This window comes from Capra hircus, chromosome 18 (assembly GCF_001704415.2).
Source record: "Capra hircus breed San Clemente chromosome 18, ASM170441v1, whole genome shotgun sequence".
Lineage (NCBI taxonomy): Eukaryota > Metazoa > Chordata > Mammalia > Artiodactyla > Bovidae > Capra > Capra hircus.
In genome coordinates, this window is record NC_030825.1 from 53075874 (window position 1) to 53147962 (window position 72089).

The window sequence follows — 72089 nt, forward strand, 5'->3', positions numbered from 1 at the left end:
TTTTCCATCTCCAGAGCTTGAAATAAAGATGAATTTTAAGAATCTTTGAGATGAAATAAACTCACCTGAATCTGATAATTTATTCCTCAATGGGAAGGATTTGGTGAAACAACATTTCTGTCTTTTGGAAGTTAAACGTCCTTATCTTAATTAATTAATGACATTATTTTAATTAATTAATCTAGCTGTGTTGGGTCTTAGCTGCAGCATGCAGGACCATTGCTGTATCATTCAGGATCTTTCCTTACAGCACACAGGCTCTCTAGCTGTGGCTTGAGGGCTCAGTAGTTGCTGCAAGCGGGCTTAGTTGCTCTGAGGCACGTAGGATCTTAGTTCCCTGGCTAGGGATCGAACCGTCATCTCCAGCATTGCAAGGTGAATTTACCAGGGAGGTCCCAACGTTCTTACTTAAAGCGAATAATTTTTAAGAATTTAAATTTGCATTTAATATCCAAACATTCAAATTTCTAGAGTTTAGATTTGAGTCTAATATTCAAATTACATGGCTAGGTACTTGGGTTGAATTAAGTATGCAAAAAAAGTTAGATTAAAGGATTCTTCGTTTTCCTCCTCTTCTAGTTATTTCTTGAAATTTTTCCTTCATAGTTTAAATGGAGGTAGAAGATAAATTCAGATAAATTAATGGATCTGGATTCATCTACGTTCACCTGAAATAACACCTGGGACAGTCCCTCCAACCCACCACCTTATTTTTCACAAAAATGTATTCAGTGATCCAATTAGTTTTGTAATAGCTTTCTATGTTCTGGCCCTGATTATTTTTCTTTTTTTGACTTTTCAGGATTTTAGTTCCCTGACTAGTTTGACCTGGGGCTACAGCAGTGAAAGCACTGAGTCCTAACCACTGGACTGCCAAGGAATTCCCTGTTTTTCCTTCTTGATAGATGTCATTTTTGACATTGACATTGAAGTTGCTCAGTCGTGTCTGACTCTTTGCGACCCTATGGACTGTAGCTTACCAGGCTCCTCTGTCCATGGAATTTTCCAGGCAAGAGTACTGGAGTGGGTTGCCATTTCCTTCTCCAGGTGATAGATGTCAGATAGGACTAATTTTTAAAAAATTTTAATGCCTTAAAACAACATGTAAAATACAAGTAATTAATTTTTAGAATAGTTTTTATGCTGATGAAATTTCTAAAGCAATAATTAGCAACTACTGTAATAATATAGTTAAGAGACTACTGTGTAATACTCTTTTATTTCCACCCACCTACATTCTTTGTGGATTACTAACACCCTAATCAAATGTTAGTTATTATATAGCGATTTAGGCCAAGTGAAAGCATATATGGGTTTAAATTTGGAATTCAGTATTTCTAGTCTTGTATAGTAAATAATTAGCAGAAACTATGAATTGCAATATGAAACACGGAACGTGGCCAAAGCACAGATACCAATAGGGATTTTTTTAAAAGATCCTTTGTGTGTGTGTGTGTGTGTGTGTGTGTGTGTGCTGTGCTCAGTCATGTCTGACTCCTTACAGCCCCATGGACTGTAGCCCACCAGGCTTGTTTGTCCATGGGATTTCCTAGGCAAGAATACTGGAGTGGGTTGCCATTTCCTACTCCAGTGGATCTTTCTGACCTAAGGATTAAACCTGTGTCTCCTGCATTGCAGGTGGATTCTTTACCCCTGAGCCACTGGGGAAGACCAATTCATGGTTCAGTTCAGTTCAGGTCAGTCGCTCAGTCATGTCCGACTCTCTGCAACCCCATAAACTGCAGCACACCAGGCCTCCCTGTCCATCACCATCTCCCGGAGTTCACTCAGACTCACATCCATCGAGTCAGTGATGCCATCCAGCCATCTCATCCTCTGTTGTCCCTTTCTCCTCCTGCCCCCAATCCCTCCCAGCATCAGAGTTGTTTCCAATGAGTGAGCTCTTCGCATGAGGTGGCCAAAGTACTGGAGTTTCAGCTTTAGCATCATTCCTTCCAAAGAAATCCCAGGGCTGATCTCCTTCAGAATGGACTGGTTGGATCGCCTTGCAGTCCAAGCGACTCTCAAGAGTCTTCTCCAACACCACAGTTCAAAACCATCAATTCTTCGGCACTCAGCTTTCTTCACAGTCCATCTCTCACATCCATACATGACCACTGGAAAAACCATAGCCTTGACTAGACGGACCTTTGTTGGCAAAGTAATGTCTCTGCTTTTCAATATGCTATCTAGGTTGGTCATAACTTTCCTTCCAAGGAGTAAGCGTTTTTTAATTTCATGGCTGCAATCACCATCTGCAGTGATTTTGGAGCCCGCCCCCCCCCCCCAAATAAAGTCTGACACTGTTTCCACTGTTTCCCCATCTATTTCCCATGAAGTGATGGGACCAGATGCCATGATCTTAGTTCTGAATGTGGAGCTTTAAGCCAAACTTTTCACTCTCCTCTTTCACTTTCATCAAGAGGCTTTTTAGTTCCTCTTCACTTTCTGCCATGAGGGTGGTATCATCTGCATATCTGAGGTTATTGATATTTCTCCCGGCAATCTTGATTCCAGCTTGTGCTTCTTCCAGCCCAGCATTTCCATGATGTACTCTGCTTAGAAGTTAAATAAGCAGGGTGACAATATACAGCCTTGATGTACTCCTTTTCCTATTTGGAACCAGTCTGTTGTTCCATGTCCAGTTCTAACTGTTGCTTCCTGACCTGCATATAGGTTTCTCAAGAGGCAGGTCAGGTGCTCTGGTATTCCCATCTCTTTCAGAATTTTTCACAATTTATTGTGATCCACACAGTCAAAGGCTTTGGCATAGTCGAGAAAGCAGAAATAGATGTTTTTCTGGAACTCTCTTGCTTTTTCCATGATCCAGTGGATGTTGGCAATTTGATCTCTGGTTCCTCTGCCTTTTCTAAAACCAGATTGAACACTTGGAAGCTCATGGCTCACGTATCACTGAAGCCTGGCTTGGAGAATTTTGAGCATTATTTTACTAGCGTGTGAGATGAGTGCAATTGTGTAGTAGTTTGAGCATTCTTTGGCATTGCCTTTCTTTGGGATTGGAATGAAAACTGACTTTTCCAGTCCTGTGGCCACTGCTGAGTTTTCCAAATTTGCTGGCACTTTTGCTCTATTTACCTACTACTGTTGAACCCGTAAAAGCAAGTGGCAGATATCATTTTGCTTAACTTCTAAATATAAACCCTGGAGTAGGCAATGAATCTTTTCCCGAGTATGACTCTCCCTCTCCCTCTCTGAAGGCTATCTTTTTAAATTGAAGTATCATTGATTCACAATGTTTTGTTAGTTTCAGTTTTTCAGCAAAGTGATTCTGTTATACAAACACATACATATTCTGAGTTGGATTCTTTTCCACTCTAGGTTATTACAAGATATTGAATATAGTTCCCTGTGCTAGACGGTAGGTCCTTGTTGTGTATCTATTTTATGCGTATTAGTGCGTATCTTTTAATCCCAAACCCCTGCTTTCTTCTCTTCTCCCTTTGGGAACCATAAGTTTGTTTCTATGTTTGTGAGTCCATTTCTGTTTTGTAAATAAGTTCGTTTGTATCTTTTTTTTAGATTCTACATATGTGATATCATAAGATACCTGTCTTTCTCTGTCTGACTTACTGCTCTTAGTATGATCGTCTCTAGGTCCATCTGTCTTGTTGCAAGCGGCATCATTTCATTCTTTCTTATGTTTAAGATTACATTGTGTGTGTGTGTGTGTATATATATATATATATACTGGAGAAGGAAATGGCAACCCACTCCAGTACTCTTGCCTGGAAAATTCCACAGACAGAAGAGGCTGGTAGGCCACAGTCCATGGGGTCACAAAGAGCTGGACACGACTGAGCGACTTCACTTTCATTTTCATATATATATATACACATACACATATGTGTGCGTGTATATATATATACACACACCCCACATCTTCCTTTTAAAAACATTTTTAAAAAGCTTTTTATTTTATATTGGAGTTTATTCAGTTAACAATGTTGTGATACTTTCAAGTGTGCAGCAAAGCACCTCAGCCATACATATACATGCGTCCATTCTCCCCAAACTCCCCTCCTATGCAGGCTGCCACATAATATTGAGCAAAGTTCCCTGTGCTATGCAGTCAGTCCTGTCAGTTATCCATTTTATTATTTTTAAATGTTTATTTATTTATTATTTATTTGGCTGCACCAGATGTTAGTTACAGCATGTGGGATTTTTAGTTGTGGCACGTGGGATCTAGTTCCCTGACCAGGGATCGAATCTGGGCCCCCTGAATGGGCAGTGCAGAGTCTTAGCCACTGGACCATCAAGAAAGTCCCTTGGTTATCCATTTTAAATATAGCAGTGTGTACATGTCAATCCTAAATTCCCTAACTATCCCTTTCTCTTACCCTTCCCCCTGGTAACCATAAGTTTGTTCTCTAAGTATGTGACCCCATTTCTGTTTTGTAAATAAGTTCGTTTTATACTGCATCTTCTTTGTTTATTCATCTGTTGGACACTTAGGTTCTGCAGGCTATTTTTAAAGAGCTAAATGATTTGAAACTCAGTCATTTATCTCCCATTCACACAATAACTGCAACAATAATGAAGGGCCAACAAAGAGAAATATTCACAAACATGAACTTTTGCCCACAAAGAAGTTATAGGTTTGAGGCACAGTACCCATTAAAATCTTTTGGAGAATCTATTTTATTTGTGTGATCAAGATAAAAGTGCAACCAGACAGGCCCAGATGCCTTGAGGCAAGAGGTGCCCAGTGCAGGCATGAGGTCAGGCACGAGGTTGGGCACTACCCTGGGTTGTACCCATGTAGAATTGACCAGAATTCATGCAGGGACGGTTGCCACAGCAGGGAATCAAGATAAACAAGTTTCCAAAGGCCCCAGGCGCAGGTGAGGCTGAGAGGCTATGAATGAAGTAGCGCCTAAGACCTGTCTGAATGCTCCCCTAATTAAACTCTTCTACACAATTATCTGAGCCTGGTGATGATTAGAGTTTAGATCCTAAACTACTGACACTATTATCATTAGTGATTAACTACCTATTACAGGTTTCTATTTGTTCTTGTCAATTCTTTAAGTTGTATCTTTCTAGGAATTTGTTATGTCATCTGTTACCTTTCTCCCCCGCTCCTTAAAAAAATTATTTATTTGGCTGCAACAGGTCTTAGTTGCCACCTGTGGGATCTTGTTCCCTGATCAGTGATCAAACCCAAACCCGCCCCCCCGGCATTGGGAGAGTGGAATCTTAGCCACTAAAACACCAGGGAAGTCCCTTCCTTCCTTCCTTTCAGTGTTTTCTCCTTAATTAGCTCATGCTTCATTAATTCACTTGCTTGGCTCCAATTTCTGTTACTCATTCTGGTATTTTAAGTTTAATACCTAATTTTCTTGGTGTTCTACTTATATTGTTTGTTGTTTTTGCTACTGTAATGCATAGTGGCTTGTTTCCTTACATTACATTTGAGGTTGTCTGTAAAAGCTCTTCAATATATGAATGGAAGTTACAATCCTCCAGAGAATTTCCTTGATGATTTTTCCAAACACCCTGGCACTCCAAACCCGGGATCAATTTTATACTAATTTCTCAGCCTGAATTTCCCAGAACATGCTAGCAATATAAATCAAGGTACTAACAAAATATTAAGAGAGGTACACAGTAATTTGGGGTTCCCTGATGGCCCAGACAGTAAAGAATCTGCTGCCTGCAAAGCAGGAGACACAGATTTGATCCCTGGGTTGGGAAGATCCCCTGGAGAAGGGAATGGCAGCCCATTCCAGTATTCTTACCTGGGGAATTCCATGGACAGAGGAACCTGGTTGGCTACAGTCCATGGGGTTGCAAAGAGTCAAATACAGCTGATCAACTAACACTTTCACTTACACAGCAATTTACAAAAAGGATCTTATATCACGCCCTCCCTTGGCTTATTCCAAAAAAGGAAGGTTGGTTTAACATTTAAAAAAATCAGTGTATGCTACCATGTTATCAAAATAAAGAAGAAAAATTTTATGGTCGTATTAGTAGACACAGAAAAGACATCTGATTTAAAAAATCAACAGAAAATTATAATAATAATAATTATGAAGATTTTTTAGCAAACTAATAATTGAAATGAACTTATTTCTTTGGATTAACAGTGTGTGTTTTTTAAAAAGAAAGTTAGAGCAAACATCATACTAAATAACCCACCCAACAAACAACCCACTCAGCAAACATACACAATGCCCATCACACATAGTCAGAGATATACACTGACATGTCACATGCATAGATGGGCATACATACACATGTAACACAGAATCACAGAGATATGCCACAGGCCACACAGCAGTCACACTCTAGCCCTGTCATGCTACACACAAACACACACACACACTTTCACCACAGTCACAGATTCATCCCAATCCTGTCATCCTGTCTCTTCTCTCTGGTGCACACATATGGCCTTGTCACATGGTCATAGAAAAACACTCCCACTCCATCATAAGCAACAGATAAGCTCATACAAAGCTTATGAATGTTGGCTTAAAACTCAACATTCAAAAAACTAAGATTATGGCATCCAGGCCCATCACTTCATGGCAAATAGATGCGATAACAATGGAAACAGTGAGAGACTTTATTTTCTTGGGCTCCAAAATCACTGCAGATGGTGATTGCAGCCATGAAATTAAAAGACGCTTCCTCCATGAAGAAAAGCTATGACCAACCTAGACGGCATATTAAAAGGCAGAGACATTGCTGACAAAGGTCCGTCTTGTCAAAGCTATGGTTTTTCCAGTAGTCATGTATGGATGTGAAAGTTGGATCATAAAGAAAGCTGAGTGCCAAAGAATTGACATTTTTGAACTGTGGTGTTGGAGAAGACTCTTGAGAGCCCTTTGGACTGCAAAGAGATCCAACCAGTCCATCCTAAAGGAAATCAGTCTTGAATATTCATTGGAAGGACTGATGCTGAAGCTGAAGATCCAATACTTTGGCCACCTGATGTGAATAACTGACTCATTAGAAAAGACCCAGATGCTGGGAAAGATTGAAGGCAGGAGGAGAAGTGGATGACAGGGGATGAGATGGTTGGATGGCATCACCAACTTGACAGACCTAAGTTTGAGCAGACTCCGGGGGTTGGTGAAGGACAGGGAAGCCTGGCGTGTCACAGTCCATGGGATCGAAAAGAGCCGGACACGACTGAGGGACTGAACTTAATTGAAGCTCATACAGTGTATTTTACATGCAGCTGCAAAAACAAACTGGCCACTTCGTAGGCACAGATGCCTGCTTACACACACCCACACACCCAATTCCATGTCACAGGACATCTCAGCCCTGTCGTGGGCACAGTCATGCAAATACAATATCACCTTTCATACAGTGTGACCCACTTTTGGCCCTACCACGCGCACAGTGTTCACACACAGCTCTTACACCACACCTGTCCCTCACTATCACGAAGCACACTCGGACCTTGTCCCATACCTGACTCTGCATCACACGCAACCAGGAAACACCCTCATCTGTTTTGACCACCCCTCCCTTCTTGTCTGTCGCACCATCACCTCCCTCGCAGCTCGCGTTCACCTGGACAGCTACCCTCCTCTCACGTCCACCGCCAGCTGGGGTCGGAGTTAGCAATTCCTCCCTTTCACGCCCTACATCTATTTCTGTTTCCACTGGACCGGCTCACAACCGGAGCCCAAGAACCACAAGACCGCTCTAAGGGGACTTTCGAGACCGCCTGTCATTCGCGCCTTGTGACCTGTGGGAAATGTAGTCCAGAGCCGGGAAAGCAGAAGACACCGGAAGCCTAAGGGCCCTGGGGCATCCTCGCCGCGGAGTTTTCTGGGAGTTGTAGTCGGGGCTCATAGTGCGCAGGCGCCGGATCTGGCCATCCTTGGTCTTGGGTGCCAAGGGTGAGTGTTCCGAAGCCAGCAGGTGCTGGACGATATGAGTATCTGTGCACCTTTGCGCTCCGGAAGGCCCAGTGTAGGCTGAAGGTCCCTTCAGGGGCGCAAGCACCTGGAGTCCCAACAGGAGTGTGTGTGTTTGACTCTGGGTTACTGTGACAGGCGAGGGACAGATTGAATGGCTTTGGATGGGTATGGCGGTGTTCTGGAGCTGGTTCCTACAGTCAGATGCTCAGAAAAATTGAAACGTGTTAACACAACCGTTAATCTGGAGTGCCTCGTCCTGCACTGGCTTGAAGCAAGGCTTCGGTTCCTGGCCAGAGAGCAAGGTCCAGTCCAGGAGGTGAGAGCACTGAATCCCAGCCACTAGACTAATGGTCAGTGACAAGGTCCTGGCCCTTGAGCTTTGCAGAAAAAGAATTCTCACAATGATGGAAAGTAGTGCAACAAAGTATTTATTAGGAGGAAAAAATGAGTGCAATATACATGGATAGACAGGTGGGCAGACTCAGTTGCTGAGTCTCACCTTCATGGAAGTTTGAATTACTTATATGGAGCATTTCTTCTGGTTTTCCTTGGCTAACCATGTTGATTTGTCTGGTTCAGAGTCCATATTTGGTATATCTCAGGATCCTCCCCTCTATGCATCTCTTAGCCAAGATGGATTCCAGTGAAGAGGCCTATGGGTAGTTAACGTCACTTAGCATCATTCCCCTTTTGACCGCCAAGGAGCCTCTCTGTGCATGTGTAGCTGGGGCGGTCTCCTGCCTTGGAAAATGAGAAATATGTGGTCTCTTATCTTCTATCTGGGCAGGGCCCAGCCTCCTCTCTCTATCCTGCCATTCTTGTTTTCAAGTATCTACCCTACGGAGGCCCATCTATCTCCTGCCTCACCATTACAGTAGACCCTCAGTATCTGCTGGAGACCCGCTGTGGATAGTGCTGAGGATGCTGAAGTCCCTTTAATAAAATGGCATAGTATTTGCATGTGGCCTGTGCATATCCTTCCCTACACATTGTCATCTGTGGATTACTTGTATTAGATATTATTTACCTAATAACTAATGACACAGTTTTGATCCCTGGGTCGGGGCGATCCTCTGGAGAAGGAAATGGCAGCCCACTTTGGTATTCTTGCCTGGAAAAACCTGTGGATAGAGGAGCCTGGCTGGCTACAATCCATGGGGTTGAAAAAGTCTGACATGACATAGTGACCACATAACAACACAAAGCAAATCCAAGTTTTGCTTTTTGGAACTTTTTGGAATTAAAAAAAAATTTTTTTAAATTAATGCTTAGTTAAATTCATGAATGCTAAACCTATGATATGGAGGGCTGATTATATTTAAAAGTTACATAGACTTAAAAGAAATATGTTTAGAAAACTAAGGTAGTAAATACTCAACACATCACTTCCTAACTATTATCTATGCTCCTGAGATTATGTCTGTTGTGTCTGTAGGGTGGAGATAACTGTATCATGGTGTTCACTGGACATCTCTTTCCAACTCCACCTTCAGTGATACCACATTGGTAGCTAGAAATTGGCCATCACAGGACACTTAACACCATGGGTATTGGTAATTACTGCAAATAAAAACTTGATGTTTTGTTTTGTTGGTCTGGGGATGAGGGAGCTTCCCAGAGTCCTACCCCCTCCACCTGCAATGTCCTTCTAGTGCCCTCTTTTGGTTAAGCTTACCATTGCGAGCTGAGGCAATTGTTTAATAATGGAAACAAATGACTTACCATGTCTTCACTTGTTGGTGTTTACCTGCTGAGTCATGTCTGACTTTCTGCAGCTCTATGGACTGCAGCATGCCAGGCTCCTCTGTCCTCTGCTATTTCTCAGAATTTGCTCAAATTCATGTCCATTGAGTCAGTGATGCTGTCTAACCATCTCATCCTCTGCCGCCCTCTTCTCCTTTTGCCTTCAATCTTTCCCAGCAACAAGGTCTTTTCCAATGAGTCGGCTCTTCGCATAAGGTGGCCAAAGTACTGGAGCCTCAGCATCAGTCCTTCCAATGACTATTCAGTGTTGATTTCCTTTAGGATTGACTGGTTTGATTTCCTTGCAGTAAAATGAACTCTCAAGAGTCTTCTGCAGGACCACAATTCAAAAACATCAATTCTTTGGCACTCAGCCTTCTTTATTGCCCAGCTCTCACATCCATACATGACCACTGGAAAAACCATAGCTTTGACTGTACAGACCTTTGTTGGCAAAATGATGTCTCTTAACAAATTTCAAAAACAAATGTAGTATATAGTATTGTTGAGAATGTGGGGGAATGAGAACTCTCATAGGGAACGACTACAGTCTTTTTGCAATTCATCTGGATATAATTATTACAATGCCTGAAAGCAAACCCCTAATAAACCAGCATTTTTACATATAAGACGGAGAAGGCAATGGCACCCCACTAGCCTGGTAGGCTGCAGTCCATGGGGTCGCCAAGAGTCGGACACGACTGAGCGACTTCACTTTCACCTTTCACTTTCATGCACTGGAGAAGGAAATGGCAACCCACTCCAGTGTTCTTGCCTGGAGAATCCCAGGGACGGGGGAGCCTGGCGGGCTGCCATTTCTGGGGTCGCACAGAGTCGGACATGACTGAAGTGACTTAGCAGTTACATATAAGAGTCTAGTTTACAAAAATTCTGACTTGAAAGAAGATGTGAATACAGTAAAGCTTAATGGAGCCATGCCTGTAATGCCAGATTAACCTCTGGTTAATCCTTTGAGGACATGTTAGTCTCTGCTGAACAACATGATAACTATTTGTGGCTGTTAAAGTCATTAAAATTAAATAAGATTTAATATTCAGTTCCTTAGTCAAACCAGTCACGTTTCAAATGCTTGTTAGTCAGTGTGACTACCAGTTGCTGTATTGGAAATGTTCAAAGCATTAGTTGCTCAGTCATGTTCGACTCTTTGTGACACCATGGACTCTGTTGTTTGAATATTTAAAAACTAAAATCAACTCAATATTACTAAGTCCAAATGCATAATTTTACTTGTTTTGAGAGATTTTATGCTGCTTTCTACCCTCTCAGATGCTTACTCTTTCTTGATATATTCTTGATATACTTTCTTGATATACTGAAAGACCTCACTCCTTACTGTTTTATCTCCTCCTGAAAAGCATTAGCAAAAGGAATTGACGAAAAAAGTCAAACAGTGAAGAATTGTGGCATCAGAAAATGTGAAATCTGTGAGATCAATTTAAAATCCCAATGGACTTCCCTGGTGGTCCAGTGGTAAAGAATCCATCTGCCAGTGCTGGGGGCATGGGTTCAATCCCTACTCTGGGAAGATTCCTCATGCTGCAGGGCAACTAAACCCAGGCACCACAACTACTGAGCCTGTGCTCCACAACAAGAGAAGCCACTGCAATGAGAAGCCTGCACGCCGCAACCAGAGAAAGCCTGCATGTAGCAACGAAGCCCCAGCATGGCCAAAAATAAATAAAACCACAGCAATAAATGTTTTTGTAAAATGTATTTCTTTTTATTTTGTAATGACAAAAGCAATGTCTGCTCATTAAAATGAGAAGACAATACAAATAAAAGAACAGGAAAAATACCCTTTGTTCCACTAAGCCAAGCACCAACACTGTCATCACTCTGCAGTAGAGAGTCCCAGGTCATGTTTGATGCACCTAATATGCATCAAATTCACAGGCTTTCCCCCATCATTCAAACATTTCGTACTTCAGTACTTTATTAAACAATGTGTCATTGTTTGGATGTTAAAACTGCACCAACAAATTCCTTAATGTTGGATGTTCGAATTGTTCCTGTTTCCCAATAACCAATCCCAGATTACGGGACAAGGAAGGCTATATCAAAATAAAGAAATAAAAGACCTGAAAAATGGGTGCTCTGAATTATCATTTCTTAACAACGTGGACCAAATCCTTGATTTTGGCAAGACCATGTCATGGGATCATTTCCCCAGAGATAGCTACAGGATTCACCCAGGGGTGCTCAGATTTAGAAGCAGGTGCAAATCTTCGGTCCCAGAGGAATCTGTGCCTAAGGAGTGATGAGTGTGGATAGTAGCTCTAGGGAGCATTAATCCACCCCGTCCTCCTGCAACACAAGGTTCCCAAACTTCTATCCAATATGGCAGCTTCCTCAGTCTTTTTTTCTAGGTACAGAGTGCTAGGATATAGAGGGGATGTAAGGACCGAGGGGCCTGGTGGGCTGCAGTCCATAGGGTTGCAAAGAGTTGGACATGACTGAGCAATTGAGCACCTAGGCATAATTATACATCTGAGAGAAAGTTTCAATTGTTCTTGATACATAGGAAATCTATATAAAAAAAGAAAAAGCTTTTAAGCCAGCGAAAGAGCTGGCTTAAAACTCAACATTCAAAAACCTAAGATCATGGCATCTGGTCCTATCACTTCATGGGAAATAGAAGGGATAACAGTGGAAACAGTGAGAGACTTTATTTTCTTGGGCTCCAAAATCATTGCAGACAGTGACTGAAGCCTTGAAATTAAAAGATGCCTCCTCCTTGGAAGAAAAGCTATGACAAATCTAGACAACATATTAAAAAGCAGAGACATTACTTTGCCAACCAAGGTGTGTATAGTAAAAGTTAATGGCTTTTCCAGTAGTCATGTATGGATGTGAGAGTTGGACCATAAAGAAGACTGAGCATCTAAAAAATTGATGCCTTTTAACTATGATGTTGGAGAAGACTCTTGAGAGTCCCTTGGACTGCAAGGAGGTCAAACCAGTCAATCCTAGAGGAAATCAGTCCTGAATATTCATTGGAAGGACTGATGCTGAAGAAGCTGAGGCTCCAATACTTTGGCCATCTGATTCGAAGAACTGACTCATTGGAAAAGATCCTGATGCTGGCAAAGGTTGAAGGCAGGAGGAGAAGGGGATGACAGAGGATGAGATGGTTGGATGGCATCACCGACTCAATGGACATGAGTTCGTGCAAGCTCAGGGAGATGATGAAGGACAGGGAAGCCTGGCGTGCTGCAATCCACGGGGTCACAAAGAGTCAGACACAACTGTGGGACTGAATAACAACAATAGGAAACCACCCCAAAACTTAATGACTCAAAACAAGTCTTGGGAATTCCCTGGAAGCCCACTGGTTTTAGGACTCCACACTTCCACTGCAGGAGGCACGGGTTCCTGGTTGGGAAACTAATATTCTGCATGCTGCTTGGCATGGCCAAAACAAAAACAGAACCAGAAGTAATAACAACAACCGAACCAAACCAAACAAAACTGCAATTCTGTCATCAAAAAAGGAAATTGCTACTGGATAGCACGTCACCGTTGACGGCCACACTGGGCAAAATATCCTTCACAATGAAGGTAAAAGAAAGATAACTTTAGTCGTGGAGGAGCTCAGCCATGATGTCAGCCAGCTAAACTGTTGGTGGGAACCCTTCAGGGAGATACTTACATGCATGATCAGTTGTGTCTGACTCTTTGTGACTCCATGGACTGTAGCCCACCAGGCTCCTCTGTCCATGGGATTCTCCAGACGAGAATTTTGGTTGCCATTCTCTTCTCCAGGGGATCCTCCTGACCTAGGAATTGAACCTGTGTCTCCTATCTCTTCTGTTTAGCAGGCAGATTCATTACCACTGAGCCACCTGGGAAGCCTGTTCAGGGAGGATATCCAGCCAAACGACACTTACATTAGAAGTCAATTTTCATGGATGGATAGATGAGGGGCACGCCCCGAAGTGGTGCCCCCACACACCTCTGACCTTTCAGTTCCTCTCAAAATCTCAAAGCACTTTACCCTCACAAAGTCTTTGCAATGCCAGAAATTCTCTCCTCCATATCTTCACCTAAAATACTCTTTCTCATCTTTGGAACAGCAGCTTAATCACTAATTTCTCTTTCAAGCCTTCCCTACATTCACATATCATGATTACCCATCACAAGTTCTCCAAAAATCCTTTTCTTTTTGTTCTTACAACTCATCACAATGTGTGATTTTATGTTTCTTTATATTTGGATTATTCTGTGGCTGTGTTCTTTGTCAAATAAAGTGTCCATTAGGTCAGACATTGTGACTCTTTGATTATTCATTGATGTATGTTAGTTGCTCAGTCGTGTCTGACTCTTTGCAACCCTATGGACTGTAGCCCGCCAGGCTCCTCTGTCCATGGGATTCTCCAGGCAAGAATACTGGGGTGGCTTGCCATTTCCTCCTCCATATTCATTGATAGCAAGGGTCAGAAAACTATGGTCCCAGGACTTCCTTGGCGGTCCAGTGGTTAAGATTCCATGCTTCCAATGCAAGGGTGTGTGTTCAGTCCCTGATTGGAGAGCTAATATCCCACAAACCAGGTGGGACAGCAAAAAAAAAACTTAAAAAAACAAAAACAAAAAAACCCTGGGTCAAGTCTGACCCACCACCTGTTTTGTACAGCTAATGAGCTAAGGAAAAAAAAAAGTGGTTGTCACTTTTTTTAAAAAGAGAGATAAACAGATTTGTGACGAGTTGAAAATTATTATGATTTGAACTTCACTGTCTTTAAGTCAAGTGTGAGGGGAACACAGCTCTGCTGTTTGTTTAGACCTCGCCAATGGCGGCGGTCCCACTGCAGTGGCCACGTCAAGTAGTTGCAACAGACACCCTGTCTTGAACACTTACCGTCTGGTCCTTTATGGGATAAATGTGCCAATTCCTGCTCTATAGTCAACAGAGACAAATATCTGACAGATAGTGGGATTTATTTGTCCACATTCAGTGTATCAGTTAGACATCAGGCATTTACCTCAAGAGCTAGAATTTTATTTCTTTTTTAAAAATTTTTATAATTTTATTTGTTTATTTTTGGCTGCTGTGGGTTTTTGTTGCTTTGCACGGGCTTTCTCTAGCTGTGGCAGCCAGGGGCTATTCTCTAATTGCCACGCGCGGGCTTCTCCTTGCAGCAGCTTCTCTTATTGCGGAGCCCTGGGTTCGAGGCATGAGGCCCACAGTAGTTGCAGCATGCAGGCTCTGTAGTTGGGGCTCTTGGGCTTAGTTGCTCCAAGGCATGTGGAATCTTCCTGGGCCAGGGATTAAACCTGTGTCCCCTTGCATTGGCAGGTGGATTCTTTACCACTGAGCCACCAGGGAAGCCCTTTGTTTATCTGTTTTTTAAAATTTTATTAGAGTATCGGTGACTTAAAATTGGAATTTGAAAAGCAATCAGTTTCTTCCAACAGTGGGAAAACAAGAGGCTTCAATTAGGCAAAGGGGATTCCTGGGTGCTGAAAAGTCATGTTCGCCTCACCGGCTGGTAGGCAGTGGACCCAGAGCGGCTCAGTTGGAGGGTTGAAGGGAGAAGACTGTGGAGCTGGATGTGGAGACGATCAACACAGGAGAAAGTGTGAGCATGGGGACACGGGAGTTTGTCATTGATTCTGTTGTTGCACAGTCTGTGTGCAAGGCACGCACGTCCCCTCTGCTCCACCCTAGGGACACGTCTGTCTCCTTGCATCACACGAAAGTTTCCTGCATGGTGCATCGGTCTTCTTGGATTTTTCTCATCAAGCGTTAGTAATTGATCATGTCGTTTGTTGTTTTTTTTTTTAACCAAAGTCAGCCATTTCTCAGAGGTATTATCAATTCTCCTGGCAGACAATGTCACCGCTACCAGTGACATTATAATGAGTGTCCTAGTGGGAAATGAGGTCATGGTGTCTCTAACCTATAACTGGGGTGCTTTCTCATACCCTGAGACATGAACCCTGGCAGAGACAGGCTCACCAGGCACATATCAGAGGGCTGCTTGGTGAGTATGTTTTTCTTTTCTCTCCTTTTAGAAGAAGTCCCCCAAAGTGACTTTTGGTGTTGGAACTTTATCTTGGAGTCCTACTATGCTTTCTTAGTTGGGAAGAAGCGGTGTGTCACCTTAAATCTGAAGATTACAGTGAAATCTATGACCTTCGTGAGGACTCTACTAGCGCTTGCAGTTTTTTTAGATTTTTTTTTAATGTGGACCATTTAAAAAGTGTTTATTGAATTTGTTATGATATTCTTTCTGTTTTATGTTTCAGTTTTATGGCCCCAAGTTATGTGGGATCTTAGCTCCCCAACCAGGAATTAAACCTGAGACTTCCGGCATTGGGAGGTGACGTCTTAGCCACTGGATGGTCAAGGAAGTCCCAGTTCTTGCCTTTTTACGGCATTTATTGTGTTACTCTTCTCTTCTTTATTTTTTTTAAGCAAGAGAATAGAATTTATTAGAGAGGAGGAAAGTACAAAGCCCTCAGCATAGACACTGAGAGGGGGTAAAGAGTTCCCATCTTCTTTTTCGTTCTTGGCTTCCTGAGACCTCTTTTGTCCATGCTTTCTCAAGATTAGACTTGCTAGAATTCTCCTTTCCTTCCAACCTTTAAAAACTTTTCTTTAAAACTGGGGACCACAGGACCTCCATTGTAGGAATATTGTGAAGAATAAATATATAAATGTCTGGCTTTGACACAGAAAATGTGGGTTCTTTTTTTTTTTTTCTCTCTTGTTTTCTCTGGGATCAAGATCAGCTTTAGAAAAACAACCATTAAAAAAAAAAAAAAGAAAGAAAAACAACCATAAAGAACTATCCCCTTGGGTGGTGTGAGGAAAAGGCATAAAGCCTATTCTTTTCAAGTTCTTCTTAGACCATAGGGAAGAGATGCAACTGTTGACTCTGAGTCTTATAAGGAGAGATGTATTCCTTTAAAAAAATATATGTATTCATTTGTTATTTTTCTTTTTGGTTGCACTTGGTCTTTGCTGCTGCGTGCTGGCTTTCTCTAGCTGCTGAAAGCAGGGGCTGCTCTTCATTGCAGTTCATGGGCTTCTCATTGTGGTGGCTGCTCTTGTTGTAGAGCAGGCCTCTAGGCACATGGACTCAGCCAGCACGTGCCCAAGCTTAGTTGCCCAGAGGCGTGTGGAATCTTCCCGGACTAGGGATCAAACCCATGTCCCCTGTGCTGGCAAGTGGATTCTTATTCATTGCACCTGCCAGCCGGGAAGTCCAAGGAGAGATGTATTCCTGGATTTATTTCCCAGAGCCAAGCATAGATGTAAAGCCACTCATGGACCACATTGTCGGCACTGAGCCCGAGTCACAAAATGAGCCATGGCTTTAGGACAGGAAGCCCTGAGTCTGGGGCTCTAATTCAGGATGGTTCCCTCTCACATGCCCAGATAAGACCACACCCTGCCCTTGGTGCTGGAGAGGAAATGAAACGTGCCAGGGCAGGGCCCGGCAAAGAGCCCATTGAATGAGAAATGATGGAATGATTGTTTTTTGGCTTAAGCAAAGTGGATTTATTGTAACATGTAACAAGTCCAGAAGGTAGGGAGGCTATTTGCCTTTTTTATTTAAAGCGGCTCCATGATGTTATCAGGGCCCAGATGTTTTGAGAATGCCTTCTGTCATTCTCAATATATGGATCTCATTCTCCACCTGGTTTCCCTGCAGTGCCCCAAACTCTCAGAATATCAAGATAAAGTAAAAAGAAAAGAAAAGAAACCAAACAGACTTCTTTCTTTTTAAAAGGTTTTTCTAACAATTTTATTTATTGTTCTGAGTTTGACTATTTTATTTATTATTAAAAAACTTTTTTTATTAGCGTCTAGTTGATTTACAATGTTACCTTAACAACAATGTTGTGTTAACTTCAGGCATAGAGCAAAGTGATTGTTATACATAAACATACATCCACTCTAGATTTGAACATGCCATTATTTTTAACATTAGTCATTGGTGCCTGTAGGGAGAAGGTTGCCACCTTGCTTCCCCCCAGCTGGCTGAAGGCCAATGCCTGAAGAAGGAAAAATCTAAATTGATTACCCTTCTTACCTGGGGACTGTCTTTTCTGTCTGAGTATGCGACCACTTGCTTGAACTCACTCCTCCTTTCTTTCCCTTATATGTAACGCTGTTTTTTGACAAAGGAAAGCTCACTCCAAAATATCTGGATGTCTGTTTTTTTCTCGGCATGCTGCTTGGCTTGTGGGATCTCGGTTCCTCAACCAGATATTGAACCCGGGCACCCCGCATTGGAAATGCCAAGTCCTAACCTCTGGACCACCAGGAAAGTCCGTGGATATCTGTGTTCTTATTCCACATTTTTAATTCTCATCTCATGCCTAGTTTCCCATCTCCACACTGTGTTGTTGTTGTTTAGTCGCTAAGTCATGTCCGACTCTTTGCAACCCCATGGACTGTAGCCCACCAGGCTCCACTGTCCATGGAATTCTCCAGGCAAGATTACCAGAGTGGGTTGTGATCTCCTCCTCCAGGGCATCTTCCCAGCCCAGGGATCAAACCCACATCTCCTGCATTGGCAGATGGGTTCTTTTTACCACTGAGCTACCTGGAAGCCCCTCTCTACATTGTACTTGTTCCTAATGACTTGTGTTCATGCACCACAACACATGGGATTCTGTGGAATTATCACAGGATCTGCCCTGGTGTTCATGGCTCTGTACTCCTTCAAGGCAGATTGAAGTGTGTGTGGGGGGGACTCCCTTAAATCTGGCTGGTCCCCAGTTGCTGTGTGTGTTGGCTACTAAAGCTTCTTACCTGTATATCTCTCAGGAGTTTTGCCCTTCATTAAAGAGCAGCCTGACCAACAAGGCTATCACCTGAATGGCTAGCGATTAATGATTGACAGGAGTGGGGTCTGTAAACCCAGCCTATGGTCTCAGTGAGGAGTTAACTCTGTGCCACAGTGTGCTACAGTCCCTTGGACTGCAAGGAGATCCAACCAGTCCATTCTAAAGGACATCAGTTCTGAATATTCATTGGAAGGGCTGATGCTGAAGCTGAAACTCCAATACTTTGGCAACTTGATGTGAGGAACCGACTCCTTGGAAAAGGCCCTGATGCTGGGAAAGATTGAAGGCAGGAGAAGGGGACGACAGAGGATGAGATGGTTGGATGGCATCACCGACTCAATGGACATGAGTTTGAGCAAACTCCGGGAGTTGGTGATGGACAGGGAAGCCTGATGTGCTGCAGTCCATGGGGTCACAAAGAGTCAGACATGACTGAGTGACTTAACTGAACTGAACTGAACAGTGTGTGCACCAGGGCCCCCTTGTGGGAACAGGCTTGCTTAGCCTCTCTCCTGCGGCACCTGCCTCCCTCCCTCCCTCTCTCCTGAGAGTTCTCTCAGTTAAGCAGCTTGACAGCTTCTCCATCACAGGCTCTGCTCCACGGGAACTTGACCTAAAATGCTGATTATCCTGCTCCATAATGAACAAGAGGCTTAGCTTAAAGGCACTAGACCCCAAATCTGAGCCGCTAAGAACTGATGTTCCAGTTATCAAAGACATCTCTGAGATGGAGTGTGTGTGTGTGTGTGTCCCTTCAGCATCCTATGCTTGGCACTGGAAATCGGAAATGGCGTGAAGGTCTTCCCGTGGGCCATTATTTCTGGATATTTGGAAACTGATTGATGGGAATAATTGAAAATGACACCTCTCCTCCTTCCTCCCTTCCTCCTCCCTCCCTTCCTTTCTTCCTTTTTTTTTTTTTTTTTGCCCTTTTACCATAACCCAGTAAAAATGGACTTTGAGGTCGTACTGCTAATCTATAGCCCTCCCCGCTTCCTTCAAATACAACAGCTGCTTCCTCAGAACTACCAAAGGCGTGAGCCTTGAAAGTAAGATGCTGTTTAATTCCTCCTTTTCTGAGAAGGCTTTGTGCTTTAGCTGTAAAGCAGGAGTTGAGATAGGAGACATGGAGAAGCCATGCTTGGATTCAAAGGTTCCTACATTACTGTCCTGCAATTACAGGTAATTTATCAAGTTTTTCTCATGTGTAACAGATGATGATAATAACACCTCTTTTATTTCTTTATTCCCCATCATACAGCTTGAAGGACCTTAGTTTCCCAACCAGTGATCAAACCCATGCCCGCTGAAGTGGAAACACGGAGTCTTAACCACTGGACTGCCAGGAAAATCCCAACATTTATTTTTAAAGAGAATATTAGTAAGTTACACTATTACATAAAGTACTATACTTAGAAAATTGCCTTCCTCCCTTGATTTAATTCTCCAGGCAAGGATACTGGAGTGGGTAGCCAGTCCCTTCTCCAGGGAATTTTCCTGACCCAGGAGTTCTCCTGCATTGCAGGCAGATTCTTTACCAGCTGAGTTGTCAGGGAAGCCCATTTTAAAAGAGAAATTAGTAAATTAAAGTATCACATGAAGTACTATACTTAGAACATTGCCATCCTCCCCTGTTTTTATGTACTTGACACACATGTTTCAGTCACATACCTCCCCTTCATGACTTCCAGAGTTTCTGCTTAGCATGAACAAACAATTACTTTTCCAAACCAGAAAGGTTTAGAATGAAAAGGGGCTCTGATCAAACTCCATGGGTGCATTTCTGCCTTTCTTCTTGCAATATTCCTATTGAATTGCTACTGAATGTGTCTTTTCTACTTCAATGAGAACACTGGCTCCCAGCATCAACACATTTATTCACATTCTCGATGCAGTAAAATATAGTTTCAGAATTGCTTCAACCACAGAAAACACACCTACTAATCGGAGTTCCAGATTTGTTTGCAGTTAATTTGCTGTTCTCTTCCACCACCTACCTCACTCAAGACTGGGGGTGTCTGTTCAAATATTGTCTTGTTTTCTTTTTGCTCTTTCCTCAGCGCAGTTATGGTAGTCATTGAAGTCCAATTGGGTTCATTGGTTTCAGTTTTAGTTTTTTTTAAATCCTTTCCCATCCTTTCTGATTTTATTTTATTTTTGGAAAATGTAGAACGTTTTAAACATGGTTTTTAAAAAATCAAAGTATGTACATTTTTTTCAGTTAGAAAAGTGTCATCCCCTCCCTTAACTCTTTTAGTCTGTGAGCATCTATTTTCCATTCCGGACTGGTAATCTCTCTTGTGGAAAGGTCACAACAAGGCTGCAGTTTGTGCCCTTGTTGAGTGTAAGCAGAAGAGAGGGAAAGGGCTGTAGATTGGAAAGCCTCGAGTTCCACAGAATGACTGTGGATCACTCTGGTGGTGGTAGTAGTAGCTTAGTCGCTATGTCCTATCCAACTCTTGCAACCCCGTGGACTGTAGCCCACCAGGCTTCTCTGTCCAAGGGATTTACCAGGCAAGAATACAGGAGTGGGTTGCCATTAACTTCTCCAGGGGATCTTCCTGACTCAGGGATAGAACTCAGGTCCCTTGCATTGCAGGCAGATTCCTTACCCACTGAGCCACCAGGAAAGCCCAGGGATCACTCTATTCATTGCCAATTCCCTGCCAGGCACTCCACTTTAAAACCTAATGAAGCAGAACTTGGTAGGGAGATTTCTTCCATCACCTTTCACCCTGGGGTTTGGTGGAGAAAGAAAGGAGAGAGTATCTGGGCAGAGCTGGTAACCCTACATCTGTTTTCATAATTTTCTCAATTCAGCAAGGCTTTTAATTTTCCTGGATCAACCCCTCCAAAGTCACATCACTTGAGATTAAAAAAAAATTTATTTATTTGATTTGGCTTCCGTGTTGTCTCTTTACCACTGTAAAGAATCTGCCTGGCAACGCAGAAGACATGGGTTCAATTCCTGGGTCAGGAAGATTCCCCTGGAGTAAGAAATGGCAACCTGCTCCAGTATTATGGCCTGGGAAATCCCATGGACAGAGAAACCTGAAGGGCTTACAGTCCATGGAGTCACAAAAGAATTGGACTCAACTTAGCAACTAAATAACAACAATTTATGTTATTATTTATTTGGCTGCACTGGGTCTTAGTGGTGGCATACAGGACCCTTTTTATATTTTATTTTATCTATCTATTTAAAAAATGAATTTATTTATTATAATTGGAGGCTAGTTACAACATTGTGGTGTTTTTTGCCATACATTGACATGAATCAGCCGTGCACGTGTCCCCCTGTCCCGAACTCCCCTCCCCCCTCCCTCCCTATTCCATCCCCCTGGGTTGTCCCAGTGCACCAGCTTTTAGTGCCGTTTCATGCATCAAACTTGGACTCATCATCTATTTCACATACGGTAATATACGTTTTCAATGCTATTCTCTCCAATCATCCCACCCTTGCTTTCCCTCAGAGTCCAAAAGTCTGTTCCTTACATCTGTGTTTCTTTTGCTGTCTCACATATAGGGTCATCGTTACCATCTTTCTAAATTCCATATAGATTCGTTAATATACTATATTGGTGTTTTTTTTTCCTGACTTACTTCACTCTGTATAATAGGCTCCAGTTTCATCCACCTCATTAGAACTGACTCAAATGCATTCTTTTTAACAGCTGAGTAATGTTCCATTGTGTATATGTACCACAACTTTCTTATCCATTCATCTGCTGATGGGCATCTAGGTTGCTTCCATGTCCTAGCTGTTGTAAACAGAGCATGCAGGATCTTTTTATTTATTTATTTATTTTAATTTTAAAATCTTTAATTCTTACATGACATGCAGGATCTTTTAACTGTGGCATATGAACTCTTAATTACTTTTGGATGTGAGATGTTGTTTCCTGACCAAAGATGGAATCTGGGCCCCCTACATTGGAAGCTGGAATCTTAGCCACTGGACCACCAGGGAAATCCCCACCTAGGATATTATTATCTAATATTATGGATATTGGGTCAATATATATCCTTGAAATACTATACAGGGGAGCAACAAGTCTAGAATATCAAAGGTCTCTCTCCAAAATTATCATCTTTCTTGACCACATTTACCAATATTAGTCTCATTTACATCTTTTCTACTTTTAACAAGTATAGTTACTTTTATTTCTATTTTATTAATTTATTCTTTTATCTTCATGCTATGTTCCCTCTAGTGTCCTAAGCAAAATTAAGCAAAATACATAAGTTAATTAAATATTTTTTTTACAGTTTAAAATTATTCCTTCAAATCTATCAAATCAGGCAGGCTGAGCATGTTACTCAGATTCTCTATATTTTGTTTATTTTGGGAACTCAGTGACATTTTTCAGATAGATATCTGTTAAACTGTATCTTGTGTCTTTCTATTCCCTAAAGCCTTTTACTATAAAAAGGAAACTGTCAGTTCAAAATCCTACAGGATTAAGGGACTTCCTTGGTGGTCTAGTGGTTAAGATTCTGTGCTTCCAATGCAGGGGCCACAGGTTTGATCCCCAGTTGGGGAGCTAAGATACCACATGCTGCACGATGTGGCAAAAAAAAAAAAAAAATCCTGCAAGGTTAAGCCATTAATGTGAATAAATAAAGCTTATTTCATGGAGACTACAGTGAATTAGAGGATGACTTCCCAGTCAATAGAGGTGACAAAACCTAGCTCCATTTACCATTTTTCATGGGAAAAGCCTGGCCATGACTATAGCATTTTCTAATTTTTTAAGAGAAACCAAAAACACTAGATTGTTCAGAAGTTGGCATTTAATCTAAAATTTATAAACCACAGAATGGGAAAAAGAAAAGACATACTGGTGCCATAACTGCCCATTTTCTGCCACTGTGTAGCCCATGTTTAGACAAACATCATTCATAAATACATAGCCACATTGCTGTTCTTCAATTGCTAAGTTGTGTGAGACTCTGCAATGCCATGGACTGCAGCACTCCAGGCTCCCCCGTCCTTCACTATCTCCCAGAATTTGCTGAAACTCCTGTCCATTGAGTCAATGATGTCATCCAGTCATCTCACTCTCTGCTGCCCCATTCTTTTGCCTTCAACTTTTCCCAGCATCAGAGTCTTTTCCAGTGAGTCAGCTCTTCACATCAGGTGGCCAAAATATTGGAGCTTCAGCTTCAGCATCAATCCTTCCAATGACTATTTAGGGTTGATGTCCTTTAGGATGGACTGGCTTGATCTCCTTGTAGTCCAAGGGACTCTCAAGAGTCGTCTCCAACACCACAGTCTGAAAGCATCAATTCTTTGGTGCTCAGCCTTCTTTATGGTCCAACTCTCACATCTGTTCATGACTACTGGAAAAACCACATAAAATGCTAGCAAATCATTTACAACTTGGAAAATAGCTAGTTTATTCTTTCAAGATAGTTTTAATCAATATATGTATATCCAAAAATCTGAAGTAAGATTTTACAAATATGAATCAAGGTAAAATTTGCCACATGAAGGAAAAATAATACACATCTTATCTTTCCCTCTAGACCATCTGGCTTTGAATAAAATAAGCTGCTGGATGTTGACATTATGGCTCCTGGTGAGTTGGTATTGGGGATTCTCTTTCTCTTCCAGACTGGAGTTGGGCTCTTAGGGAATTTTTCACTCCTTTATTTTTATATGTTGACCTTGTTCACAAAACACAGTCAGAGGCCCACAAATGTAATTCTCAATCAGTTGACCTTAGCCAACTCCCTGGTCCTTTTCTCTAGGGGAATCCCTCAGACACTGGATGCTTTTGGTTTGAAACATTTCCTGGGAGAAGCTGAATGTAAAGTTAGCTTTTATACTCACAGAGTGGCCCGGGGGGTTTCCCTCTGTACCACCTGCCTCTTGAGTGGCTTCCAGGCTATCACAATCAGCCCTAGTAATTCCAGGTGGGCAAAACTCAAACTTGAAGCTCCAAAATTTGTTCAACCCGCCTGTTCCCTCTGTTGGATTGTTCATCTCCTGATAAATGTTGTTGTGCCAGTGAAACTGACTCACCAGATAATTACTGCAAATGTAACAGAAAAACAACATTTTGGATTGTGTTCTGCAAAAATGCCTGATTCATTTTTGACCTCAATCTACGCCTTCCTGTTTCCTTTCCTTGATATGTTGTGTTTGGTACCCATGGGTTGGGCCAGTGGTTCCATAGTGCTCTTCCTGCAAAGACATAAGCAGAGAGTCCAGTATATTTACCACAATAGTCTCTCTCCCAGAGCATCCCAGGAGGCTTCTGCCATTCGCACTGTCCTGCTTCTGGTGAGCTCATTTGTTTCCTTTTATTCTCTCTCCTCCATCTTATCACTTTATATGACTTGCTTTGTCAGCCCCAGCTTGCAACTAGTGAATGTCAGTGCATTCCTGGCTGCTTGTTTTCCAGCTCTCAGCCCCTTTGTGCTCATCAGGTGTGACACTCAAATCTTCAGAACCTACCTTGTTATTTGTGGTAAAACAAAAATCTCCAAATAGTCCCTTTACAAATAGCTACCATTCATTCAACACTTTTTAAGCACTCAATATTCAGTGACTGAGTTTAACTGTAGACTTATCTAAAATGTATTATTTTTCAATGTGATTTGTGATTTAGTTTAGTTTTCTGTATGCTTTTGTATTTTCTCTTTGTATATTGTCTTTCAATGCAGCAAATATGTTTTCCTCTATTCAAGAAAAAAGGGATCACTTTTATTGACTCTTGGCATTATCCTATATGACAGGGAGCTATTAATAATTCCAGTGGAAGACCTACTTGATACTATTCTTGCCCTACTACATACAATTTGATTTAGCTTTTTAAGGCCTCATCTTTAAAATGGATCAGCTAAGGACCAGCAGGCACTTGAAGAAATATTCTATCCTGAAACAAAGACAAAGACAAACAGATAGGGGAAAATAACGTGGAAGAAAAAGGATATTAAAGAAGTAAGCTAAAATTTTACAGTTTGTAAGCAATATTGTTGGTGAGATATGAAACTCTATTACATGCATAAGGCAAGGGTAGTATGCTATCAAAAGAATGATAGAAGACCAAAAAGACTACTGGGACTTAGAAACATGACAGAAGAGGTGAAGTACTCAGTAGAGTGGTTGGAAATTAAAATGGAGGAATCTGTAGGAAACTGGATGAAGGGATAAGAACATTAGAAACCTTAGAAAAGAAACAGAAATGATATATGCACCCCTATGTTCATCTTAGTATTATGGAAACAACCTATGTGCCCATTAATGGATGAATGGATAAAGATGTGGGAGATTCACAGATACACAAGAATATTATTGAGCCATAAAAAGGTGAAATCCTGCCCTTTGAGACAGCATGGATGGACCTTGAGGGAATTATGCCAAGAGAAATAAATCAGACAGAGAAAGACAAACAACATATGGCTTCATGCATATTGTGGCATAAATTAAAAAAAAAGAATCAAAAAACAAAATAAATGAACAAGCCAAATCAAACTGAATGTGTAGACACGGATAACAGAGTGGTGGTTGCCAGAGGGGAAGGAGTAGGTTGGTGGGTGGGAGAAGGTGAAGTGGTTAAAAGGGGTGTCTGGCTTGACCACACTGACTCCATTTTGTCAGCTCATTCTCAGACTCACAGTCCTACCATCTTCCCCTTCTGAGTGACTGAACTTAGCCTCCTCACAAGGAATGCACCCAAACCAGATAAGCTCTCTATCAATTTTTACCCTTGCCTTCATCTGATAGGCAAATAGTCGAATGCTGTGCTGGTGCCGATGGTCAGTAGTCATGAGACGCATCAGAGAGAGGAAAAATCCCCTATTCCTGTCAGTGTGGGTGTCCTTTTTACTTGGTAGTCAAATTCTATTTTTAGCTTTGACCCCTTTAAATTACCCCACACCTTTTTTGATGACATGGAGTGCAGCTGTGAATGCTTCTGGATCATCCATCTACCAGATCTTTCCTGACTGTATGTAAGTTAACCACAATGAACTTTAAAATTGCACTTTATGTAGTGGCCTGCTTAATATTCCAGTCTCAAAGTTTCTTCTCAGTTCAGAGACTATGACTCAATATCTTTACTTCCCCACAGGCAGTCAACTGTAGAGTCATGGATGGAAGCTAAATTTTTGGTGGTAAGGAGGCCTAAGTGCATACAGAAATAGAAATATAATGTTATACACATGAAACATAATGTTATAAACCAATGTTACCTGGATTAAAAAAAAAAAAAAAGAAAAAAAGAATGGCCCCAAACTTCCCAAATCCAGGAAAATAAATGACATCAAGATTCAAGAAGCCATATAGACTCAAAATAGGATGAATCCAAAGTAATCCACAGTGAGATCATGGTAACCTGAAAGAATACACATATAGAAGATACACAAAAGAAAATGAGAAAGACAGCAGACCACACACACACACACACACACACACACACACACACACACACACATCAAGGAAACAGAAAGGAAGATAGCGAGAAGGGAAAAGTGACAAAAAAGCTGTAAGACAAACAGAAAACAATTAACAAAATGACAATAGTAAGTCCTTCCCTGTTAATTATTACTTTAGATAACAATGGATTAAACCTCCCTATCAAAAGACAGAGTTGTTGAAAGAATAAACAAAAAAAGATCCAACTATATTTTATCTACAAGAGATTCAATTTAAATTTAGACACACAGAAGCTGAAGGTGAAAGCATGGAAAAAGACATACCATGCAAATTAAAAATGAAATCATGGGTGTTGTTTAGTCACTAAGTTGTGCCCAACTCTTGGCAACCTCATGGACTCTAGACTGCCAGGTTCTTGTGTCCATGAGATTTCCCAGGCAAGAACACTGCCATCTCCTTCTCCAGGGGATCTTCCTGACCCAGGGATCGAACCCACGTCTCCTGCACTGGCAGGAGGATTCTTTACAGCTGAACCACCGAAAGCATGAGTGGCAATACTTTAATTACCTAAAATAGATTTTGTCAAAAATTCAAGAAGGGCATAAACATATCAAATGAAAACACCTGGACATCTATTGCCTTGTTATAATGATTCTTAGTAGCCCTCAGTCTCTTCTGACACATATACATGTAAATAAGAGGTGTATGTATGTATTTTACATTTTAAAATTTTTTATTAAATTATTTTTTTATTTTTGCCTGTGCTCGGTCTTTGTTGCTTTGCATGGACTATCTCTAGTTGTGGAGAGGAGGGGCTTCTCTCTGGATGTGGTGTACTGGCTTCTCATTGCGGTGGCTTCTCTTGTTTGCTGCACAGGTTCTAGGGCACTCAGGCTCAGTGGTTGTGGCACACAGGCTTAGTTGCTCCACAGCATGTGGATTCTTCTTGGACCAAGTATCGAACCCACGTACCCTGCATTGGCAGGCAGATTCTTATCCACTACACCACCAGGGAAGTCCTGTATTTGACATTTTTAACAGGCATAGAATATTGTTAAAAATCTGGCATACATAACTTTGCCCTTGTTCATCCACTCATACAAACACAGTTGCCTTCAATTTCTATATCAACAAGTTTAAAATTTCAGCACAGATAAATTTTTTATAACTAATGAATATATTTTAAAAGTATATAATTGTGTAAGTACAACCCAAGAAATAGAAAACACAAAGTAACTTTAAATCCTTTTATCAGCTTATCTCTTCATCTTCCTGTCTTCCTGTAGTTTCCACATTCCTGAATTTATAATGTTTGTTTTTTATTATGTACCACTTGTGCGCAAAATGTCGCTTGTTTTGCCTCTTTTTAAAGTTTTATGAATGAAATTATACTGTATGTATATAATGCTTTGCTCATCATATTTGTTAAATTCAGTAATTTCCACTGCTGTGCACTGTCCTACTGTATATGTACTCCACACCTAATTATCCATTCCTCTTCTGATGGGCATGTTTCATTTCTGGATTTGTTATTGCAGTGAAATGAAAACAGTGAAAGCAATGTAGTGAAATCAATGTTGTTGATTTGGATGACAGTGAAAATTCTGATGACAGTGAAAATTTTGATGAAACCAATTCAGTTCAGTTCAGTTCAGTTCAGTCGCTCAGTCGTGTCTGACTCTGCGACTCCATGAATCGCAGCACACCAGGCCTCCCTGTCCATCACCAACTCCCGGAGTTTACTCAAACTCATGTCCATTGAGTCAGTGATACCATCCAGCCATCTCATCCTCTGTTGTCCCCTTCTCCTCCTGCCCCCAATCCCTCCTAGCATCAGACTCTTTTTCAATGAGTCAACTCTTCGCATGAGGTGGCCAAAGTATTGGAGTTTCAGCTTTAGCATCAGTCCTTCCAGTGAACACCCAGGAAACCAATTAGGGTGAAGCAAAGGAGAGACTTTTGGAAGAGAAACAAACCAACCAACAAAAAAAGGTCAGAAAAGAAAATCCTTTTTTTTTTTTTCCAGGAATGCTTAGAATTTTATTCTGAAATTATAATAGGAGAGGAGTTTTATCTTCTCCCCTAATACTATGCCCATTAACTGTTCATCTATTTTTATCTACCATTTCAGATAAGAGAAAAAAATCTGACAGAAGAAACTATAGATATTTTGGTTCAGCATTGCAGCTGGCACAGGTCCTGCCTAAGAAATAAAAACTTGATTTTGTATATTTAGAATATTTTTAAATGCAATAATCATTTTCGGAAATAAAACAAGTTGTTTTCTGACTAATTACATCGTCTCAAACAGATTCCATCCCTTATCTGACCCATAAGATAGGACATCTGATTCCCTAATTCTGGGCTCTGCTCTAATCTACCTGCCCCTACCAGTGGGAATTTATTTCTTTAGTCCAGGGTTTTCAAAGTCATTTGCTCAAGTTCCCTTAACATCATAGAAGAGTGGAAGCCTACCTCAGCCATTCCATGACTGGCTGTTACTTTGATTTCTTTTTTATTTTTCAAGGTTATGCTGATTTGCATTCTTTCCCATAAAACATCTTTGATTCATTATAAAATATCCAAATCTTTTGGTAGATAAATTTCAAGTCTTTTTCTGCATATTAAATTTGATTCTCTGACAAGATGATATGACACTATTCTATTTTTGAGGTAATGAAACTGGATTATTGTCCTGTTCAGTCACGTCATTCACTATCAAAACACATAGTCACGATTCCCAGGCACATATAGTGGTTGGTAGATAATCAAACTAAAAAACTAACATGCCAAGTTAGATAACATTGTACTGTTTTTCAATTCCAGCTGGACAGTGTCCCATTTTCACAATCACCATGGTACTCACACAAAAGAAAAACCTATCAGAAAAAACATCTCACAAATACTGTCATGTTCAGTTTTACTGACATTAATAGAAATACACAAAGACACAGACCTCAAGTCTCTGTCCTTCTCATAGGTCCCCATGGTCACAATATCCATTCATGACCATTTATTGTTGTTTCCCAACAATGGCATATAATCTCTAATACAAACTGCTTTGAAAGTGAAAGTTGCTCAGTCATGGCCAACTCTTTGTGACCCCATGGACTATACAGTCCATGGACTTCTCCAGGCAAGAACACTGGAGTGGGTAGCCATTTCCTTCTCCAGGGGATCTTCCCAACCCAGGGATCGAACCCGGGTCTCCCGCATTGCAGGGAGATTCTTTACCAGCTGAGCCACCAGGGAAGCCCAGGAAACAGAGATTCACATTTGCAGAAACTATCCCATCAATATAAACAACTCTACACAGTGTTCCAGACGTCGAATTGCATCCACAAGCTCACCTAAGGCAATACACACTCATCTTTTCAACTGCCAGACCCTGCTCCAGTCTCTCATACCCAGGGAAGCTCGTCGTGGCCCAGCTCAGGGTCATTTCCATGACTTTTACCCCAGATGCCTCAGCTCACTGAGGCCTAAGCCCCCTAACTGAGAGAATCATTCCTAGGTAGGTTGACAAGAAGTTCAGGGTCCTAGAGGAGGAGAGAGGGGTCTGGAGTTCTCAAGGAGGAGAAAAGGACAAACATTTTGTTCTTTAAGCCCAGAGCCAATGATTGCACAAGAAAACAACTCATCTTGCTCAAGGATATGTTTTCCCTTAAACTCTGTAGGAATGATAATATAACAACAATGTATCCTGCTTGTGGACATATTTTTCCTTCTTGAGAACCTTCTGACTAATTCTGTCATCTTAAAATATATATTATATCTCTGTTCATTTCCAAGGCAAACCATTCAATATCAGTAATCCAAGTCTATGCTCTGACCAGTAATGCTGAAGAAGCTGAAGTTGAATGGTTCTACGAAGACCTACAAGATCTTCTAGAACTAACATCCCCAAAAGATGTCCTTTCCATTATAGGGGACTGGAATGCAAAAGCAGGAAGTCGAGAAACACCTGGAGTAACAGGCAAATTTGGTCTTGAAGTACAGAAGGAAGCAGGGCAAAGGCTAATAGAGTTTTGCCAAGAGAACGCACTGGTCATAGCAAACACCCTCTTCCAACAACACAAGAGAAGACTCTACACATGGACATCACTAGATGCTCAATACCGAAATCAGACTGATTATATTCTTTGCAGCCAAAGATGGAGAAGCCCTATACAGTCAGCAAAAACAAGACTGGGAGCTGACTGTGGCTCAGATCATGAACTCCTTATTGCCAAATTCAGACTTAAATTGAAGAAAGTAGGGGAAACCACTAGACCATTCAGGTATGACCTAACTCAAATCCCTTATGATTATACAGTGGAAGTGACAAATAGATTCAAGGGATTCAATCTGATAGAGTGCCTGGAGAACTATGAATGGAGGTTCGTGACATTGCACAGGAGGCAGAGATCAAGACCATCCCCAAGAAAAAGAAATGCAAACAGGCAAAATGTTTGTCTGGGGAGGCCTTACAAATAGCTGTGAAAAGAAGAGAAGTGAAGGCAAAGGAGAAAAGGAAAGATATACCCATTTGAATGCAGAGTTCCAAAGAATAGCAGGAAGAGATAAGAAAGCCTTCCTCAGTGATCAACGCAAAGAAATAGAGGAACACAATAGAATGGGAAGACTAGAGATCTCTTCAAGAAAATTAGAGATGCCAAAGGAACATATTATGCAAAGATGGGCATAACAAAGGACAGAAATGGTAGGGACCTAACAGAAGCAGAAGATATTAAGAAGAAGTGGCAAGAATACACAGAAGAACTTACAAAAAAGAGCTTCATGACTCAGATAATCACGATGGTGTGATCACTCACCTAGAGCCAGACATCTTGGAATGTGAAGTCAACTGAGCCTTAGGAAGGCTAGTGGAGGTGATGGAATTCCAGTTGAGCTATTTCAAATCCTGAAAGATGATGCTGTGAAAGTGCTGCACTCAATATGCCAGCAAATTTGGAAAACTCAGCAGTGGCCACAGGACTGGAAAAGGTCAGTTTTCATTCCAATCCCAAAGAAAGGCAATGCCAAAGAATGCTCGAACTACCACACAATTGCACTCATCTCACACGCTAGCAAAATAATGCTCAAAATTCTCCAAGCCAGACTTCAGCAATACGTGAACCATGAATTTTCAGATGTTCAAGCTGGTTTTAGAAAAGGCAGAGGAACCAGAGATCAAATTGCCAACATCCATTGGATCATAGAAAAAGCAAGAGAGTTCTGGGAAAACATCTATTTCTGTTTTATTGACTATGCCAAAGCCTTTGACTGTGTGGGTCACAACAAACTGTGGAAAATTCTGAAACAGATGGGAATACCAGACCACTTGACCTGCCTCTTGAGAAATCTGTATGCAGGTCAGGAAGCAACAGTTAGAACTGGGTATGGAACAACAGACTGGTTCCATGTTGGGAAAGGAGTGTGTTAAGGCTGTATATTGTCACCCTGCTTGTTTAACTTATATGAAGAGTACCTCATGAAAAATGCTGGGCGGATGACGCACAGGCTGGACTCAAGATTGCCGGGAGAAATATCAATAGCCTCAGATATGCAGATGACAACACCCTTATGGCAGAAAACGAAGAGGAACTAAAAAGCCTCTTGATGAAAGTGAAAGAGGAGAGTGAAAAGGTTGGCTTAAAGCTCCACATTCAGAAAACGAGGATCATGGCATCTGGTCCCATCACTTCACGGCAAATAGATGGGGAAAAAGTGGAAACAGTGACAGACTTTATTTTTTGGGGCTCCAAAATCACTGCAGATGGTGACTCAGCCATGAAATTAAAAGACGCTTGCTGCTTGGAAGGAAAGTTATGACCAACATAGACAGCATATTAAAAAGCAGAGACATTACTCTGCCAACAAAGGTCTAGTCAAGGCTATAGTTTTTCCAGTAGTCATGTATGGATGTGAGAACTGGACTATAAAGAAAGCTGAGCGCCAAAGAATTGATGCTTTTGAACTGTGGTGTTGGAGAAGACTCTTGAGAGTCCCTTGGACTGCAAGGAGATCCAACCAGTCTATCCTAAAGGAAATCAGTCCTGAATATTCATTGGAAGGACTGATGTTGAAGCTGAAACTCCAACACTTTTGCCACCTGATGCAAAGAACTGACTCATTTGAAAAGACCCTGATGCTGGGAAAGATTGAAAGCAAGAGGAGAAGGGCATGGCAGAGGATGAGATGGTTGGGTGGCGTCACCAACCCAATGGACATGAGTTTGAGTAAACTCCGGGAGTCGGTGATGGACGGGGAGGCCTGGTGTGCTGCAGTCCATAGGGTTGCAATAAGTCAGACACGACTGAGCAACTGAACTGAAATGAACTAATCCTGTCATCTTAAAATGTAAATTGTGGGAGTGGGCCTAGTAAGACCATTACAACCTTGAGACATTCTTTTGATTTATTGTAGTAACCAATTTAAAAAGTATATGGCTCCCTTGCTAAGACTAGCGAGGGGGGCACTCTCCATCCCCTGTCTGATGTCTATGTCAGAAGCTTTCTCTGTCTCTTTTCATACTTTAATAAAACTCTGCTACACAAAAGCTCTTGAGTGATCAAGCGTGGTCCCTAGTCCTGAAACTAAATCTTTTTCGGAGATCACAAATCCGACATCGTTAAAAGTAAGCTATCATAACCCCCATCTCCACCTGCCCTGGACTTCAGAATGCCTTCCTCGACGTTGGCTGACAACTTCCTAACTCTCCCTCAGCCACGCCAAAGACAACGAAGCCACTAGGTTCGGCCAATACTCGGAACTTCTCTCTCCAGCAAAGATCAGAAATTCAGATTGACTTTAGAAAAGGCGCCTGTGACAGGCAGAGCCAAGTTGCATGCTGGGATGAAGGTCCAAATTCCTACCTTCCGGGGGATTCGCTGGCTCCGGACTACATTTCCCAGACGTCTTTAGGCACAAATCCTCTCCGGGCCGGGCGAGTTTACGGGAGAGCTCTTCGAAGTGCTCCGCTGGAGCCTCTAAGGATTTTCTGGCTCTTAGTTCCCATGAACCTCTGGGCCTAAACTAATCTCAGTCTCTGGGTCCCTGTCCGGTGTCTTCGAGATTTTTGGTCTCTGCGCGGTGAGTTGGTCGCGTTGGAGCAAGTGGTCAGCCCCCCGGAAGGGTGGGAGGGCTCTGCGGACTTCTCCAGCGCCCTGTCAGAAATGGCAGTGAGGGAGGGAGGCGCTCGAGGTGAGAAGGCCCGGCGGCTGACAGGTTGTGTGTTGTCCGGAGCCTCAAGCCTGGTGTGTGAGCGAGAGTCAGAAAAATGGTGTGTGACAGACGGCGAGACAGGGCCAGAGTGTGTCTCCCTAACGGTGTGCGAGATTGGGACTGTGTGACAAAGTGAGGTGCGCGGTCTTGTTAGTACGTGTGGACTGCTTTGGCGGGACGCTCTAGGTTCCCTCTAGATTCTCTTGGTCGCTGCCAGAGTTAAGGGACCACAAGAAAAGTAGCCGCGTATTAAGCCCTAGAATGTGTGTTTCCGGCAAGAAGACGCAGATCGAGTCTTGAGATGAGGGTTTTACAGTTTTACATCTGGAAGCGTCCTCATCACAGTCTCCTGGGAAGATATGCAGGATTCCTCTTGGCGGGGCCAGCTTCATGTGTCAGCACCACTGCAACCAGACCTGTGTCCCCAAGAATTGCTCTCAGCTGAGTTGCAGCTTCCCCTTTAATTCAGTGTGTGACCCCGAAAGTGTTTTGTTTGTTTTTAGGTAGGTCTATCTGTGTTCCAAGGAATGCTGGTGTCTCACGATTTCTTCTCATCCCTTCCCGCCGCCCCTACCGACCCCCCTCACCCCCACGTCCTCCCCCACCCCCGGTGCTGCTGGGTTTCTGAGATGACCCTGAGAAGTAGGAAATAATTGTTGCATATTTTTTGTTGCTGCATGTTTAGACATCAAGGTTCAGGTGAATTTGTCTTTCTTTTTTTAATTCATGGTTCCCTTTGTTTCTTCTCTTTCTCTGCGTCTCTTTTTTAAGTCTTTATTGAGTTTGTTTCAACGTTGCTCCTGTTACATGTTTTGGTTTTTTGGCGGAGGCATCGAGCTCACACTGCTGGATTGGAAGGCCAAGTCCTAACCACTGGACTGCTAGGGAAGTCCCACCTTTGTTTTTAAATCATGAGAATTTTAGTTTTCCTTGACCTTAAATATCTCCATTAGTAGTGTCTGTCCTGGGCCTTCTGGTGAATGACCCACCACGCTGATGTAGCCCTCTCCCCAGAGACCCCCTATTGTCCTTCTCCTCAGTCAGTAGCCATCTGTTCATATGGCAAATTGTTCAGATCCTCAGATGCATTGGAAGACATTTTTCAAGGATTATATCCAAATGTTTTAAATTGACTATTCAGTGAAGAAGGAGAATGGTGAAGCCACATTTGTTAAGTATCTACTCTGTAGGAAATATTGTTGTGTTTATGGGTGTAGATTTCCTTGCTCTGACTTCGAAGGAGAAAAATGATCTGTGTTCATTCACAGGAGAATCTTGACAGTGAAAGTGTCTCACTGTAGTGAGCTACAGCTACAAGATGTTGAGGAGCTGGTAGATGTCATTTGTTTCAGACCCACTGATTTTCAGTGTTGGGCCTGTTGGTTCAGTTTTCTTCATGACTGAATTCCCTATCACTCAATTTTTTACATTTGCAAATATCTTTATTTTTCTGATTGGGCTTCCCTGGTAGCTCAGCTGGTAAAGAATTCATCTGCAATTCAGGAGACCCCAGTTTGACTCCTGGGTCAGGAAACTTCCTGGAGAAGGGATAGGCTACTCACTCCAGTATTCTTGGGCTTCCCTGGTGGCTCAGGTGGAAAAGAATCTGCCTGCAATGTGGGAGACCTAGGTTTGATCCCTGGGTTGGGAAGATCCCCTGGAGAATGGAACGGCTACCCACTCCAGTATTCGTGCCTGGAGAATTCCACGGACAGAGGAGCCTGGCAGACTACAGTCCATGGGGTCCCAAAGAATTGGACACAACTGAGCAATTTTCACTTTTATTTTTCTGATGACAGAGTTAACACAGGTTTGTTGGAAAACATTCACCAATCCGGGAAATATATAGAGAAGAAAGTTAAAAATTATATCCTGTAGAGTTAATCATCATTCTTATTTTGATGTCTTTTTATTCAGTTGTTTAAGTCAGGACAGGCTCACTTCAGCACACCTAGACTAAAGCTTCTTTTTCCTTCTGCAGCTCTGGCTTTTCTGGACTCTGTGTTTCACCAATAGAGGAACCCTATGGAGCACTAATTAGTTCCTGGGATTGTAGAACCATGACTGACGTAAGTTGGTCTTTCTCCTTGACATGTTGTGATGTTTAGGTCATGTGGATCTTTTCCTGAATTACCCTAAAGCTTTCTACTTAACAGAACCCCTTCCTTGAACCTTCTTCTTAGTTCGTCCTGTTCCAGTAAAGGGTGATGCCAAATAGCCCAGCGTCTGCCCTCTGTGCCATTTCCAATCAGCACCATCGTATTTATCAACCACTTGACTCAATGTCTCCTGTGGTTCAGTCTTCCATCAAGAGTAGTGAAGGGATGGAGTCCTCTGAGGGAAATATTTGAACATCTGTCCAAGAATAACACAAAGAAATATACTGAACAATCAGTTCGCTTTTATTTATATACTAGGAAAACCAACAGTAGGTTGAGTTCATCATCTTTCAAAGGCACGAAGAGGATTCATATAAAGAGGAGGAAAGAGGGGAGAATGAAGACTTCAGACCTTTGGAAAGCAACAGTTTTCCTTTTGCAAGCCAAGATGCCGATTAATTCATGTTCTATCTAGAAAAAAAAAAGGATAAAGTTCCCTCAATAGTTTTCCTTTTTCAGGCTAATATGCAGCCATCAAAGAAGCGGGTCAGGGTGCTCTGCCCTTAGCCAGCTAAATGGTCACCCATGGGAAGAGTTTCAATTGTGTATTCTCTGGTAGAGCTTTGGTATTTAACTGGCACTGATCCATATCAGGCTGTCTTAGGTCTTGCCTTTTGTTATTACTTCCATCTTTGTTCAGCCAGGGCTGCCCCGTTTCCCTTATTAGGGTTTCTCATTCCCATGACAAGTCTGTGGTGTGATGAGTTAGTGATGAGGGTTCCTTTGGGTCACACAGGAATACTTGGAACTTCTACACAAACCTGAGTTTTCCAGAAAGATAACTTAGAATATAGGATTTCTTAGTTTCAGCTTCAGTTTGTACGAGATCACATGTTTTGTAAACTTTCAGGATTAGAATGGGGAGTGAGTGGTTCTTTCCAGGGATTCCCTTATCAATAAACACCAGTGTCAAAGTCCATTTTGTTATTGACCAAGTTGTGACATCTGTGTCATGTCTGATCTTCTATCTGTATCTTCCAACTCGAGAACAAGGAATGTGTTAAGCGATGGATAGTTGATGGTACCACATAAGAAGAGGATCTGGATCTTAAATACTGGATGATAACAGACTCCTGGAATTAAGAAAATCTTTAAAACTTTTGTTCATTCTGAATGTATAATAGTTATTAATCATGTACGTTCATATGATGAACTGAATTGCATCTAATAAAAATGTTTTCTGTATCCAATTCATCACAATAAGAAAAGAATGCTAACCACAGGGAACTATACTCAATATTTTATAATTATCTATAAGTGAAAAGAATCTGAAATCCCTGTGCTATATACCTGAAACTAGCACAATATTATAAATCAACTATACGTCAGTAAAAGATTAATATAAGTTATAAAAAGGAAAATGCCTATGATATAATCTAATAAAATGATTCACTTGAGGTTTAATGGTAATCCTTAATTTAATGGAAATCATTTTTCTAAAATAAGAGATTTTATAGTACATTTGGGAAAAGTGTTTTTTTTTTTTTCCATATTTTTTAAAAGGGATGAGATGGTGTAGCAATTCCTATATATAAAGAATTTATGAAGTGGGCACCTAGCAGGTTGTATGTATGTATACACACCCATAAACATCCCTGTCCCTTCCCCCAACACACTTTTTATTTAATAGAAGAGAAACTGGGATTATTTTATGCGTATCAGACAGATCTGGACAGCTGAGTTATCTCACAGTATACAGGAAGTTCTTTCTGCGATAACAGGTTTCTTCTTGAACATGTAGACACTCTGCTTTAATCAAATTAATTTCCTTACTTTTTCCTACCCATCTGTTTCACAGGCTTTCAGCTGACTTGGTTGCTATATTTTTCTCTTCTTATAGGTTATCCTTCATACTCCTCTCTTTTTTCCTCTTGGGAATATTTTTTCAATTTCTTTAATTTCACAAGTGATGAGTGGGTTTTTGGTTTTAGGGCTTGGTGACATTTGGGGATGTGGCCATTGACTTCTCTCAGGAGGAGTGGGAATTCCTGAACCCTGCTCAGAGGGACTTGTATGTGGATGTGATGTTGGAGAACTACAGCAACTTGGTCTCACTGGGTAAGCTCATCTGCCTGAAATAATTTACTTTTCTATGTGAAACATCAGCTTTCTCCACTGGGAATTACAGGGCTGTTTTTGAAGAAATCAAGTGAATTTCTCCTTCATGTTCTCAAAATAATGCTTTGGTATTCATTGGCTTAGAAATGGGTTCATTGAGCACCTTGATCATCCCATGCCTCAGGAGCTTCAACCCTCTGGCCTTTTCTGCAGTGGCCTCTCTTCAATGACCAAGGAGCTGGATTTGTATTATGGGGCATATGTTTATTTCATAACTACTGTCAGAGAAACCACATTTCATACTGTGTTTAACGTCAGCATTTCTACAGGTGATCTCTGTCCTTGCTAGTCATGCTATGCTATGCTAAGTCACTTCAGTTGTATCCGACTCTGTGCGACCGCATAGACGGCAGCCCACCAGGCTCCCCGGTCCCTGGGATTCTCCAGGCAAGAACACTGGAGTGGGTTGCCATTTCCTTCTCCAATGCATGAATGAAAAGTGAAAGTGAAGTCGCTCAGTCATGTCCGACTCTTAGCGACCCCATGGACTGCAGCCCACCAGGCTCCTCCATCCATGGGATTTTCCAGGCAAGAGCACTGGAGTGGGGTGCCATTGCCTATGTGGTTCTTTTATGTGAGGGACCATAGAAAAGCTAGAACAGAGTTACTGAAAGAGAGAGTACCCAGAAGTGAGTGAGGGAGACAGGAAGAGCCCAGGTGACAGGCTGTGGTGTTGGTTTCGGGGAATAATGTGGATTGTTCTCTCAGTGATTAGAAGCCATGATTTGGTTTACATGGGGTTTTAACTTTTTTATTTTTAAGTGTTACACAAACACCTATGATAAGCTGCTTCCAGGGTTTGTTAGAAATTGCAGCTTGTCAGGTCCTACTCCAGCATCTGTATTTACTTATGGTCCCTGGTGATTTTTATTCCCCTTAAAAAGTTGCTCCCCTTTGTTATATTCTGACCCACATATGGGAAGTGCAGCTAGAAACAAAATCCTGATACACTGTGGCTTTCAGAAGAACCTCTCTACTTTAATAGAGTGGTGGACTGAATGAACAGAAATTCATTACATACTAAGTGAGCATGTTCTTTTACTTCCAACATATTTGAAGTTGAAAATTACAACCTGAACTTTGCACTTTACAAAGTTAAATCCTACACTGAGTGAAAGCCTAGAAATGTCTCACAAAACTTGTTTTCACCTTAGCAAAATAACAACAGTAATAATAATAACATTAATAGTTAACATTATACTTACTAAAAACCAGGCCTTGTACTAAGCAGAGCAAATACATGAATGTTTTTAACTTTTAAAACATCCCCATGAGGTAGGTACTATTTTTAACCCTTTTTATAGAGGAGATTACTGAGACACATACAGTTTAAATGACCTCCCAAGGTCACACAGCTGGTGGGGACACAGTAGCAACCGTTGCACCTAAGAAGTCTGGCTCTAGAATCTGTGTTTTAAAACCACCATTATGTGTTCTGTTTGCTCAAAAGAGGCAGAACCTGAATGAGCCTAAAACAAGGTCATTTTTCTACTTTATATGATCTCATGTTCTTCATTTCCACTGTTTCTCTCTTCTCTGGAGTCTTTGTCAATATTATTTTTACCTTTATTGCAAATTTAACCAAATGTTTTGCACTTATAATTAAAAAAAACAAAAAACAAATCTCTGCACCATTTGAGATTTCTTTTCCTGCAACCAGACACTCCATTTCTAAGCCATATATAGCAGCATTATTGGAGCAAGGAGAAGAGCCCTGGATAATTGTTGGGGATGTGAGGAGGTGCAAGAAGTTAGATCCCAGGAAGGCAAAGGCAGGAGGGAGCCATCAGCCCAGGGAACACCCTCACAGGTCACACAGGAGGAGAAAGGGAACAGCTGGGATGGTGTTTGGAAGTTCGTTATGAAGGACCAAGGCCTGTAGAGTGAAGGCCTGACACCTGGGAGAAAATAGAGATCTCAGTTTGAGCTACCAGAGGAACTTCATCTTGATCTCATTTCTGAGACTCCTTGTTTCTCTTCTTCTATTCCCCTCCCATTTCAGTGAGGAATTCTTTTTTGTTCCCATTGGAACCATTTTACTTACATGTTGGATATAGCTGTTTTCCAGCTGTTTTGCATTTGTGTATGTGAATGAATATACATACTCGTTCATCAATTCGCCACGTATTTGGAGTTCCTACTCCTAGCCAGGCTGCATACTGGGCACTACTAATACCATCGCGAACAAGATTGATAAAACTTGCTCATTCTTGTGTACTTTGTGTCATTGGGGAGAAACATAAATAAGTAAATAAATAGATAAATAGTATCATGTAATGAAACATGTTATTCATGAGAGGCAGGCAGCATAAGAGAACAGAAAATGATGGGAACTGTGATGTTGGAGAAGACTCTTGAGAGTCCCTTGGACTGCAAGGAGATTCAACCAGTCCATTCTAAACGAGATCAGTCCTGGGTGTTCTTTGGAAGGAATGATGCTAAAGCTGAAACTCTAGTACTTTGGCCACCTCATGCGAAGAGCTGACTCATTGGAAACGACTCTGATGCTGGGAGCGATTGGGGGCAGGAGGAGAAGGGGACGACAGAGGATGAGATGGCTGGATGGCACCACCGACTTGATGGACGTGAGTGTGAGTGAACTCTGGGAGTTGGTGATGGACAGGGAGGCCTGGTGTGCTGCAGTTCATGGGGTTGGAAAGAGCTGGACATGACTGAGCAACTGAACTGAACTAAACTGATACAGCTAATTCAGATAAGGGGGTCAGGGAAAGCATTTTTGAATAGAAATGTGAAGTCTAGGATCAGGTTATATGAATACCTGGGGGAGGAACATTTCAGTCACAATGACCTGAAGGGCAAAGGCCCTGAAGGTGGTAAGGAACTTTATTGGAAGAACTCTAAGACGGGTAGAGTTACTAAAGGAGTGTGTGCTGGTCCCAGAGATAAGCACAGGTTTGATAATATACAGTTGTAGTTTTCTTAGGAATTTGGATTGTGTAGTTTCGGTCTGAATTCATTCATCTTTTCTTGATTTACATTCCTTATTTCTTGAATAAAAATTTACAATATTATGTTTCAAGTATATAGCAAAGTGATTCAGTTATACATACATATGTGAATATATATATATTTCAGATTGTATTCCATTATAGGTTATTACAAGATACTGACTATAGTTCCCTGTGCTATACAGTAAAAGCTTATTGTTTTTCTATTCTGTGTATAGTAGTTTTGTTAATCCCATACTCTTAATTTCTTCCTCCCCTGACTTTCCCCTTTGGTAACCATAAATTTCTTTTCTATGTCTCTGAGTCTGTTTCTGTTTGGTATATAGATTCATTTGTATTATTTCTTAGATTCCACATATAAGTGATGTCATATAATATTTGTCTTCCTCTGTTTGACTTACTTCACTTAGTATGATATTCTCTAGAGCCATCCATGTTGCTACAAATGGCAATATTTCATTCCTTTTTATGGCTGAGTAATATTCCATTGTGTGTATATATATATATCATATTCTCTTAAACCAGTTGTCTGTTGATGGGCGTTTGGGTTGTTTCCATGTCTTGGCTATTACAAATAATGCTGCTACGAACATGGGGTACATGTATCTTTTTGAATTAGAGTTTTTTGTCTTTTCAATATGTATGCCTAGGAGTGGGATTACTGAATAATAATAATTGCTCTATTTCTATTTTTTTAAGGAACCTCTGTTTTTGTTCTCCATAGTGACTGTATCATTTTACATTCCCACCAACAGTATATGAGGGTTCCCTTTTCTCCATACTGTCTCCAGCATTTATTACTTATAGACTTTTATGATGGCCATTCTGACTGGTATGAAGGGGTGCCTCAGTGCAGTTTTGCTGTGCATTTCTGTAGTAATTAGTGATGTAGAGCATTTTTTTATGTGCTTGTTGGCTAACAGTATGTGTTCTTTGGAGAAATGTTTATTTAGATCTTGTGCCCATTTTTTGATTGGGTTGTTTGTCTTTATTGACACTGAGTTGTATGAGCTGTTTGTATATTTTGGAAATTAATCCCTTTAATGAGGCTTTTATGAGGAGGAACTTTGAGGCTATTAAATGTTGTATTCCTCTTCAAACTTTCAGTTTATTCATATGTTGGATTTCTAGTCAGCAGGTTGTAATTTGTTCTTCCCATTATTTATTTTGAAGCTCAAAACATATGAGCTGGTCCCAGATGTGATCCATGGGAACCCTCTAAATAGTAGCTTCTGTGTCCTTTGGCATGTCTCCACCACACTTAGAGCACCTCCTTATTTTCTGACATAACTCCATGTTCCAGCCCTAAAGTCAGCCTTTTCTTCAAGGTGCCCTGGTTCCTTTTAGCTGAGTATGGTATTTAGAAGCCAGAATCTGAGTGCTAGGTTTGCTCATTGCTGCTGGGGAATGGTTGTCCCTAGGCCCTCTCAGTGAACAGAGTAGGGAGAGAATATGTTTATATGCATGCATGCATATATGTACACACATTTACATCTATCTCATGAGTTCACACAGATGTCTCCAGTTCCTTTTCAACACTACAGGTTTTATTTCAGCTTATTCACCTTCCATTTCTAACTCCCTTTTCTGACAATGAAAAACCTGGGTTCCATTATTCTTAATGTATTTATAGTTGACCCTTGAACAACATGGGTTTGAACCATGCAGGTCCACATATATGCAGATTTTTTTCAAGAAATATACAGTAGACTCTCCGTTTCCACAGCTTCTACATCCATGGAAAAGAAGGCCAACTATGGGACTTTGCATCCTTGGGTACCTGAGGTGGATTCTGGAACCAATCCCCCAAGATACTACCAAGGGATGACTGTATTTATTTGATCAAACTCTCTGTGACTAACCAGTCTTCTGTTACCACTGCCACCACCACCTTGATCGTGTGATTGCCTTTCTTACCCCCTTGGGCTGACAACCAAGTCACTCGGCACATGAACTCTTGTCCTTACCTTGCTTGCATTCTGACTCCTGACATGAGGCAACCCTTTTACACTGTGACCGTCCTCATGCTGGCTGACCTTCAGATCCTGCTCTGGGCCTCATTTTATTAAATTCTGATCCTTGAGGATGCGTTTTGAAAATATTCTGTGTGATGAGACAGAAAATCTTCATTAAGCTCTTCTGCTGTATACTGAAGTGAAGTGGTTACCTTGCAGGAAATTGCCTGTGTCAATGTTTGAGTTATGAGTTAAACTAGCTGCTTTTTTCATGGAACACCCCTTTTTTTTTTTCCTTGAAAGAATGACTGACAGGCAGACTATGGTTGAAGCCTTGAGTAGTTGGAAAACATTTTCTTCTAAATGAGCATGTCACTTTAAGAACAACTGAGAGTATTTATTGCCAATGATAAAATTTAAACTTTCAAATAAATATTAGAATTGTGTGACGCTTATATCCATTATTTTGAGTTTACAGCTTCCCAGTAAATATTTTTCTGATGAGGTAGATATATTTTTAACTTATGGTTTTCTTTGATATTATGTAATAAAATACGTCAGCATTTCAAATATCTGCAGAATTCAGTGAACCAGTATTTTTCAAATGACCAGTGCATGATATTACAGAATTATGCATGGGTAAAAAAAAATCATCCAAAGTGCAATGGATTCTGTAACATAATATGAAAAATTCATGAGTATGGTTGCATACTCCACCTTGGAACTAACCTTTTAAGAAACCATCACTTCTCATGTTTTACTGTATCAAAGAATAGCATCCACTATTACTTAAACAAGCTCATAGAATATTCTGCTATTTTATAATTACATATCTGTTAGAGGCTGGATTTTCTTCATATGCTGTTTTCTTCAGTGCTATTTCTTCAACCAAAGTAGCATTGCCAGTTTGAATGCAAAAGAATCCAGTTGTCTTCTGTTAAGCCAGATATTAAAGAGACTTACAAAATATTTTAAGAAGTTATTCATTAATTTTTTGTTTTGGAATTTTTCTTCCAAATATGGTTACTTTTCATAAACTTCATAATGATTTATCATTTTTAAATAAATTAACTTTAAATTTCTCAGTTTTAATTTCTAATATGGTTAATTTCAAAAGATATAACCTACATAAACAAAAGCTCTTTTGGGTCCTCAATGCTTTTTTTTTAAAAAAAACAACTAAAAGGAAGTTAAACTTCTGTTCATTTACTGTCACTGTTGAGCCTTAAACAAAAGCATTCAAATACCAAGTAACTATAATGGAAGCTCAATTCATATTTGTTGAACTACTTATTGAGGCTAAGTTGTACATAAGTGCACTCCTTTTAGTTTACATTTGGTCATCTCAAAGTAATTGTAATATTAGGTTGGTCAGTTTAAATACTGGCTTCCTTCTATATATACACACAGTCTTCACATCCAAATGTTATTGTATACAAAACAATAAGAAATTATTAAATAAAATAGCAATAGTCAGTGCAGTTTAGGCCTGTGCCCAATTAATGTTGATTAAAATTGCTTCCCACAATTATTTCCACAGTACTCATCCAACATTTATTAGCTTACCAAGGTATTATACAATCACCAATAGGCAAAAACACTAGATTTGTATACTTGTATTGCAGATACACTTACACATGTGCAAGCAAGGGATTCACAATATTGAAGAGTATAAGAGTCTACTGAGACCAGAAAGTTTGAGAACTATTGCTCCAGGGTATGGTTCTTACTTTCAATACATGGTCTTTGAGAGGCCTCAAAGTAGATGCTTGGGAGTGTTCATTGAGGTCTTTCCATTTGAACTGGGATGACTTCCAGTGTGCAACTTCTAGAATCTCTGATTGTAGTCAATACCCCAGGCACCCTGTGAATGCATAACATTTGGTTACAGATACAAGGGAGAACCCCTGCATAGGTTCCTGGGGCTCCTTTTCATGGCTTCTCCTTTGATAAACCTTGAACCACAAATTCCACTCACCTTAGCAGCCCTAAATTCAGATCCTAATATTCTTTGCCTAGTGACTTGATTGGTGGAAGGGCACATTTTAGTTTAAGAGACTATTTACAAAGGAAGATGATGAGGAACTTGTTAAAATGACCTTTGTGGAATCCTCCAGAAAACTGTCAGATCAGAACATGATGATGAGAGAAAACAACAAAATTCTGTAAAGCAATTATCCTTTAATAAGAAATAAATTTTTTTTAAAGGCAAAAAAAAAAAAAAAGAACATGATGAGATCACAAGAGCTGAAAAGTCACAACTGAATTTGTTGTTGAACAGAAGAGAGGCTTGTGCCTAGGAATTTACTAAGTCTCCTGATTCAGTTTACTTATGAGTGTTATTTTCAATGTGTCTTTACTTCTAGTATAAAGGACTTTTTTTTCTGGTAAAGGGAATAAAATGTTTTGGTTTTCTTGTTTTCTTTCAGATTTGGAGTCGACATATGAGACAAAAAATACATTTTCAAAAAAGGACATTTTTGAAATAAATTTTTCCCAGTGGAAGATAAAGGAAAGAAGTAAAACCATTGAGCTCGAGGCATCCATTTTCAAAAATAACTGGAAGTGTAAGAGCAGATTAAAGGGGCTCCAGGGACACCAAGAGAGATTCTTCAGTCAAGTGATAATCAGCTATGAAAAAATGCCCACTTACAAAAAGCATGAATCTCTTATTGCACATCAAAGAACTCCTAATCAAGAAAAACCTTACATTTGTAAGGAATGTGGAAAGGCTTACAGTCATGGCTCAAAACTTGTTCAACATGAGAGAATTCATATGGCTAAAAAACATTTTGAATGTAAAGAATGTGGGAAGGACTTTTTAAGTGCCTATCAACTCACTGTGCATCAGAGATTTCATGCTGGTGAGAAACCTTATGAATGTAAGGAATGTGGGAAGACTTTTAGTTGGGGATCAAGCCTTGTTAAACATGAGAGAATTCATACTGGTGAGAAACCCTATGAATGTAAAGAATGTGGGAAGGCCTTTAGTCGTGGCTATCACCTTACTCAACATCAGAAAATTCATATTGGTGTGAAATCTTATGAATGTAAAGAATGTGGGAAGGCCTTTTTTTGGGGCTCAAGCCTTGCTAAACATGAGATAATTCATACAGGTGAGAAACCTTATAAATGTAAAGAATGTGGGAAGGCCTTCAGTCGTGGCTATCAACTTACTCAGCACCATAAAATCCATACTGGTAAGAAACCTTATGTATGTAAAATTTGTGGAAGGGCTTTTTGTTGGGGCTATCAACTTACTCGACATCAGATATTTCATACTGGCAAGAAACCCTATGAATGTAAGGAATGTGGGAAGACTTTTAATTGTGGCTCTAGTCTGGTTCAACATGAGAGAATCCATACAGGTGAGAAACCCTATGAATGTAAAGAATGTGGAAAGGCCTTTAGTCGTGGCTATCACCTTACTCAACATCAGAAAATCCATACTGGTGAGAAACCTTTTGAATGTAAGGAATGTGGGAAGGCTTTCAGTTGGGGTTCAAGCCTCGTTAAACATGAGAGAGTTCATTCTGGTGAGAAATCTTATGAATGTAAAGAATGTGGAAAAACCTTTGGTAGTGGCTATCAACTTACTCGACATCAGATATTTCATACTGGTGAGAAACCCTATAAATGTAAGGCATGTGGGAAGGCCTTTAATTGTGGCTCTAGTCTGGTTCAACATGAGAGAATCCATACTGGTGAGAAACCCTATGGATGTAAAGAATGTGGGAAGACCTTTAGTCGTGGCTATCACCTTACTCAACATCAGAAAATCCATACTGGTGAGAAACCTTTTAAATGTAAGGAATGTGGGAAGGCCTTTAGTTGGGGTTCAAGCCTTGTTAAACATGAGAGAGTTCATACTGGTGAGAAATACTATGAATGTAGAGACTGTGGGAAGGTCTTCAGTAATGACTATCAACTTAGTGTTCATCAGAGATTTCATACTGGTGAGAAACCTTATCAATGTAAGGAATTTGGGAAGACCTTTACTTGTGGCATAAGCCATGTTCAACATGAAAGAATTATGTAATAATGATAAACGCTACAAATATAAAGAGTGTGGGGAAGCCTTTATATGGACAGCCTATTCAAATGGGGCAGCTGATGCTGGTGAAACTTTATGACTGAAGAAATGTGAAAGAATGTGTCTGTGTATGTGTATAGACAACTTACTTAATGTGAGAAGTCTTACTCTTGCGAAACCTTTTGAATGTAGGGAATGTGCAAAACCCTAAACTGTGTATGGATAACTGATATCAGAAAATTCATATTAGTGAGGAATATTTTGAAAATGAGGACTATGAAAAGGCCTTTCAACTTCTGTATGATTTTGAACATCTATACTAATGTGAAGCCATTTAAATGTAGGAAATGTGTAAAGATCTTTAATTCATAATACAAAGTCTCATAAGTGTTGGAAAAATTATGCTCATCAGAAACTCTTAAAGGGATATGGGAAGATTTTAAATTTAGTTTGGTTCTTGCATATCAGAGAATTCATACTGCTGTGAAATCCTGTGAATTTAAGGAGTATGGGAAGACTTGTAATCATGGTAAACATCTTAAAATACATCAGGGAATTCATCCTAATGAAAAGCCATTTGAATTAGAATTGTAGGAAGGCCTTTAGACAAGTGCCACTCCAGCTATTGTCCAGAGACATTCTGCCAGTCTATAAAATCATTGCCTGTCAATCATGAGATAAATGCAGAAAGTGAGAGTAAATGTTTGGAAACTTTTATAGAAATTTGATATTGCCATAACATTATCATTATATTTTACAAAAGTTATCAGTCAACGAATGATTGGAAATTAAAAATGAAAACTTTGTCCTTTATAAGTTGAGAGACAACATTCATACTTTAAAACAGGAGACAAGTTACAAAGTAACTTAATTAGAATAAGAAATTCTTCACTCCTCAGACAATGATTAGAGTAGCAGAATACTTAATACTTCATAAGATATGTAGGATGTATATACTGTTAGGACCAAACTGGAGCCAGGACACGCTCTAAGGGGCAGGCTAGGCCTGAGGTTTAGTCTCTAGGAAAGCTGAAGCACTGGGAACTCCCACAGGCAGTGTAGCTAGACCAATCAGAAAAATCCCCGTAGCCCCCCAGCCCGCGCCAGACCCGAGCCAATCCAGATAGGGATGCGAGGTTTAAAAGTCCTGCACACGCCTACGGTTTAACCAATCAGCTGCGCTGTTACAGAAACAAAGAACTGTCTATATAAAAGTAGATGTGATTCAGAGCTCGGGGCTCTTGTCGGATTCCACTGTGCTGGATGACACCTGGGCCCTAACTCGAGCTAGCAATAAAACCCTTTATGCTTTTGCATTGCTGTGGACATCTTATTCTGTCAGTTTTGGGGACTCGGACTCTGGGCATAACAATACTTCATCAGACTTTGGTAAATCTGAATAAGGAAAAGTCACGAAAGTTGGCAACATTGTAGAATCATTAGTAAGAAAAGATATAATTAGAGATATGGATTTTTTTTTTAAATTTAAGGCAACACAATGTATTTAAACATATTTGGATCAATAAGCAAAGGAAAAGACTGAAAAAAATTGCTCCAAGATCAATTTTTTAGAAACAATAGTTGGAAATTGTCATCTTCTTAGGTATCAATTTCAAGAGGAAAAACAAATTTTCTGCTATCTCATCTGGATAACATATATCTAGTAACAAAACTAAATGGAGATAGCCTCTAAAAAGCAAAAGCTAGATTAATTGAATTTGTGTGCATGCATGTTCAGTTGCTTCAGTCATATCCAACTCTGTGAGCTCGTGGACTGCAGCCCGCCAGGCTCCTCTGTCCATGGAGATTCTCCAGGCAAGCATACTAGAACGGGTTGCCATGCCCTCCTCCAGGGGAACTTCCTGACCCAGGTAAATGCAAAATTTTTAATTAAAATACCAGTAAGCAGAATCCAGATGTAAGATTGCACAACAGAAAATAATTTTTATGGAATATCCAAGCCCCAGATTTTCTGGTTTAAATGGAAATATACGCTAACTGACGACAAAAAAAAAAAAAAAAAGAATCAGTATAAGTTTAATTCATTCCGATCGTTCACCTTAGATTTGTGTGACTTTTAGAGTAGGAAATTACATACAATGACTTAATTCTAAGAAGAATTTAATATTTATAAATCAGAATGCATCTCAAAATTGGTGACTTTTCATTTTCATCTGGGTAGCTGTTATGATTTAGTGCCAGCATGAAAGTATATTAGTTATGATGAAATAAAAGAATGCTTATATACTCAGAATTTGACCCTTTAAAAATGACTGATTTCCAAAAAATCAGTTACATCAGAACTGGACTGACAAATGTCTGTGGTTCATCTTGGTCATTGTTTTCATCTGCACCTCACCTCTATGTCCATTTTTGCCGATAGGCCATCCATGGTATCTCTGTTCAGTCGTTTATGGTCTAGTGGTTGACAGCATTATTCCACATAACTGTAATAATAAAATGTAACACAAAGAATACTTTGAGTGTTTTAATAGAATATATCATCACCAGTTAGTATTTTACTCCTCCTGGGTACCATATTTGCATGTTAACAAGGCAATATGGCAATAGCACCTTATCCTACCATTTCTGAAATTGTAGGTCTCAGAAGCCACCAGTGCTTAATAGTACTTGAGGAACAAAGGAAATTAATTCTCTGATTAAAGAAGCTTATGAAGCAGCATCTTCTAAAATACCCTCTTAAGGAACTACCTAAAGTACCTTATCAGCTTATCAAAAGACTAAAGAGTAGTGAAGAAAATTGTTCAACTGTGTTTAAGTTGGCGTATCTCAAACTTCACTATGGCAATACCAATTCTCATGACTTATTAACATCTTGAGGGTGTGAAACTGCATTTGGAGGTGCAACCATAACTAAAGGAGACGATAAAGTTGGAAATTTCAGTCACCAAGTCTGATTGTTTAGCTATGACAGGATGACAGTATTGTACTCTCAGTTGCCTTCTAATGTTTTCTCTTACTTATGAGTAAATATCTTTGTTGTGGCTAAGTGGGCATGGCTCCTGAGTTTTATCAAATGCCATTTTATCATCTCTTCCTGCAGTTGTATTTAATTGTAATACTGTGATAATTATACTGACAGACTCTTTGACTTCTTCCTGTTTCTAGGTATATTCAGGTTAGCCGTTGGGGTGTGTGTGTGTGTGTGTGTGTGTGTGTGTGTGTGTGTGTGTGTGTTGGATGCACTACTTGATTTCACTTACTACTATTTTATTTAGAATTTTTACATCTTGTGAGTGAGACTATATGATGATTTTCTTTTAGAATATATTTTTCGTTTTTGTATTGTGATTACCTGTTCTTTAAAATTGCATGACTGTACTGGGTTGTTTTGTTTTGAATTGAGGTCCTTAATCATTTTTCTAGTTTAATCTGTTGATTTTCTTGTCTTTGAATTTCTACTTACGGACACAACAATTTCACTGAATATCCAGCATAGTTCCTTTAAGGAATCTTCATAGTACCAGCCAAGATCCACATAAAAAGAGCATTCCAACATAGTCCCTAGTTGAAAATCTTCCAGTATGTGTTCTGGAAGATACTGTGTTGGGAAGTCAGAATGCCTTATAGGACTGTTATAATTAGCCATGTCTTTCAAAGTATACACGTTTCTTTCTGTGTATACTGGGAGATAGAATTGCTTGAATTTGTTTATGGGTATATCCATGTTCAGCTTTAATAAGTTTAGTTCTCCTATGTATTAATAGATTTCCAAACAAATATACCAGCTGGCATGCCCAACAGCAGTGTGTGTTTGTATCCTTGACAATATGTGGCATCATCAGTTTAAAAATATATGTACATATTTTGCTACTGTGGTAGATATACAGTGGCACCTGATTGTAATGATTGTGGCTCACATTTCCAGTTTTCTGATTATCTGTTGGCTATTTGAATTTTTCATTATCTCTTCGCTCCTTGCTCATACATCATTGGATGCATTAGATGTGTACAGTTTCACAAAGTATCTGCACAATTTCTAGGACAGGATTTAATACCTAGCCCATCTTGTGTGCATTTATCCTCCACTAGACAGGGAGCTGGTTGATGGCTATGATGGAATCAGCTTTGTCTTTGCATCTCTAGCTCCCAGTATGATCCATGAGTTTTAGTTGTTTAACACAGTTAGGATACACTCATCAGAAATTAAAAGAACCAAATGACTGAAGCAATGAGGAAGTATATTGAGTCATATAATATGATCCATTCTGGGCTGGTTGCCCCTTGTGCCTGACATGAGAGATACTGTGATCTCCACCACCATCACATTAGAGATTTGTTTCACTTTTCTCCTATATTGAGTTTCTAGTTCTCTGCTCGCTCCCCAGGTGGAAAACCTCCAGTTGCTTTCTTAGAAGGGGGTGATTTTTTAAATAACTCACATGGTTAAATAACTCACAAAGGTTATTCTCCTCTTCTGTTTCTGATGTCTCATTTTGGCCAGCAGATTTCTTGGGCATGTTCTTTTCATGGTCCATGGCAGAAGCACAAAATGCTGAGCCAAAGCATCTTTAAAGTCTGTACACCCATCCTGATCAGCTCACATTCTATTGATTAGACAAGTCAAGTGGACAAGCCCAACATTAACAGAGGCAGGGATGAGCCATGCCAAAGGCAGATGGTAAAGGAAGAATTGTGGGAAAACAGTATAAGCTACCAGGCTCATAACAACATAGGTCAGTTCATTCGCTTTGTGACCCCATGGGCTGCAACACGCAGTCCATGAATAGTTATGAATAGTTGTGGAGAAAATTACAAGAAAAAGGGAGAAAATGTGTCAAAATTCTGTATGTTAAGATGCTTTGTAATACCAAAGTTAAAGAAATTTCTCCTTCATACACTTCCTGAAAATGTGACCCCCATCATGTGAGCACAATTTGACAAAGAAATAAAAGGTATAGGCAAATAAATAGGTGTTCTTACTTTGTGGGGTTGTCTCACAACATGGAACTCCTCCAGATTAGTATTATTTGGACCTTAGTGCTGGACTGAGAGGTGCTCAACAAAAGGCTGTGCAGGGTCCCACAGACAGCCTTTTAAAAGATGGAGGCTATTGGAAGAGGTCATCAAAAGGAGGTGACCACTGGTTGACCTGAAAGCTGGACCCTGGCAATTGGAGACTCCTCCCTACCCCCTTCCTTGGAATGTGCAGTCTTCTCAATGTTCTCATGCTAGGAGCCATTTCAAGGATGCAGTCTTGAGATATTAATGTGTTGTGGAGACCATCTGGACAGTAAGTGTGACTGAACTCAGTTAAGGCTTCTCTGTAGACAGCTTGCAGTTGCCTAAGATAAACCTCCTACATAAGTTCCCTTGCTTATCTACACTGCCACCTACCAATCTGGAGTGGTCTGCCTATTCTGTTGCCCTCCATGTACATGGGTCAGTTTTGAATTTTACCTGGAAACTCCTGAGTTGTAAACCGACACCAAGAAGGGGAGAATTTGAGAGGAACTGGAAGGTCAGAGGTGCAGGAGCATCACTCCTGGATGTGCACTTCATTTCCCTTTCTCTGAAAGCTTAGTTGTGATCTAAGTATCATTTGGCTGGATCCCCTCCCCTAAGAGTTCCTTCAAACAACTTCCATAGGTTACATTCAGTGGGTGGCATAATTGCTGAGCCCCATCATAGCTGAGATTTTTTCTTTTTTGTGTGCGATAGTCTGGGTTCTCCAGAGAAACAGAATTAACAGGTGATGATTCATATACACTTTGCCAACAAAGGTCCGTATAGTTCAAGCTGATTTTTCCAGTAGTCACATATGGATGTGAAAGTTGGACTGTAAAGAAGACTATGTGCCAAAGAATTGATGCTTTTGAACTTTGGTACTGGAGAAGACTCTTGAGAATCTCTTGGACAACGAGATCAAGCCACTCAATCCTAAAGGAAATCAATCAACCCTGTTAATCCCAAAAGGATTAACACAAAGAAAACGTACTAAGGCACATAAACAGCTGAAAACTGAAGGTAATGAGAAAATCTTGGAAGCATGAAGACAAAAATGACTTGTTTTCAGAAATGAAGCAGAAAAATATACAATAAGACCCAGAATTCAGTAGCAAAGAAAAGAATCCATAAAGAACAAAGGCATTTCAGTAAAAGAAACAATGAAAATTTGTCATTAGCAGACATGTACTCCAAGAAATTAAGTTCTTCAAGCTGAAAGGAATTGATAATGGAAATTTAAATCATTGGGAAGGAATGAAGATCATGTGAAAAGGTAAATATATGAGTAAATAAAAAAGTTTTTTGGTCTTAATTTCTTTAAAATACAAGACTGTTTAAATTTCCAAGTGGAGTGCTGATGTGCCTTTTTGGATTACTACTTCTTAACTGCAAAAGAAAAAAGTACTGATGCAATGGAGAGAGCTGGTGGTCAATACATGAATCAGGAGATTAAAGATAGCTTCACTTATGTGCCCCCTGTTATTTGACAAAATAGTGAGTACACAATATTGTCTATGAAGTTATCTTGTCAAAAATGTTTAATCTGATACCTAATCGCCTCTGGAGAAGGCAATGGCACCTCACTCCAGTACTCTTGCCTGGAAAATCCCATGGACGGAGGAGCCTGGTAGGCTGTAGTCCATGGGGTCTCTGAGGGACTTCACTTTCACTTTTCACTTGCATGCACTGGAGAAGGAAATGGCAACCCACTCCAGTGTTCTTGCCTGGAGAATCCCAGGGATGGCGGAGTCTGGTGGGCTGCTGTCTACGGGGTTGCACAGAGTCAGACACGACTGAAGGGACTTAGCAGCAATCAAGCCTCTACACACAATGTTCACAGTAAATGCGAAGGTTAGAGAAACAAGTTAAGCCTATCTGAAGAAAAATTAGCACAAATCTAGAATGGGCAACATTATATGGGTTATTTCTCCTGAGTCTTCAAAGAGTTTGACCCACAAAATAGGTGGATGATAAGTTCTTGACCAAAACAGACTCAATTGCCAGAATCATAAAATATATGACCTTAGTTTGTTTTGAGCTTTTAGAAAAAGCAAACACTTTTGAAAGACATTTCTTAAATAATTGGAGAAATCTGTAAATGGACTGATTATAGAACATTATAGGTCTAGTATTAATGTCTTTTAGGTGACAATGGCCTAATAGTCATGTAGAAGATAATCTTTAAATCTAGGAGTTGTATTTTTGAGTTGTATGTTGATTTTTTTTTAGAGGTGAGGTGATACCTGAAACATTTACTCAAAAAGCACAGCACTATGATATACTATAGTATACAACATATATATATATATGTATATATGTTCAATATGTTATAAATATGATAGCTGTGAATATATATACATTCTTAGATGGAGAGAGAGTGGCAATACACTGAATCTAGGTGGAAGGCAAACAAACCTTCATTATACCATTGTACCATTCATGTAAATGTGAAATTTTTCAAATACTTGAGGAAAACTTTGCCAAGTCAACACCTCTCTTTTGGCTACCCAACTGAAATCTCTTAATTTCCATGAATTGTAGAGAATGTGAATTGTCTGTCACCGATATTACAGAAATTACTGTAAGAAAATTTCTTCAAGCCATTTTGTAATTTTTCAACAGCTACACACTCAGCATTCAACAAATGCATAGGGTTTCTTCCCATTATTCATCTTTAGGGGGATGAGCTCTGAATACAAAAATTTCCTGTTTAATACAGCCTATGGGATTTTGTACAAAATTAATGCTCTGACATGAAACATGAAATATGGATGATTTTTAAAATGCTCATAGGGTTTTCCTTCCATGTGAATTTATAACAATACTAGTAATTATCATTAAAGAATGATTATTAATAGTAAGCAAATACTCTGAGCCAGACACCCTTCCAAGCATTTATATTTATGTTAAATAATAATCTGTAGCATAACGTAGTTAGGTGGTAGAAAAGTGATAATATTAAAGGATGTGCCAAGGCTAAAGGCTTTCTGACTTTCATTACATTAAGAGTTTCTCGCCAATGTGAAATCTTTGATGTTGAGTAAGTTGAGAGCAACGAGTAAAGACCTTCCCGCGTTCCTTACATTTATGTGGCTTCACACCAGTATGAATTCTCTGATGCTGAATAAGTCGCTCGCTACGATTAAAGGCCTTACCACATTCCTTACATTCATAAGGTTTTTCACCAGTATGAATTCTCTTATGTTGAGAAAGACCTGATATAGAACGGAAGGCCTTTTTACATTCTTTACATATATATGGTTTTAAGCCAGTATGGACTGTCTGATGATAAATTAGTTGAGAATTAAGTCTAAAGGTTTTTCCACATTCCTTACATTCATAAGGTTTCTCCCCAGCATGAATTGACTTGTGTGTTTTAAGGTCTCCGACACGACTGAAGGCTTTCCCACATTGTTTACATTCATATGGTTTCAAGTCACTGTGAATGATCTGATGTTGAATAAGGTAAGAATGGAGCTTAAAAGTCTTCCCACATTCTTTACATTCATGGGGCTTCTCACCAGTATGAATTCTCTGATGTTGTGTAAGTTGAGAGCCTCTACAGAAGGCCTTCCCACATTCCTTACAATAATAGTGTTTCTCACTACTATGAATCCTTTTATGTTTAAGAAGGCTTGAGGCCCTACTAAAGGCCTTTCCACATTCCTTACATTCATGAGGCTTTTCACCAGTATGACTTCTCTGATGTTCAGTAAGTAGATAGCTGCGAACAAAGGCCTTTCCACACTGTTTACATTTATATGGTTTCTCACCAGAATGAATTTTCTTGTGTTGATAGAGACTTGAACGATGACCAAAGGCCTTTCCACATTCCTTACAGATATAAGGTTTCACACCATGATGAATTTTCTGATGGAGACACATATGCCGGTACAACCTAAAAGTTTCCCCACATTCCTTACATTCGTAGGGTTTCAAGCCAACATGAATGTTCTGATGTTCAGTAAGGTGAGAAGGACGTCTAAAGGCCTTTCCACATTGCTTACATTTGTAGGGTTTCACACCAGTATGAATTATCTGATGTTGAATAAGCTGTGAATAAAATCTAAAGGCTTTCTCACATCCATTACATTCATAGGGCTTCAAATCAGTGTGACTTTTTTTATGTCTAATAAAATGCTGGAGAACTAGGAAGGCCTTTCCACATTCTCTGCATTCACAGGGTCTCACACCACTATGGTCTTTCAGATTTTCAGTAAGATGTGAATATTTCCTAAAGCCCTTCCTACATCCCTTACATTCATATGACTTCTCTTTAGTGTGAATTCTCTGATGCAGAGGAAGAGATATATGTTTTTGGAACATCATTTGACTAAAATGTCCCACTTGAGATGCCTGTTGTCCTTCAAATTCATTTCTGTTCTGTGAGTCATTTCTAAAAATAAACCCCATAAGGTTGAAGGTTTTACTTTTGATTGTCTCCCAATGGTATGAATTTACTTCAAAACTTCTTTTTTCTGAAGATAATTTGTTGTTCTCAGTTGTGAAATCAAAGTCTGAAAGAAAACAAGAAAATGAACAAATGCTATTTTTCCGGTACAGGGGAAATATAGTAAGAATAATGATAAAATTGACAAGTAAATCCATTAGAAGCAAAAGGCCATAAAATTCTAAATTACTGCGATAAAGTTTTTTAAAGGTGTGACGGACTCAGAAAATTGTGAAAGTTCACATGAGAATGTAATGTTTGTGAGTAGGCAAAGAGAAAAATCAATAGTTCTCAATTAGTGGATCAGAATTATCACAGGAATCTCTTACATATACTACTCTCCCCCCTTTTTATTTTATTCTTTATTTATTACAAAGAATAGCTTTATTGCTTTGCCAGGCAAAAGGAGCTGCAGTGGGCTAAAACCCTCAAGACTATGTACCAACCTGGAGGAGGCAGTGAGAAGTTTTATAGTAATGGTTCAAAGAAGGCATGATGAGCTCATGGATATACTACCCTTTAGATATCCACTGAGACTGAGTGAATCAAAATCTATGAGTAGGTCTTGATCAATTACATTTTAATATTTTCTATCAGATGGTTTTTCCAGTAGTCATGAAATGGACTACAAAGAAGGCTGAACTCCAAATAATTGATGCTTTCAAATTGTGGTGCTGGAGAAGACTCTTTTGAGAGTCCCTTGGACTGCAAGGAGACCAAACCAGTCAATCCTAAAGGAAATTAACCCTGACTATTCATTGGAAGGACTGATTCTGAAACTAAAGCTCCAATACTTGGGCCACCTGATGTGAAGAGCTAACTCATTTGAAAAGACACTGATGCTGGGAAAGGTTGAGGGCAGGAGGAGAAGAGGGCAGCAGAGGATGAGATGGTTAGATTCAATGGACATGAGCAAACTCCAAGAGATAGTGGAGGATAGAGGAGCCTGATGTGCTGCAGTCCACGGGGTCACAAAGAGTCAGACATGACTTAGTGACTAAACAACACCACAACCAGATGGATCTCTATGTAATTTTTCCAAAGGTCTGTCTTTATCTTAGGATGAAACCCAAGCATATAACCACAAATAAGAAGACTCTGTCTTATTTCTACAAATTAATTTCAAGCCCTTGACATCTTTGTTCCCCTATATCTGACCACATTGCTTCTTTTCAGCTACTAGAACATATTGTGATGTTTCCCATTGCCTGTAGCTTCACATGAATGCTCTACCTTTCAGGAATCCTCTTAGGTGGCTTGTATAAATGACTACCTCCAGGTGTGGCAGGTTAGAAATCACTTCCTCAGAAAGGCTGGCCCTGCTAAATGTAAGTATATTCATATCCTTTATTCTATATCCCAACACCTAATTCTGTCTTCATGATGCTTTTCTTTAGTACATATTGTCTCATTTATTTTACTTATTTTCATACTCTAAAGTTCACATATGCATTCAAAATTTCTTCCACTACTGAAAAACAAGTTGTATCATAAGGTATTACATAATTAACTGAAGAATAAAATACTGAATTAAAAGTAACGGATGAAAATCACAGTAAGTAAGGATTAAAGTCAAGGTCACTGGAGAAGGCAGCTGAGTAAAATAATGACCTAGTTTATGAAAATTATGTGGCAATCACCAACTATCTCTCTCTGACTCTTAATCTCTTACATTTTATTGCCTCAGTGGGTGCATGCATGCTAAGTTGCTTCATTTGTGTCCGATTCTTTGTGACTCTATGGACTGTAGCCTGCCAGACTCCTCTGTCCATGGGATTCTCCAGACAAGAATACTAGAGTGGGTTGCTATGCCTTCCTCCAGGGGCTCTTCCTGACCTAGGGGTCGAACTCATGTCTTATGTCTCCTGCATTTGCAAGCAAGTTCAGTCTCATCAAGGACTTCCTTGGTGGCTCAGACGGTAAAGCGTCTGTCTACAATCCGGGAGACCTGGGTTCAATCCCTGGGTTGGGAAGATCTCCTGGAGAAGGAAATGGCAATCCACTCCAGTACTATTGCTTGGAAAATCTCATGGACAGAGGAGCCTGGTAGGCTACAGTCCATGGGGTCACAAAGAGTCGGACACGACTGAGCGACTTCGCTTTCCTTTAGCTTTCTTTGCCACTATCGCCACCTGGGCAGCCCTTTATTGACTCAGAACTGTGAGATAAGTTCTCAAAAGATCTAACGTAAGTATAATTAGAATCCCAGAAGAGAGGAGAGAATGGTCTAGTTTTTTCTAAAAACTGAACAAAGACACTTCTGAAAAGAACCTATCAAATCACTGAAAACCAACATTTCCACTGCTATAAATTTTTAAAAAATACTCAAAAAGTTAATGAGCTTGATTCACCCTACCAATGTAAAAAATTACAAAGTCTCATTTGTAGTAAAGAGAAAACAAGACTCTTTGTTACCTGTTCTCTGTACAGGTGAATCAGCAATTAAAATAGAATATTTATAGATATTCTGAACATATACATAATATGAAATTTTCCTTCTTTGCTGGTATTTATGCAGAAAAATCCCAGGATTCAATCCTTTGGTCATTTAGAAAAGGAAGCAACTACAGGATGGATCAGAAGGAGGTAGGACAGTAAATGAAGGATAGGGGAGATGTAGGTGCTGAATGGAGGAGCCCATTTCCATCTAACAAAGCCCAAAATAGTCCTTTGAGAATATGGAGCAGAAATCTTGTGAGTGTCTTGGCACAGAGCATGAAATATACAGTTAAAAAAGTAGATATTCCAGACAGCAGATTCTACATTATTCCAGGCAGATGTCCTTACCCAGTGATACCAAGTTAGTATAAGTCTCCAACATCACATCTTTGTACAAATTCTTCTGATCTGAATCTAGGCATTCCCACTCCTCCTGAGAGAAGTCTATGGACACATCACTGAATGTAAGAGGCACCTGAAATGACAGATCCATGTATTATTTGTAAAAGCGGGAAAAAAAATTCAAGATGAAATATTGAGTTGCAGCAGGGGGCGATATATCATAAAAACAAGTAAGCTGAAGTTAAAGATCATGACATGGTTAGATGAGAAGAAATAAATTAGTGTATCTGAAGTACAGTGCCTCAGTTCAGTTGTTCAGTCATGTCTGACTCTTTGTGACACCATGGACTGCAGCACGCCAGGCTTCCCTATCCATCACCAACTCCCAGAGCTTGCTCAAACTCATGTCAATCGAGTGGTGATGCCATCCAACCATCTTATCCTCTGTTGTCCCCTTCTCCTCCTGCCTTAAATCTTTCCCAGCATCAAGGTCTTTTCCACTGAGTCAGTTCTTTGCATCAGATGGCCAAAGTACTGGAGCTTCAGCTTCAGCATCAATCCTCCCAATGAATATTCAGGACTGATTTCCTTTGGGATTGACTGGTTAGATGTCCTTGCAGTCCAAGGGACTCTCAAGAGTCTTCTCCAACACCACAGTTCAAAAATGTTCAGCTTTCTTTATGGTCCAACTCTCACATCCATACATGACTACTGGAAAAACCACAGCCTTGACTAGATGGACCTTTGTCGACAAAGTAATGTCTCTGCTTTTTAATATGCTATCTAGGTTGGTCATAACTTTCCTTCCAAAGAGTAAGTGTCTTTTAATTTCATGGCTGCAGTCACCATATGCAATGATTTTGGAGACCAAGAAAATAAAGTCTCTCACTATTTCCATTGTTTTCTCATCTATTTGCCATGAAGTGATGGGACCAGATGCCATGGTCTTAGTTTTTCTTTTTTTTTTAAATTAATTATTTTAATTTGAGGCTAATTACTTTACAATATTGTGGTGGTTTTTGCCATAAATTTCAGCCATGGCTGTACCTGTGTCCCCCATCCTGAACCACCCTCCCACCTCCCTCCCCATCCCATTCCTCAGGGTTGTCCCAGTGCACCGGCTTTGAGTGCCCTGTTTCATGCATCGAACTTGGACTGGTGATGATCTTAGTTTTTTGAATGTTGAGTTTTAAGCCAGCTTTTTCACTCTCCTCTTTCACTTTCATCAAGAGGCTCGTCAGTTCCTCTTTGTTTTCTGCCATAAGGGTGGTGTCATCTGCATATCTGAGGTTATTGATAGTTCTCCCAGCAGTCTTGATTCTAGCTTGTGCTTCATCCAGCCTGGCATTTCGCATGATGTACTCTGCATAGAAGTTAAATAAGCAGGGTAAAAAATATACAACCTTGACGCACTCCTTCCCCAATTTGGATCCAGTCTGTTGTTCCATGTCTGGTTCTAACTGTTGCTTCTTGACCTGTATACAGATTTCTCAAGAGGCAGGTCAAGTGGTCTGGTATTCCCATCTCTTTCAGAATTTTCCACAGTTTATTGTGACCCACACAGTCAAAGGCTTTGGCCTAGTCAATAAAGCAGAAATAGATGTTTTTCCAGAACTTTCTTGCTTTTTCAATGATCCAACGGATGTTGGCAATTTGATCTTCTGTTCCTCTTTCTTTTCTAAATCCAGCTTGAACATCTGCAAGTCTCAGTTCATGTACTGTTGAAACTTCACTTGGAGAATTTTGAGCATTACTTTACTAGCATGTGAGATGAGTGCAATTGTGCTGTAGTTTGAGCATTCTTTGGCCTTGCCTTTCTTTGGGATTGGAATGAAAACTGACATTTTCCAGTTCTGTAGCCACTGCTGAGTTTTACAAAACCATCAATCTTGATTTCACTTTTAAATAGAGATCAATAACTAAATTTAAACAACTTTCCAGATATAACACTATTTACAGCTAGTAAGATAACATAATTTATACTATAGCCCAAATTATTATTCTGAAACTTGGGGATTCTTTCTTTTACTGTTTTATTTTTTATTTTTTGGCTGTGCCGTTAAGCATATGGGATCTTAGTTCCCTGACCAGGGATGGAAGCCCTGCCCCCTGCAGTGAAGCACAGAGTCTTAACCACTGGACTAGCAGGGAAGAATCAATGTGGGGATTCTTGACTAAAGAAGAATACAAACAATTTTATCTAATTGGAGAAAGGCATCCATTATTGTCAAGATACAAGTATATTATATGTCAGATTATATCATAAGTATTTCCCTTATTCTGACAAATTTACATTTTCATAAACATCAGGTTTTTCATAGACATCAGGTTTAATCTTTCTTAAAGTGTTAGGTTATTAATAATAACAACATATATACTATTATAGTATTTTGGCTGGACAAAAATCCTAACCTCTTCCCCAAAGTTTAGTATTATCCAGCAGATGTGGTTCCCAATGATCTTCCTTTTTACAATCTCTTATTGAACTTCTGGTTCTTGAGTTAAGAATACACTAATATAGAATGATCCAGAATAATACTGAATCACTCAAGACCAGCAATTTCTCTTCCACCACATAATGGACCTCAGAACCCTATTCATTTCTCAGTGATTCCTTGGCCAGAACCCTACCTCTCTCTCTTTCTAGGAAGGGACCAACTCCATTTCAACCCAAACCTAAAAGCTTTTCAAAGCTGAGGTCTCATCCCACACTGAAACTGAGACCATCGATAACCAAATTCACCCTTTGTTGTTGTTCAGTCCCTAAGTCATGTCTGACTCTGACCCCCATGTACTACAGCATGTCAGGCTTCCCTGTCCTTCTCCTGGAGTTTTGTTCAAACTCATGTCTATTAAGTCAGTGATGCCATCCAACCATCTCATCCTCTGTTGGCCCCTTCTCCTACTGCCCTCAACCTCTCCTCTTATCTACCTGGAAAACAGTGGAGAAAGTTCTCTCTCTTCTGGTCAAAGAGGACCACCATTTTTATATAATTAAACTACAAACCCAACAAGGGAAGCTCAAATATTTCCTTCAAGGTACTCTACCCCTTCACTGCTCCAACACTGCCCCTAAGAGAAGACTGAACATACAAGATACATGAATTATTTGATGAAAAACTGAAAAACCAGTTCAAAAAAAGGGAGCAAACAGAGAGGACACAATCATTCTCTGTGAAGGGAAAAAGTGAAAATTGGCTCAGAGATACAGCTTCCCTAAGAAGATTTTGGGCTAAAGAATGAAAATATTACTTGAATTAAAAACTATAATATTTCAGGAAGGAAACAGAGTCATCCACTTACCGGGGCCATGATTTTAGAACTGCCAATCATTCTCAGAAGCTGAGTCCAGAGAAGCCAGAGCTGAGGAAGGAAAAAGAAGCTTTGAGACCCAGCGTAGCTCAGAACTGCAAAAATTAAGTTATGAGAGCCTTTCTTTTTTCTTCTTTATTCCTGCTTCCCATCGTCCTTGCCACTCTTCCCCTTCCCGAACACATAAACACATGTCAGGGGATATAAGTAGCAGTCCAGACAATTCTGGCTTCCCTGATAGCTCGGCTGGTAAAGAATTTGCCTGCAGTGCAGGAGACAGGTTCAATCCTGGGTTGGGAAGATCTCCTAGGGAAGGAAATGGCAACCCACTCAGTAGTCTTGCCTGGGAAATCCCAGGGGCAGAGGTGCCTGGCAGTCTACAGTCCATGGGATCACAAAGAGTCTAACACAACTGACTGACTAACTCACACACACACACACACACACACACACACCCCAGACAAATCCAAGCACCCTTTCTTATGCCTAGGAAACAAGCCACACAAGCGTGGATACACAGCAGGGGCTCTCTGAAGCCAGTTCCAGACACACCCCTCTGCCCTATTTCTAATTCTGATCATACCACATGTACCCAGCCTAGGTTGTCCAGTCACAATGAGTAGATCCTCCCCAATCAAGCTCTACCTGCCAGGGTTGAGACCAGGCCATACAACAAAAACTTCAATAAGCTCATGGCCTCCCAGTGGATCTGGACTCTGCTAAACAAAAGGCAGAAAACAGTAGAGACCAATCTGAAAATCTTAATTACTGTAAAACTGCCTGCCCATGTGAAGCCTGAACTTGACTCTCAAGGTCCCCTGGGGTGACAAACCTGGGTTTTTCCCATCAGGATTCACTTTGCTTTCTGACATGAATTATTTCCTGTGCTCCCCCACATCCCTTGTTCCCAACCCACCCAGTACCCACAAGACGGAGGTAAATTAATGCTCACTATAGCTGTATAGTAACACATAGATTTTTGTATCCTTCTATGTGATAGCTGCTCTATACACATTAACTTTTAATCCTAAAATGTAATTATTAACTCAGTTCAACAGATGGGGAAATAGAAGCTCAAAGAAGTAAAGCTATTTCCCCATATAATAAACAGTAAGTAGACATGATGTGTTTTGAAACACATTTCTATAATTATAAATTCAACTTTTTTTTTAACTGTTGTCTCTGACACCCAGTTTTTTGTTGTTGTTGTTGTTGTTCCATTGTATGAAATCCGAGCACAGGTAATTAAGATATCACCTGCCAAAAGATCTACTAAAGATGTTTTAAACCAATAAAGAGTACCATTTCACAGGTATTCTACTGTCAGATTTTAAAAGTTACATGCACCATGTACATGAACATTAATACATGCATCATGTATTAATAAGGCTGTAGGAAAATAAGAACCTTATGCTCATGCTGTCCTGTAGACCTATGAAAACGTACTGCAATTGAGACTTGTACAAAAAAATATGCATAAGAATAATTTGATGATGGAAAGCCATTTCAGAGATTTCATCAAAAAAGTAACGGTAAAATGTACCTAGAAATGTATAAAGGAATATGATGACAGACACTAGTTAAAATGAAAAAAAAAAAGCTGGAGAAAAGTCTAACAGTACTTAGATGGATAATTAACTAAATAAAGTGTATGCATTCATATAATGGAAATGAAGTAAAGGGGATTTCCTGGTGGTCCAGCAGTTAAAAATCCACCTTCCAATGCAGGGAACACAGGTTCAATCCCTGGTAAGGAAACTATGACCCCACAGGCTGCAGGGCAACTAACCCCTTGCACCACAACTAGAGAGACTTGTGCCACTATGAAGATCCAGCACGGCCAAAATTAAAAAAAGAAAATGAAGTAGATATTTAAAATGATTGGGCAGATCACTGGTTCTCAATTGGGGGTGATCCTGCTCCTCAGGGCACATGTGGCAATGTCTGGAGACATACTAGGTTGTCAAAATGTGTGGAGGGAGGCTACTATGTAGTGGGTAGAGACCAGGGATGCTACTAACCACCCTACAATGCACAGGAAAGCCCCCCACAATAAAGAATTTTCTAGTCAAAAATATAAACAGTGCTAAGGCTGAGAAACCCTGACATAGGCTTATTAAAGAAAGATAACATAATTCAGAATGTCAAGAATACGTTATTCACAATGTCAGTATATGATAAAACTTAATGAAAATGCAAAGAAACAGGAAAATGTTACTGATAATCAAGAAAGAAAAGTCTCAATAGAAATAAACCCAAACATAATCCAGTCAGTGGCACTAACAGACAAGGATTTGAAGATATTATGATTAGCATGCTAAAGAAAAGAGAGGAAAAGATGAACAAAATGGGATGCAAAATGGAGTATATCAATAGAGGTTCAGTTCAGTTCAGTTCAGTCGCAATAGAGGTTAAGGCTCTTAAAAAAAGAATCACATGGATATTTTATAGTTATAAAAATATATTCAGTTCAGTTCAGTCGCTCAGTCATGTCTGACTCTTCGCAACCCCATGAATCACAGCACGCCAGGCCTCCCTGTCCATCACCAACTTCCGGAGTTCACTCAAACTCATGCCCATCGAGTTGGTGATGCCATCCAGCCATCTCATCCTCTGTCATCCCCTTCTCCTCCTGCCCCCAGTCCTTCCCAGCATCAGGGTCATTTCCAATGAGTCAACTCTTCACATGAGGTGGCCAAAATACTGGAGTTTCAGCTTCAGCATCAGTCCTTCCAATGAACACCCAGGACTGATCTTCTTCAGGATGGACTAGTTGGATCTCCTTGCAGTTCAAGGGACTTTCAAGAGTCTTCTCCAACACCATAGTTCAAAAGCATCAATTCTTCAGTGCTCATCTTTCTTCACAGTCCAATTCTTGCATCCATACATGACCACTGGAAAAACCATAGCCTTGACTAGATGGAATTTGCTGGCAAAGTAATGTCTCTGCTTTTCAATATGCTGTCTAGGTTGGTCATAACTTTCCTTCCAAGGAGTAAGCGTCTTTTAATATCATGGCTGCAGTCACCATCTGCAGTGATTTTAGAGAACCCAAAAATAAAGTCTGACACTGTTTCCACTGTTTCCCCATCTATTTCCCATGAAGTGATGGGACCAGATGCCATGATCTTCATTTTCTGAATGTGGGGCTTTAAGCCAACTTTTTTACTCTCCTCTTTCACTTTCATCAAGAGGCTTTTCAGTTCCTCTTCACTTTCTGCCATAAGGGTGGTGTCATCTGCATATCTGAGGTTATTGATATTTCTCCCAACAATCTTGGTTCCAGCCTGTGCTTCTTCCAGCCCAGCATTTCTCATGATGTACTCTGCATATAAGTTAAATACCTGGGTGACAATATACAGCCTTGACGTACTCCTTTTCCTATTTGGAACCAGTCTGTCCATGTCCAGTTCTAACTGTTGCTTCCTGTTTCTCAAGAGGCAGGTCAGGTGGTCTGGTATTCCCATCTCTTTCAGAATTTTCCACAGTTTATTGTGATCCACACAGTCAAAGGCTTTGGCATAGTCAATAAAGCAGAAATATGTTTTTCTGGAACTCTCTTGCTTTTTCCATGATCCAGCAGATGTTGGCAATTTGATCTCTGGTTCCTCTGCCTTTTCTAAAACCAGCTTGAACATCTGGAAGTTCACGGTTCACATATTGCTGAAGCCTGGCTTGGAGAATTTTGAGCATTACTTTACTAGCGTGTGAGATGAGTGCAACTGTGCAGTAGTTTGAGCATTCTTTGGCATTGCCTTTCTTTGGGATTGGAATGAAAGCTGACCTTTTCCAGTTCTGTTGGAAAACTGCTGAGTTTTCCAAATTTGCTGGCATATTGAGTGCAGCACTTTCACAACATCATCTTTCAGGATTTGAAACAGCTCAACTGGAATTCCATCACCTCCACTAGCTTTGTTCATAGTGATGCTTTCTAAGGCCCACTTGACTTCACATTCCATGATGTCTGGCTCTAGGTGAGTGATCACACCATCGTGATTATCTGGGTCGTGAAGATCTTTTTTGTACAGGTCTGTGTATTCTTGCCACCTCTTCTTAATATCTTCTGCTTCTATTAGGTCCATACCATTTCTGTCCTTTATCAAGCCCATCTTTGCATAATATGTTCCCTTGGTATCTCTAATTTTCTTGAAGAGATCTCTAGTCTTTCCCATTCTGTTGTTTTCCTCTATTTCTTTGCGTTGATCACTGAGGAAGGCTTTCTTATCTCTCCTTGCTATTCTTTGGAACTCTGCATTCAGATGCTTATATCTTTCCTTTTCTCCTTTGCTTTTTACTTCTCTTCTTTTCACAGCTATTTGTAATGCCTCCTCAGACAACCATTTTGCTTTTTTGCATTTCTTTTCCATGGGGATGGTCTTGATCCCTGTCTCCTGTACAATGTCACAAACCTCTGTCCATAGTTCATCAGGCACTCTGTCTATTAGATCTAGTTCCTTAAATCTATTTCTCATTTCCATTCTATAATCATAAAGGATTTGATTTAGGTCATACCTGAATGGTCTAGTGGTTTTCCCCATTTTCTTCAATTTAAGTCTGAATTTGGCAATAAGGAGTTCATGATCTGAGCCACAGTCAGCTCCCAGTCTTGTTTTTGCTTACTGTATAGAGCACCTCCATGTTTGGCTTCAGAGAATATAATCAATCTGATTTTGGTATTGAGCATCTGGTGATGTCCATGTGTAGAGTCTTCTCTTGTGTTGTTGGAAGAGGGTGTTTGCTATGACCAGTGCGTTCTCTTGGCAAAACTCTGTTAGCCTTTGCCCTGCTTCATTCCGCATTCCAAGGCCAAATTTGCCTGTTATTCCAGGTGTTTCTTGACTTCCTACTTTTGCATTCCAGTCCCCTATAATGAAAAGGACATCTTTTTTGGGTGTTAGTTCTAAAAGGTCTTGTAGGTCTTCATAGAACCGTTCAACTTCAGCTTCTTCAGCGTTACTGGTTGGGGCATAGACCGTGATATTGAACGGTTTGCCTTGGAAATGAACAGAGATCATTCTGTCATTTTTGAGACTGCATCCAAGTACTGCATTTTGGACTCTTTTATTGACCATGATGGCTACTCAATTTCTTCTAAAATATATTACTGAAAATTAAAACTGTACGGGGTGATTTAACAGGAGAAAGCTGTTTTAATTAACATAAAGTTAAATTAACAATAATCTTATACTGAGAGAAAAAAAGAACAGAGCTGAACATAAGAGAAATATAAGAAACTGCCAAAATGTAGAAATGAACACCTAAAATAAAATATAACAGAAAATTAATTTGAAGAAATATTGGACAAAAACAGTGCAACTGTCATGAAATATCTTGATATATAAATGAAAAAGCTCAGCAAACCTAACCAGTTGAAATAATGGAATCCATACCTAGGCACATCTTGGCCAAATTGTTGAGAAACAAAGCTGAAAAACATATATTAAAAGTATGTAGTTTAAAAAAAGACATCTGTTATAAAGAAAAATATTCCATATCTCAACAGAATCTTTAGCAGCCTGAAAAATGGAATCATGTCTTTAAAAGGTGCTGAAAGGAAAAAACACTGAGAACTCTGAATCTTATACCCAGAGAAGATATCTTTCAGAAAGGAAGGTGAAATAATGATTTTTTTTTATTTTAACAAAGTGAAGTCACTCAGTCGTGTCCAACTCTTTGTGACTCCATGGACTGTAGCCTACCAGGTTCCTCCATCCAAGAGATTTTCCAGGAAAGAATGCTAGAGTGGGTTGCCATTTCCTTCTCTAGGAGATCTTCCTGACCCAGGGATTGAACCCAGGTCTCCTGCACTGTAGGCAGATGCTTTACTGTCTAAGCCACCAGGGAAGTCAGCTGACAGAATTTCGTATCAACAGATCCATAATACAAGAAATACTAAAGAACAGAAATCAGGCAAAAAGAAAATAATCCTAGATGGAAGCATGAATGAGCAAAAAAGCTAGGAAATATTTCAAGCTAAATGATTATGGAAGTATGGCATAACAAAGTTTATGAGATGCAATCACACCAATGCTTACAAAGACATTTTTAGGACTTCCCTGGTGGCCCATTGGATAGGAATCTGCTTACCAAAGCAGGAGACACGGATTTGATCCCTGGTCTGGGAAGGTTCCACATGCCACTAGGCAACTGAGCCCGTGCGCCACAACTATTGAACCTGTGCTCTAGACCCGCAAGCTGCAACCACTGAGCCCATGTATCTAGAGCCTGTGATCTGTAACAAGGGAAGCCACTGCAATGAGAAGCCCTGACTTGTTGCAACTAGAGAAAGCCCACTCAAAACAATGAAGACCCAGGGCAGCCAAAAGAATTAAGTAAATTATAAAAAACAAAAGAATAAAAGACCAAAAGACATTTTTAGCTTTAAATGTGTATTTTTGTTTTTGTTTTGTATTCACAAACGCTGCAGATAAATACCATTTATTATCTCATCACCATTGATAACTGCTAGGTGTACTGAAGCCATAGCAAATCAATTGGTAGTCAAATTATTATGAAAATACTTTGTCAAATTACTGCAATGCCAAGTAAATCCATAATTTATTTTCTCCCATAGACATCATGAGCATTTATAATGACTGCCCACTTATGTTTTCCCTTTCTTTTTACCTTTTGATCCCCTTCACCTAAAGATAAATGTGTGTTTTATAAAGTAAAATGGTTAAAAAACAAAGATCTATCTCTGGAAGCTAGAAAAGGAAAAACAACTTAAGTCTACAGAAAGTAAAACACACTAAAGGAAACAAATGGCATAAAAAAACCCCAGACATATAACAGAGAAAAATCAATAAAGCCAAAACCTATTTCATTGAAAAGATAAGATTAATAAACCTCTTGGTATACTGTCAAGAAAAACATTGCCCATATCAGGAATATAAAAGGAGATATCACTACATATATTATAGACATTATTTTGATAACAGATACATTGATAACATAATTTTATGAACTCTATGACAATAAACTTGAAAATGTAGATGCAATTTAAAAATTTCTTGAACACACAATTTATCAAAACTGATATAAAAAAATGGAAAATCTGAATATAGTTAGATTTACTAAAGAAATTAAATCTGTATTAAAGACCTTCCCATAAAATGTCAGGCCCAGAGGTTTCAGTGGCAAATTCTCCAAACACTTAAGGAATTAAAAATGCCAACCAAACTATCTTTTCTAGAAAACAAACCCCCAAAATGGACCATGTCATGAGGTCCATAATTATGATATCAAAACCTGACAAGGACATTATAGGAAAGGAAAACTACAGAATATCTCTCTCATGAACATAGATGCAAGAATATTAAATACAATATTAGCAAGAAGATACCAGTGATATGCATGAGCAAGAGTTTATTCTAGAAATGCAAAGTCACTTAATTTTCAAAAAGCCATCAATGTAATCTTCCAACTTTAAATAAGACAGAGTTTCCCTGGCGGATCAGTGGTAAAGAACCCATCCACCTGCCAATACAGGAGGCACAGGTTCCATCCCTGATACAGGAAGATCCCACATTCTGCGAAGCAGGTAAGCCAGTGTGCCACAACTCTTGAGCTCGAGCTCTAGAGCCTGGAAGCCAAAAGGACTGAGCCCCAGTGCCCTAGAGCCCTGTGAAAGTAAAACTCTCTCAGTCATGTCCAACTCTTTATGACCCCATGAACTTCTCTAGGCCAGAATACTGAAGTGGGTAGCCTTTCCCTTCTCCAGGGGATTGTCCCAACCCAGGGATTGAACCCAGGTCTCTTGCATTGTGGGCAGATTCTTTATCAGCTGAGCCACAAGGGAATCCAAGAATACTGAGGTGGATAGCCTATCCCTTCTCCAAGTTTGACCTAGGAGTCTCCTGACCCAGGAATTGAAATGACCCAGGAATTGAAATGACCCAGGAATCAAACCAGAGACTCCTGCATTGCAGGCAGATTCTTTACCAACTGAGCTATCAGGGCACTCTGTGCTCCACAACAAGAGAAGCCACCACAATGAGAAGCCCGTGCACCACAACAAAGAGCCCCGACTTGTAGCAACTAGAGAAAAGCCCGTGCAGCCCTGTGAAGACCTAGCATAGCCAAAAATAAAAACACATAAAATTATTTAAAAAATAATAAAGGAGAAAAACTATTCAATTACTTCATTAAATGCAGAAAAACTATTTTATAATATTCAACATCAGTTCATGATAAAAATCCTTCAAACTAGGAATGGAAGTGAACTTCTTTAATTTGATAAAAGGGGGTTGGCAGAATAAAACTGGGAGGTGAAATATGGACCACTGTCCTGAACTCAGGAACAAGGCAAGGGTGTCCACTTTTACCACTTCCATTTAACTTTCTACTAGAAGACCTCTCTAATACCATATGAGAAAAAAGTGAAATGAAAGGTATGAAGATTGGAAGGAAAGAGGTAAAGCCATCTTTATTTGCAGATAACATCATTTTGTACATAGAAAAAATCTTTTTCAATTCTATAAACTATTAGAATTAATACATGAATTTATTAGCAAGTTTGTTGAGTAAAAGGTCACAGTATAAAACAATTATATTAAAACAAAGCTATTAAAAATGCAATTTAAAAAATCCCAACAGTATAAAAAATAAGAAAAATATGAAACACTTTGAAATGAACCTAACAAAAGAAGTGTTTTCAACTTATAGACTGAAAGCAAAACATTAAGGAAAGAAAGAAGAATTAAATAAATGGAAACTTATTTTATGTTTATGAGCTGGAAGAATCAATTTTAAGATGACCAATTTTCTCTAAATTGATCTATTGATTCAATGTATCCCTAAACAATATTAGGAGCTTTTTTTTTAGAACATTAATAAAACTCATTCTAAATTTATATGGAAATGGCTCTGAAGGTAAAGAATCCGCCTACAATGCAGGAAACCTGGTTTGATTGCTGGGTTGGAAAGACCCCCTGGAGGAGGACATGGCAACCCACTCCAGTATTCTTGCCTGGAGAATCCCCATGGACAGAGGAGCCTGGCAGGCTACAGTCCATGGGGTCGCAAAGAGTTGGACATGACTGAGCAACTAAGCACAGCACACAGCTAAGAATCCAGAACAGTCAGGGCAAGTTTGAAGAACAAAGTTGTCGAGTGTACATTACCAGTCATCAAGACATATGTGTTATGTAATTACTGTAATTTAAACAGTGGGACTGACACAGGATTGACAAACAGACCAACAGAATAGAGTCCAGAAAGAGACTTGCACATATACAGCCACTTTTTTTTTTTTTAACAATAAAAGTCTAACTGTAAATT

The 72089-nt window shown here is 40.0% G+C and overlaps 2 protein-coding genes across 5 annotated transcripts in view; one reads left to right on the forward strand and one right to left on the reverse strand.

Moving 5' to 3' along the window:
* On the forward strand, positions 33723–48332 carry ZNF283 (zinc finger protein 283). The gene is given in 5 exon segments (XM_013971414.2): positions 33723–33930; positions 36044–36131; positions 38153–38279; positions 45693–47299; positions 47301–48332. Coding segments are annotated over 4 exon segments (1839 nt in total). The 5' UTR covers positions 33723–33930; positions 36044–36122; the 3' UTR covers positions 47397–48332.
* The window catches only part of ZNF404 (zinc finger protein 404), a 19358-nt gene continuing 2330 nt past the window's right edge, over positions 55062–72089 (reverse strand). For all 4 annotated transcript variants that reach the window (XM_005692630.3, XM_013971415.2, XM_018062544.1 and 1 more), the window contains 3 exons: positions 62799–62858; positions 59502–59628; positions 55062–56781 (listed from right to left, as the gene is read on the reverse strand). In XM_005692630.3, the coding sequence (XP_005692687.3) occupies positions 55262–56781; positions 59502–59628; positions 62799–62828 (1677 nt within the window). In that variant the 5' untranslated portion in view covers positions 62829–62858 and the 3' untranslated portion in view covers positions 55062–55261. The remainder of the gene's footprint in view (positions 56782–59501; positions 59629–62798; positions 62859–72089) is intronic.